General features: G+C 40.5%; 3 protein-coding genes across 8 annotated transcripts in view; 1 reads left to right on the top strand and 2 right to left on the bottom strand.

The window, feature by feature from the left end:
- The window catches only part of SUV39H2 (suppressor of variegation 3-9 homolog 2), a 22,074-nt gene extending 8,220 nt beyond the window's left edge, over positions 1-13,854 (bottom strand). The window contains exons 1-2 of one of the 2 annotated variants that reach the window (XM_018057138.1): positions 13,689-13,854; positions 10,863-11,008 (exon numbers count right to left, since the gene is read on the bottom strand). In XM_018057138.1, coding sequence (XP_017912627.1) covers positions 10,863-11,008; positions 13,689-13,719 — 177 coding nt within the window. In that variant the 5' untranslated portion in view covers positions 13,720-13,854. The remainder of the gene's footprint in view (positions 1-10,862; positions 11,009-13,688) is intronic. The other variant, XM_018057139.1, reaches the window with a different exon arrangement.
- On the bottom strand, positions 23,697-49,726 carry HSPA14 (heat shock protein family A (Hsp70) member 14). 5 transcript variants are annotated; one of them, XM_013968498.2, is made up of 16 exons: positions 48,263-48,280; positions 48,108-48,190; positions 45,314-46,038; positions 44,333-44,831; positions 39,640-39,688; positions 39,406-39,511; positions 38,389-38,479; positions 37,325-37,429; positions 36,111-36,272; positions 34,365-34,520; positions 32,464-32,566; positions 27,386-27,598; positions 26,811-26,984; positions 26,210-26,311; positions 24,761-24,831; positions 23,697-23,901 (listed from the first exon to the last, which is right to left on the bottom strand). In XM_013968498.2, the coding sequence occupies exons 3-16, from the start codon at positions 45,870-45,872 to the stop codon at positions 23,823-23,825; spliced, it is 2,469 nt and encodes an 822-aa protein (XP_013823952.1). In that variant the 5' UTR covers positions 45,873-46,038; positions 48,108-48,190; positions 48,263-48,280; the 3' UTR covers positions 23,697-23,822. The 5 variants fall into 5 exon arrangements, with proteins under 5 accessions (XP_013823952.1, XP_013823956.1, XP_013823951.1 ...); XM_013968502.2 differs by lacking the exons at positions 44,333-44,831; positions 45,314-46,038 and adding an exon at positions 49,444-49,637 and having other exon boundaries at positions 48,263-48,343; XM_013968497.2 differs by lacking the exon at positions 48,263-48,280 and having other exon boundaries at positions 45,314-46,113.
- Positions 49,896-69,186, top strand: CDNF (cerebral dopamine neurotrophic factor). Its single transcript, XM_018057133.1, has 4 exons — positions 49,896-50,080; positions 62,190-62,317; positions 63,403-63,544; positions 68,576-69,186. The coding sequence occupies exons 1-4, from the start codon at positions 49,966-49,968 to the stop codon at positions 68,752-68,754; spliced, it is 564 nt and encodes a 187-aa protein (XP_017912622.1). The 5' UTR covers positions 49,896-49,965; the 3' UTR covers positions 68,755-69,186.

The raw sequence follows: 71,939 nt of genomic DNA, 5'->3' as shown, positions 1-71,939 counted from the left end.
TGGTTTGGCATTGTGTAACATTACCTATTCCCCTTAATTATAAACAAAAGTTACATTTTTCTGATTCCAAAATAAAACAGTGCAACCCTGGTCCTCTTTTTTTTTCCTGCTACAATTTTTCCTACCGTAGCCCTGAGTTATACACCAGAAGTTGCCAGCAAACAATGAAACACTAAAAACACTAAGCCACTGAAGTCAGCTTTCAAAATAATATATTGTTCAATGATGAGTCATTTGCATTTTTAGTGATTATTTTGTATGTTAATTACATTGTACCTACTTAACTTATGGATGGTAAAGGTGCTTCTAAAGTATGAGTGCAATGTAAATATTAGTAACATTTTATTTCTACTTTGTAGATTTCTTCCATTTTATAAGAATGAAAATTTTACTTTATATATATATGCCTCATTTTACTTTTTATATAAAAAATTTCCCTTTTTAAAAAATAAGATAATTTTATACAGAAATCAGTTTGACTTAAATGCAATGACTTCAATACCCTAAACTCTCAAATAAAAGTCAAAACTTTCTTAAGTCTCACAGGATGTCAATATCTTATTCAGACACGCAGTCAACTCTTGATTACCTATAAAAATGGAGTGGAGTCATAAGAATGATCCATTAATCACTCCTGTATAATCTGGAATGCATCATATGAAATTTTTTCTTCAGGACATTTTCCCCCACTATGTTTGGCTTAGGTTAAATTCATTCAAATATTTTAGTGTCTATAATGAGCATATGGAAGTTCAGTCACTAGGGGGCGAGATGAGATGTAAGATAATATTAGCCTTTAAGTGTAAAATCTCACTGGGAAAGGAAGGCAGTAGTATGTAAAATAAAGAGCAATGCAAGGTGGTACAACTTTAAAGGCCAAAAAAAGGAAGACAATAAATACCACTAAAACATAAGGAAATCAATATAGGTCAATGAGAAAAAGGCACAGAGGAAGCAGAACAAACTACGCTGTGAAAGACTGATAGCGTTTGTTGCGGAGGGCACAGGGCAGGCAGGATGAGAAACACAAGCGAAGCTTGGAGCTAAGATGTGCATGAAGTATCCAGAAAACAGTGAAGAAACAGATTTAGCTAGCTTTGAGGTTGAGAACACTGAAGCAAGAGATTAAACTGCAACAGCAAGAGAAGAGCAAATTTGGGACAGCCTTGAACACCTGACTGCGGCATCTGAGCTTTGTTGTAGGCCAATGGTTTTAACAACTCTTAGAAACCATGGTGTTTCTGTAGGAAGTGTCATTCAAAATACATACATTTAGTTTTATCTTGTCTATTAAAACATTTTACCAATCTTCCAACTGCCAAGCCAACTCAGTCCTCATCTCGCCATTCCTTAGGCTCTGGTATCATAGTTCTCTCTCCATTTTTGTTCCTTCTCGGCCTTCTTTGCTGAGATCTCTGCTCATCACTTAAAACAATGTAGTCACTCAGGATTCTGTCCTTGGTCCCTTTTCACACTAAACAAGTGTTTGTCTCTTTTGAGAATCTCCAGAGAGCTACAGACTTTCCCCTATCAAAAGTTACATGTATGATACAATGGGTAATTTCAGGATATTTGGATTCTAGTCTAAGAATTCTTCCTCTAAACGTTCTCTCTGCACAACCTCATTACTCCAATGGTCTTAACTGTACGCTGACACTCCCAGAATTTTAGCGGCAACCCCACGTAGTCAGTGACCTACTGGATGTCCAGTAGGTTCTTAATCTGCCCACAGGGAACTCACCACTGTTCCTAAGCAGTTTTCCTCTGTATTCTCATCAAAGCAGCCTTACCCCCATCTGCCTGGTCACACAAGCCGCAAATCAGGAGGTCAGTCCCCCATCAGCGAACTTCCTTCGATCCTTTCATCCTTCTCTATTAACATAATGCTATTTACTTCAAGCCTTCAGTCTTGCCCAGATTATGGCACTCATCTCCTACTGGTTTCCCTGCCTCCGGACTAACAACAATCCATCTATCCTTCTCTACTAAAGTGTAGATTTTTAATAAAAACAAAAAGCACCCCCCCAGCACAGTACCAGTCATTCTGTTATTTTCTTGCTTAAAAATTTTAATGGTTCCCCCACTGCCTAAAGAATTAACTCCAACTTCCAATTATAACAAAGATTATTCTTGATTGGGTCTCTGACTCAGTGTTCCAATATGGCCCCATTCACACACCACCCTCCAGCCACACTGAACTGCTGTCTTCCTACCTTTATGTTGCTCTGCTCACACAGTTATTTCTAGTTAGAATGTCTGCTTCCATTTGTCTACTGAACACCTATTTTAGTCTCATCTTTTCTGTAGAAAAACACCCATTTTAAAAACTCAGCTCAAATGTCATCTCTCCTGTGGAGTCTTCCTTGCCACTCTTGACAGAGGAGGACTGATTATTGCCAACTTGTGTTCCCATTTCTAATAGAAACTATTGGGTTAGCCAAAAAGTTCATTTGGGTTTTCTGTATGATCTGATGGAAGAACCCAAACAAATATTTTGGCCAACTCATTTGCAGGAGGGAAGCAATCTTATTCCTGGTAGCCCTAGCACCAAGCACAATTCCTCACTATATCCTAGGCACTTACTAAACGTTTCTGAATGTGTAACAAAAAATGTGACTACTAATATGTACGCAATATTAAAAAATCACAATAGTAACCATATGAATCCTTAAAAGAAATACAAGCTGTTCAACTTAACCTGAAGATAACAATTCATGGGTTTTTTTAAAATATCTGTTAGTATGTGTTACCTCTTGCCTGTAGCCACTAAAGAGGTAGCAAGCACAAACTCTTTAAAATGCATGTATGTGGGAGCACAAAAAAGAAAAACAATTAAAATCTACCTCTCATTAGCTAATTTTCCCCTGCAAGTTTTGAGATCATAATATTCCATATTAATGGTAGAAGAGCATGAATCTGAATATGAAAATCACACTGTTACGTGGGAACACAGTTTGAGAATTATTCTGGTCAATGGAAAGTCACTGGATTTTCACATCACTGATTGAGAGAGTGTACGTATTGTGAGGATTGGGTTAGAGGCCCAAAACTGACACAAATGAACAACATGACCCTGGAAAACTCATGGAGCTCTGTTTTCCTGACCTCTAAAATTTAGGTTTTAGTCTAATGATTTCTATTATTCCATTTCTTAACAAACCACCCTAACTGCAGCTGTCTTTAAGGAATATGACTATGGTGAAATGTGGATATTTTGTTAATATGTGTCATTCGGTCTAGTGCTAGTCCTAGAGACAGAGAATGACCTGGAAACTTTAAGAAGTCAAACCTTTAGGTAATATTTATTTAATATTTGATTCCCAAGGACTTCTTCAGTGATGAGCTGAGTTTGTCAGTAAAGAGCACTCACAGTTTTGTCACAAACTTTTCTGCATGAAGGGGCAACAATGCCAAACATGTAGCATTAAGGAAAAAAAATCACACAGCACCGAGACTCCAATTCACATCCTTTGAATTCCACTGGACCCCAACAGGAGCCCATCATGGTAACCATCCCGTTGTTCCCCCAGTTGGTATTCCTTCCCCATCCTGAGTTGGCTATTCCAGACCTTCTCCATTTTCTTCCAGGTCCCTATCCTCCACCTCCCCTATTATTTTTGGGAGGTTATTATTTCTCTACACAAGCCCTGACTTTTGACTTTCCATCCTTCCATGGACGTGGAACTAGAGATGAAGGGGACCGTGGATACAGCAGGAGAGATGCCCTTCCTCCACCAATTCCCTCCCTCTCCTGTCTCTTCAGTTTCTTGCTCTCTCCTGATTTTCACTAGCATCTGACTCTCCCTTAATTTTTTAAAAGCAAAATTAAACTAAACCTCCTTTGAGATATAAATGCTTGAATAAAGAAGGGATCTCTAAAAGATATGATAAATTACTAAAAGTTTAGAGATCAGAGACTAAGGTCACGGGGTGGAAGATTTTTTTTTTTTTTTTTAGTATAAAATGCTTTATAACATTCAATTTTAAAAATCACATTATCTAGTCAGATATTTTTTAAAATTAAATTAGCAACACTCTTAGACCCTACACATCCCTTCTTGAAAGCAAGAGTTCTTGAAGAGTTGCCCACGCTACTTGACTTTACTTTCTCACTTCCAACTTACTCTTTAATTCATTCTATTTTGGCTTCTTCTATCCAAGCCACAGAACTGCTCTAAGGGCATTAGTGACCTGTCCCCTCCTCAGTCCAGAGGGGAGCGCTCCACTTCTGCTTTGACCCCGCTCGTCATGACTCTGTCTTACTGACGAGAACCGCTCCTCGGGCTTCCATGGTTTACTCTTCTGATTCTCCTACCTTTCTTGCCAGTTTGTGTCTGTCCTTGGACAGCTCTTCCCTGTGAGCACCCCTTCCTGCTCCTTGATCTTGGCTCGTCTCCCCTTTTTTTGTGTGGATTACTGCAGTGGCCTCTTATCGTTCCAACCCACTCATGGTGCAAGAGGCCCCTTCCTGACCCCTCTCCCCCATGTCACTCCCCTGATCAGAACTTGAAAGTCAAGAGCTCCTCTCTCTGCCTACCAGAAGTGGCACTTTCTGGGCCCCGCTCCATCCTTCCAGCCTCATTCCAATCCTTCTGGCTTATTATGTTCCATCCATACTTCGAAGTCTTTGCAGAAGTCAGGCTCTCTTCCGACTCAGGACCTTTCCCCATTATCTCTACACCCTTTAGTACTAAGTCTGAAATCAGTTCCTCATGGACAACTGCCTCTCTCTCCGGGATGAGCTACAGCCTTCTGTTACACTAGCCTCATCTCAACTATTATTAAATTCTTGGTACAGTGATAGTTAAGGTTTTTCTACACTCACCAAAAGGCAAATTCCATGACAGCAGGGACCATACTTCTGAGTCATTCACCGCTGAGATCGCTAGTGCCCAGGGTGTGACATGATAGGCGGTAGAAGACTGGAGAAATATCTGTGGGTTAATGAAGGGGTAAGTGTACCCAGTCCCGGCGCTTCAGTCCCCATTCTTCCACCAATCACTTCAAGGGCAATGTCACCAGTCAGTTCTCACTCTTGATTTAAAGCCACATTTCCAACCACCTGTCTTCCTCAAGTTGGCTCAGAGGGTCAAGAGTCTGCCTGCAATGTGGGATACCTGGGTTCGATCCCTGGGTTGGGAAGATCCCCTGGAGAAGGAAGTGGCAACCCACTCCAGTACTCTTGCCTGGAAAATCCTGTGGTCGGAGGAGCCTAGTAGGCTACAGTCCATGGGGTTGCAGAGTTGGACACGACTGAGCGACTTCACTTCACTTCACTTCCAACCACCTACTGGTTCAGCTCACTTTTAAATGTTCTCAACCTTCTTCTCCAACCTCAATCTGGCCCCCTATCCTACTCCTCCTTATATTAAGCCTCACCTTCCTGTCTGGGTCTTGGTGAATAGGACTACCACCAACACCACTGCAAGCTTTCCAGTGCTGGATCCCCAACCAACTCCCTGACTGCTAAACTACAGACTGAAATTTTACATCCTTGATAATTAAGCAAATCATCTACTTCTTTTCATCTTGACTGTCACTACTTTAGTTCAGACACAATCACTTCTCGCCTACATTACAACAGCCTTTCAGAACATGTAGGCTGTACATGCGTCATTTCCCTTCCTGCTAATCCGCTCTCTCCCTCACTGAGAAGAGAAAACCCTCGGGATATAGTGTCACACTTTGTAGAACCAGATGATGCTCTCTGCAGTAGGACGGCTGGAGTTCCTTCACTTGTCTCTCACCATCTCCAAATCCCAGATCCTTCCCCTCCATTCTCTGTGCTAAAGCCTTAAGGTGAGACTCCATTCGTCTTATGAGGTCCCAGCTGGATGTTATCTTTTCCAGGAAGCCTTCTCAGAGTCAGCCTAGGCCTTCCTCCCATCAATCATGTCAGATGTCTGTCCTAGCGCTTACTAGTCAATACCGCATTGGATGGTTTACTTATCAATCTTGTTCACTGGTCTGTGAGCTCCTTAAGGTTAGGGACCATTTCTCATTAATCTTTATGTTCCCGTTGCCTAATGTAGCACTTGAAACAAAGAAGAATCTCAAATGTTTACTGAGACTACAGAAAGATGAATCAGCAGACATCAGTCAGTAAATTGGTGCTGTCATTTAAGCATGATGCTATGACGACCTGGTCCAACGGTCATTGTGAGGACTGGAGAAACCACTGACATAAAAAACCAATTCATCAACCATGAACTAAATACCCACTGTACACTTCAGTTTATAGTAAGACATAGTCTTGGCCCTCAAATGGTGGATAGTTAAGCAGGGAAGGTATCAAACAAAGCCACAAAATGTGACAAGTTTTAGAATAATGACAAGAACAGTGCTTATCCTGAATATAAGGAAAGTAATTTTGCTGAGGTGAGCAAGGAAAGAGCCTCTGTGGTTGGTGTAACCTTTCAGCTGAACTTTGCAGGCATGCAGGATTTTGCAAAGGAGAGAAAAAAAACAATGTTTCAGAGAGAGAAATGGATGAGAAAAGTCAAAAGGCACGAAGGTGCATGATGTGTTCAGGAATTAGAATATAAGCTCTGTCTGTTGTTAAGCTAAATTCTCAATGCTCAGAAGAGTGCTCAGCTCATACTACACATTCAGTAAGCCTTAGCCACATGGAAGAACTTTCTAGCATATCAGTGTGGTTGGGAAGTAGGATATGTTATAGGAGATGAAGCTGGGAAGGGGTTTTGAGGCCCAATGATAGAGAGCATCAGTCCAAAGGGACTCAGTTTAGATTGGCAGACACCAGGGAGCCACTGAAAGGGCTAAAGGAAGGTCCTAGTGCAATCAGAGCTGTGTTTCAGGAACTGTAATGACTCTGAAGAAGATGGTGCTGAGACAATCTCTTTTATGAGCTAAATGGAGGGGAATATGTAAGAAAAGGACAGGGTCATAAGATCTCTCACCTGCCCTGACTGTAAGACAGAGAGAGACAGAAACGGTAGACATACACTGAAGTAATACTGGCTTACAGATTCAATAATCTGTGTTAAGACAGGAGAAGAAGTGAGGGATATAAGTGGGTTGTCGAGGACATACGTGCGGGAAGCGTGCTTATTCCAAAGTAAGAAACCAAAAGTAGAAGGTTGAAGGACAGCAAAAGTTACCCAAACTGAACTGTAAGACTAAGAATTCTGAATAAGAAAAAAGATTGGCAGCTCCTTCAATGTAAGCAGATTCCTTGGTAATTAACTCTCTATTAAAGTGGAACCGGAATTAACAGCAAAAGACAGAGGCATATGGTCTCTAAGAGGTAAGACCATATAATGAGATGACCTGTTAGATTTAGAGGGTAGGGAGGAAAGAAGACTTTATAAGGATAGGTCACTGTGAAGATTATAATTTGATGAAGCTAGATAGGGGACACTCAATCAGGATGCAGGTTTGATGGGGAAAATGGGTACAGTTTTTAGTATGTTCAATGTGGTTACCTACAGGGTGCCCAGTTTGAAATGAAGCTCAGAAAGAAAACAATGCCTCACAGAGATCTGAGGGTCACTAGCCAAATCAACGGAGAAAGCAATGGCACCCCACTCCAGTACTCTTGCCTGGAGAATCCCATAGACGGAGGAGTCTGGTGGGCTGCAGTCCATGGGGTTGCACAGTCGGACACAACTGAAGCAACTTAGCAGCAGCAGCAGCCAAATCAATGCAAGTAGAGACCACGGAGAAGAGGCCATCCACAGAGCAGCTTCCAGGTGAGAAGAGGGCCGAGAGCGCCTTGGCGAGCACGTATCGACATTTCAGAGGAAGGACAGGCAAGAGACAGCACAGGCGCTTCAGAAAGAGCATTAAGAGAAACCGGTGGTGGAAAGAGTGGAGACTGAGGTGAGAAACAACGACAGCACATGCTGCTACCACATGACCACCACGGGCCAGTCTGCTAACAGAAACCCCTGAGGTGGTACTGTCCACTCATCTCAGGGAAGAAACTGAAGGAAAGAGAACCAGGTAATGTATTGAAGGTCTTGCAACTAGTACACGGTAGAGCCAGAATCTGAACCCAGGCAGTCTCTCCAGGACAAAAGGTTCAAGGAAGAAAGAGTAGCCAACAGGGTAGGATGTTGCAGAGAAGGAGAATAGATCTGAGGTCCTCAAATGTGGCAATTCAGGAAGTCACTTATAGGAGCATAAATCAAAACGGAGTGGGTTAAAAAGTAAGACGGGGAACTACAAGCAAGCTACAGCACAGACTTTTCTGCAATCTGTGTATCTGATAAGGGACTATCTAGAATACACAAAGAACTAGTACAACTCAGTAAGAAAAAGACAACCCAATTTAAAAAAATAGGTAGGGACTTCCCTGGTGGTACGGAGGTTAAGAATCAGCCTGCCAATGGAGGGAACACAGATTCCATCCCTGGTCCGAGAAGACCCTACATGCACGGGGCAACTAAACCCATGCACCGTTAACCCTGAACCTGTGCCCTAGAGCCCGGCTCCGCAACAAGAGAAGCCACCACAGTGAGAAGCCTGCGCGCTACAACTAGAGAAAGCCTGCACAGCAATGAAGACTCAGTGCAGCCAAAAATAAATAATAAATTTTTAAAAACTTTGAAAAATAGGTAAAGGATCTGCATAGATAGTTCTCTAAAGAAGATATACAAATGGCTATAAGCACTGGAGAAGATGTTCAGCATCATTAGCCATCAGGGAAATGCAAATCAAAAGAACGAGATGTTCCACACCCACTAGGACAGCTATAATCAAAAAGTCAGATAACAGTATTGGTGAAGATGCGGAGAAATCAAAACCTTCATACACTGGTGGTGGGAATGTAAAATGGTGACGTCACTTTGGAAAATAGTTTGGCAGTTCTTCAGATGGTTAAACCACAGAGGTACCATGACCCAACAGCTCATCTCCTTGGTATATATCCAAGAGAAATGAAAACATGTCCATACCAAGACTTGCATGTGAATGTTCATAACATTATCTATAACAGCCCCCAGACAGAAACAACCCAAATGTCCATCAAGTAATGAACAGATGAATCAAATGTGCTATGTCCATATGATGATATATTTGGCAATAAAAAAGGTACTGATATATGCTACAGTATGAATGAACCTTGAAAATATTATGCTAAGTGCAAGAAGCCAATCATAAAGGACCACATACATACTATATGATTCCATGTAGATGAAATGTCCAAATAGGGACATCTATTGAGACAGAAAGTAGATTAGTGGTTGCTGAAGATTAACGGGAAAAAGATCTGGAGAGGTTTGGGGGGTGATGGCTAAGCAGTATGGGGTTTCTTTTTAGGTTAATGAAAATGTGCAACCACTGCTACAACCAATTTTAGAATAATTCTGTGAGTGTGCAAAAAGCTTTGAATTGTACAGCTTCAATTGGTGAATTGTAGGGCATGTGAATCATGTGTCAATAAAGCTGTATTTAAAAGTTGATGGGAAATGAGGAAGAAGGAAAAGATAGGAAATGCTTGAGTGGGGATGCAAGATCAAAGAAAGATTAGGGAAAATCTGATTTATCAATTAAGATAAACCAGTGGAAAAATAGCACTTGATTAAAAAAAGATTAAGCAAAGTTCTAAAGGGGATGGGCAGGGGAAAAAAAAGAAAAATAGGTGCAACCTCTGAATAAAGATACAGATAACTGGTGTGAAGTAAGTTGAGAGTTCATACTTGAAGAATCCGAAGAGGTAGAAGTCTGCAGCTGAGTATGAGAGGGTGAGGGACAGAGTAAGAAGTCCAGAAAAGTTATAATTGGGAAAACTGGTGACAAGAATGGAAGAAGCAAGCAAAAGATAAAAAGCCTGTCCTGTGGAACTGAGCAGTGTGAGAACAGAAATAATATGTAATGGAGCCAAGAAGTGTGATTCTATGACCCCTGCAGCTATACTAGCCAGGCAAGAGTTTATAAACTGAAACGGCAGATGACCGGGCTCTTTGGGGGTTGAAGACTGCAACCTAGAGTACAGAGAGTGCTGACAGTGTAGGTAAAATTTTGTTGCTGTTTAGTTGCTAGGCAGGTAAATGTTTCATCACAACATTCCACTGAGTGAGGAAGCCAGTGAGACCAAAAGAAGATGGACGTTTCAAAGAATCTGATTTAATGGCAGAATCCATGTGGAAGATGAAAGAGAAGGAAAACAAGGAAAACAGGATTTCTGATTGATTCATCCAGAAGAACTGACAGATGAACAACCAGAGTTCTTACAGAATAGGTAGGCAATGGAGACATGAATTACTCAAAAGCATCTGGTCAAGTTTAGATTGTAAGAGCTTCTTGAAGAACAACCCTGCCATTTTCAAGAGAAACAGAAATACAGGGAGGCCCAGGGAAGTTAAATGACTTTTCTGGAGTCACAAGGTACTAGACAAAGGCTAGAATTGACTGAACTCCAGGCTGTTCTACTGCACAACAAAACCTCATTGCTATCTGGAGTTTGACAGGACGGCAGGAAATACAAATGGTGATGCTTCTTGAGATTTGGTAACATTAAAATTGGCTTGAATTTCTAGGTTCATCTCAGGTGACTGATAGTGGGGAAATATGATTCAGGAACAAAACGAATGACAGGAGAAGCCAATCTGAGCTAAAACATTTGCTCTGGTAATCCACATGGAGATAATCAAGAGTTGGATGTAGAATGACATAAGCACCTTGAAATATTTGAATGTAAGAACATTTTATGCTTCAAAATCCTTTCAATGTTAGTTGGCAAAACAGATGACAGGACATATAAATTTATCATGGCTAAGAATTGTAACCATTAAGAAGAGCTTTGCTTACTGTTAAGGTTATTTTTATGTTACAGAAATATGAAATACTAAAGGGAGGTCTGATTAGGTCTTTTTTAAGGGTCTAGATATTTGCCTTACCTTTACTACCTTGTAGTCACACAAGTATTCCACCTCATAATTGTTTAGATTCCTTTTGGTGATTCCAATCGATTTACATGTGAGCTTTTCTTTTCTACATAATTCCTGAAGAGTATCAAGTGAAACTAGGCAAGGCACACACCAAGCTACAATAAGAAAATAGAATTCTTTACTAATGAAATAGCTACTCAATTAAAATAAAATAAAACAGAAAATCTTGACTTCTATATCCCCACCCTTCAACTGGCAATTTTATAAGACTAAAAATTCAAGATACCATTTACATGTCTAAGAAAATTTAACCACTGAAGAACTATTTTGGTAAATATTTCTTCCTGGATTTTCTCATGCGTCTCTGCCCTACTATATCAGTTTCCACTAGGCCACCTGAACAAAATGTTTCATGTCTATAAGCTTTCATAAGATTACACATAGATAGGCTGAGATAGTATTTTTAACTTTTTCATTGTATTCTATATAGAATTGCTGTTTTAGTCAAATGTAGACATCAAGCACAAAATTATTAAAGATACATCTTAAATATATTTAAAAATAATCGTACATTGTTAAAAAGTAATTTTCCCTTTCTTTTTGTCCAGCAATAAGAACTGTAATCTAATTCTATAGTTATATACTGGTGACATCATATGATCCACTTTTCCTATTTGGGAAGGTTGTATGAAATTTTAACTTCAATTCTGCCCATGCAGCAATGTAGTTTAGCAAGGTAAATTAACCCAAGAGCTACAATAAAATAATGAAGAGTATACTGAGTTTTGTAATACTCACTTCCTGTATTGTTTTCAAAGCCAAGGATGACAATACAGAGTATTCAATTTACACCAAGCCTGAAGAAAATTAGATACACTCATCATCAACCTTCTAGAAGCCAGTAACAGTGCTGTGGAAGAGTCTACCCTCAAATTCCTGTTAAGAGTATGCCACCACACTGCATTAAAAATAGGTTAACACAGGGTGGTGACCCAGCAGCTAAGACTCCAAGCTCCCAATACAGGGGCTCAGATTCAATCCTGGTCAGGGAACTAGATCCCATATGCAGCATCTAAGATAAAAGATACGGTGTACCTCCAACTAAGACCTGGCACAGCCAAATTAAGTAAATATTTTTTTAAAATAGGTTAACACAAACTGACATTTAGAAACATAGAATAAACTTGGCTTTCCGGCTAGTGCCACCAGAAGCACCCCGGAGAGGATCAAGGGTCCTCTGTTCCAGGCCCCGCGAGGCCCCCTAGCTACATGACTTTAGGGAGGTTTCCATCTTTCTGGGTTTTAGCTTCACTGAAAAAAATGTGAGGGCTGGAGTAAACTGGGAGTAAACCAAACAAAACCCGTCAGTAAACGCACGCGTTACTTGGCAGCTCTCCAAGGTAGTTGTGATAACCTTTTGGGTTTGGAGGTAATTTTCCAGAAAGAGAGAAGAGGCTGTTCCTAGTATACCCGTTCCTCGCCCTCCCAAACTCACCCAGGGGTCTCATGGTCAGAAAACCTGAAATATGATTTCCAGCCGCTCCACCCCCCAAAAAAGAACTCAGTTCTAGATCAAGAAAGTGAAATGTATTTTCCCCTAAAAACTTTGAGGGGTGTTTTGGGGGTAGAGGAGTAGTGGAAATACAAACGACCTCTTATATCCATCCCTTCCATTTAAAAAGCCTCAGGATGTTTTGTGTAGAGTTAACCTCGTTATGCTCATCACCTGGACTTTCTACCGAAGGTGTATCTGTCTGCTGTTCCTACTAATTTCACTTAGTGCAAGTAACGTAAGAATTCAAGACGCAACCCTCCACGGAAATGCTAGTTTTGAGTAAAACTTGGAACACACGACACCGCAACCCCCCTGGTAACCAATCTGACTATCTCTAATAAAGTAGAAAGAGAATTCATTGGTAAAGAATAAACATTTCATGACCACAACAAAAACTTGACACTAGTTCACACTAACCCCTAGCGGAGGAAAAGTTGGGCGATAATGAGTCCATAATCCATGCGGAGAGGCGCAGTGCTGGAAAACACCTTTCCGTTTCAGAAGACATTGAAAGTTCCAGTCTTGGAGCGCGCGCACAAACACACGTTCAGCACCGAATTCTTTGGCGACCACAGAAACAGCACGCAAGTTCCCTCCCGGCGGGGATGACGATTCCCGTGAGCCAGGGGCTAACGCCTCCAGTACCCACTTAGTGGGACTTCCTCCAAAGGCGAACCGGTCCTCCCCGTGCGTCCGAATCGGGGTACATCCTCACTCATCTATTTTCTTAGCCTTCACACCTCTCTTAGCCCCGACCTCTCTCTGCTCCTCCGACACTGAGGTCACACCCACACCACCGGGATCCTCCCGCTCCCAGTTCCAAAGCTAGCCCGACTGCAAACGTCCCGCTCAAACCATCACAAAGGAGTCGCGCCCCCCTCGTGTCCACGGACCTCGAGGCGCGCAAGGATCCGCCGTAGCCACCCGGGTGCCCCCAAACAGCGGTCGGGAGGGGTGGGGTTTCTGGGCCGGCCGGCGGCGGGGGCTGGGCCGCCGGGTACGTGGGACGGCAGCGGAGGGCGCGGGCCGAGCCTCGCAAGGGCCGGGCGCGGGAAGCGACTGCGGGCAGCGGGCGGGCCGAGCCGCGAGGAGGGTCAGGGGCCGGGGGCAGGGAGGAGCCCGCGGCGCGCGTCTGGGGGCCGCAGTGTCAGTCGCGCGGAAGGCGATGTCTCGCCGCGTCGCTCTGCGGTCGGACCGCGCGTTCCGGCCCGGCTTCCCGGGCTTCGGGAGTTTGCCCGGCGGACAGGGGACAGTGCGGGGCGCCGCTCTCCAGCCCTCACCTCCTGGCGCCTCGGCCCCGGCCGCCGCCATCTTGAGGAGCTTTCATTCAAACTGGCGCGGTCTGACGGGATAGCTCCGCTGGCCCAACGCCCCGCCTCCGCACAGCCCGCGCGGAACGCGGGAGCCCGGGCGGGGGCCTAGAACCCGCGAGGCGTCCTGACGTCAGCGGCGGCCGTCCCAGCCGCGGCGGCGGATGCGCCTGCGCCTGCGCCCCAAGTCTTTCGCGGGGACCGCGCGGACGGGGGCGGGGCAAGCGGTCGGAATCTGGGAGCGCTCGCTTAGGTGAGCGGCCACCAGCACTGGCTTGGCTGGCTGAGCGCTTAGTTCAGGGAACGGGCATCAGTCAGGCTTTCCTACAGTAATTATGTCTTCTGCCTGGGTGCTGGGTGTGCAGTGTGCAGAATTCCAAGCGCAGTGTACATTCCCACCCCCCCCCTCCGTCATAATTGTTCCTCAGCCACCTGAGCCCGACAAACCCTTGTTTCCTTCTAGACTCTGCCTCTAGATCACACGTTCCCAAAATTGGCTGTACATTGGGACCCCTTGGAGGTTTTGTTTTTGTTTCACTCTCGGAGATTCAATAGGAATGGGGTGTAACGGAAACGTTGGAATTTTTAAAGCTCCCCAGGTGATTCTCAGTGTGCAATTTGAAACCACTGGTCTAGATCAGTGCTTCTCACACCTGACAGGGAATAGGAGTCATCTGGACATCTTGTTAACATGCAGATTGGAATGGGGGTGGGGGTGCGGCGAGCTGGGCTGAGATCTGGAGTTCTGTGTTTCTGACTAGCTCCCGGACTACGCCCCGCGCCTGGGGGTGGAGCCGCATCCTTGTAGCCAGGCTGCAGGGCGCCCAGGTCCTCATACCTGGACCACACAGGTCTCCACTCCCACCCCGTCCCCATCCATCCATCACACCGCATCCATGGTGACTGTTCTAAACGATCTGAAGCAGAAATCTTCCAAGAGTAAATCGCAGAAGTTCGGTAGAAAGCCGTTTGACGTCTACCAAGGATTTTTAAAAGAAATTTATGTAAAATACAAAAAGATTTTAAAGCATCCTATGTAAGTTTGCGATGTTGGGAATAAACACAGAACATTAAAGGAATTAATTTGATTACATTATGAAATACTGTCAAGCCATTAAAGACGTTTATGAAGCCTTTGGTGTCATGGAGAAGTGTTTAACAAAACTTCTTAAAACATAAAACAACCAAAAGCTGTAAAATATATTTTCAACTGTATTAGGAAATGTATAGGAAGATAGATATAAAGTCTCAGGGAAGTGGTTTCCTTTTTGACTTCTTGTTTTTACGAATTTTCTATAATGAGCATCTTGTAATGGTTTAGTCGCTAAGTTGTGTCCAGCTCTTGTGACCCCATGGACTCTAGCCAGCCAGGCTCCTTTGTCCATAGGATTTCCCAGGCAAAAATACTGGAGTGGCTTGCTATTTACTTCTCCAGGGGATATTCCCAACCCAGGAATTGAACCGGGGTCTCCTGCATTGCAGGTGGACTCTGCAGGCAGACTCCTCCTGCATTGAAGGTGTATACTTGACTGAGCTACAAGGTTATGAGCATCTTATTACCTTGATAATAAGGAATAGAAGGTCCTATCCAACCCTGCTACATGGAGGGCCCTTTGTGATATGGTGGTTCCGGCCCACTTCTCAAGCCTCACTGCTCATTTCCTTCTGTTCTAATTGTAACTTCCTCGAATATTCAATCTCCTGCTCCTTGTCTGCAGGATTTCTGTCAAATCTGTTCCCTCTGCCTAGAAAATGCCAACTCTCCCCCTGCCTATGCTAGGATGATTCCTACAGACCTTTTAAGACCTGGATAGCACCTCACCTACTTCCAAGGGTTACCCCCCTGGGCACCCCCCCTCCCCACCCCCCATACTCTCTGCTTCTATGTTTTCAGATTACCCTCACTCAATAGCATCCAGCCTCACTCAACTGCCCTCTACTTCCCTCTTGGTTTTCCCCCACCTCACTGGCCACTCTTTAACTCCTATGTTGGCTCCCTTTCCTCTATCCAACCTAAATGCTGGGGTTCAAGATTTGGCCTTGGGGCATTTCTCTTATGCTCTTTTCCTAAGTGACTGCCTCAATTCCTATGGATTTAAATATCTTTTCCAGTTAAGATTCCCAACTTTCTGTCTCTAGTCCTGACCTCTATTCTCAATTCCAGACTTGAATATCCGCAGTGCCTAGCTGACATATCCACTTAGGTGTTTAAACCAACATATCAGATTGTATATATCCCCTTATTCGCCTGGAGTATGTTCCAAAACTCCCAGTGGATGCCTGAGACCACAGATAGTACTGAACCCTATAAATACTATGGTTTCCCCTAAACATACCTCTATGATGAAGGTTTAATTTACAAATTAGGCACAGCACCATCACTTCATGGCAAATAGATTGAGAAGCAGTGGAAGCAGTGTCAGACTTTATTTTGGGGGGCTCCAAAATCACTGCAAATGGTGATTGCAGCCATGAAATTAAAAGACGCTCACTCCTTGGAGGAAAAGTTATGACCAACCTAGACAGCATATTCAAAAGCAGAGACATTACTTTGCCAACAAAGGTCTGTCCAGTCAAAGCTATGGTTTTTCCAGTAGTCATGTATGGATGTGAGAGCTGGACTATAAAGAAAGCTGAGCGCCAAAGAATTGATGCTTTTGAACTGTGGTGTTGGAGAAGACTCTTGAGAGTCCCTTGGACTGCAAGGAGATCCAACCAGTCTATCCTAAATAAAATCAGTCCTGAATATTCATTGGAAGGACTAATTTTGAAGCTGAAACTCCAATACTTTGTCCCCCTGATGCGAAGAACTGACTCATTTGAAAAGACCTTTATGCTGGGACAGATTTAAGGCAGGAGAAGGGGACAGCAGAGGATGAGATGGTTGGATGGCATCACCTACTCAATGGACATAAGTTTGAGTTAACTCTGGGAGTTGGTGATGGACAGGGAGGCCTGGCATGCTGCAATCCATGGGGTCGCAAAGAGTCAGATGCAACTGAGTGACTGAACTGAACTGAAGGGATTAACAAAAATAATAATGGTTGGACAGTTATATAGTAATGAAAGTTATGTGACTGTGGTCTCTTTCAAAATACCGTGTAGAAATTGGATCTTTTCCATCTTAATGAAGCACTTCTTACTTGCTGTGGTGGTAACTTTTTCAGTTTGAGGTGTCACAGCAAAACTTGCACGGATTTTTCCTTCTTCACAATTTTATAGAACATTCGTTTTTACCGAAGATCATGGGAATCTCAGCAGATGACTTTTCCCCTTTCCTTACTAAGTCAAGAACTTTCACTCTTTCACTTAAATGAAGTACTTTATGTCTTATCTTTGGCATATCTGAATTGCCACATCACTCCTTGTGTGCTGTGGGGTCATTATTAAGGCTGTTGTTGCCGTTCAGTCACTAAGTCATGTCTGACTGTTTGTGACCCCATGAACCATAGCACACCAGGCTTCCCTGTCCTTCACCATCTCCCTGAGTTTGCTCAAACTCATGTCCATTGAGTCAGTGATGCCATTCAACCATCTCATCCGCTGTCACCACCTTCTCCTCTTACCCTCAGTCTTTCCCAGAATCAGGGTCTTTTCCAATGAATTGGCTCTTACCATTAGGTGGCCCAAGTATTTGAGCTTCAGCTTTACCATCAGTCTTTCCAATGAACATTCAGGGTTCATTTCCTTTAGGATTGACCAGTTTGATCTCTTTGCTGTCCAAGAGACTCTTAAAGAGTCTTCTCCAACACCACAGTTTGAAAGCATCAATTCTTTGGTGCTCAGCCTTCTTTATGGCCCAACTCTCACATCTGTACATGAATACTGGAAAAACCATAGCTTTGACTATATGGACCTTTGTCAGCAAAGTAATATCTCTGCTTTTTAATATGCTGTCTAGATTTGTCATAGTTTTTCTTCCAAGGAGCAAGTGTCTTTTATTTTGGTGGCTGCAGTCACCATCTGCAGTGATTTTTGGAGCCCCAGAAAATAAAATGTCACGGTTTCCACTTTTTCCTATTTGTCGTGAAGTGACAGAACTAGATACCATGATCTTCATTTTTTGAATGCTGAGTTTTAAAGCCAATTTTTACACTCTCCTCTTTCACCTTCATCAAGAGGTTCTTTAGTTCCTCTTCACTTTCTGCCATTAAAGTGGTATTATCTGCATATCTGTGGTTGTTGGTATTTCTCCTGACAATCTTGATTCTAGCTTGTGCTTCGTCCAGCCTGGCGTTTTGCATGATGTACTCCGCATATAAGTTAAATAAGCAGGGTGATAATATACAGCCTTTCCCAATTTTGAACCAGTCCCTTGTTCTATGTTGGGTTCTGTTACTTCTTGTCCTGCATAAAAGTTTCTCAGGAGGCAGGTAAGGTGGTCTGATATTCCCATCTCTTTAACAGTTTTCCAGTTTGTTGTGATCCTGGACAGTCAAAGGCTTTCGCATAGCTGGGTCACAGAAGCAGCAAGGGAATTAAAAAAAAAAAAATCTCCTTTTGCTTCATTGGCTACGCGAAAGCCTTTGACTGTGTGGATCACAAGATAAGGGTGACCTGAACACAAGCACTGTGACACCACGACAGTCAATCTGATGACTACTACTAAGTGACTGAGGGGCGAGATAGATACAATTGACAAGGATGAGTCAAGTCCCAGGGCAGCCAAGATGCCACCACACTATGCTGAACAGTGTGCAATTTAAAGCCTATTGCTTATTTCTGGGATTTTCCATTTATGGAATTCAGTGTAGGTGACTGAAACTTTGGAAGGTGAAAGCTTGTGTAAGAGAAGACTGACTGTACTCAGAAAAGTACCCTTGATTTTTGCCTCCCAGCCTGGTCTTCTCCACTGCAGCCCCATGAACTGTCTCATCTCCATATGCTGGACCACCTGCTCAGGTATTTAAGAAGAAATTCCAGCATCATCTTGATTCACCCTATCCTTATTCTCCAAATTAACTCCATCCGCAAGTCATGTTAGTTATAGGTCTAAAATACACCTTGCTTCTGCCTCTCCTCTCCATCACTGTTGCTATTAGTCCAGGCCATCATTTCACAACCAGAGTCTTGCAAAAAGCCTACCTGATGTCACTCTACTATTGCTCCCCTCCAGTCCATCTTCCATACAGCTGAAAATGTGGACTCAAACCTAAGTGGAACGTGGCCTCCTTCTGCTTTAAACATCTCCCAATGTGCCTGGAATACAATCCCAACCTTCTAATAGTGCACACATCTTAGTGGGACTGGAAACCTCTCTTTTGAATCTTTGTGTCTCTCTCTTTCTGCTCACTATTCTTTAGGACTTGTTTTACTCATTCAGAAACCTGTCATTATGGAACTACATTGGTGGTCCAGTGGTTAGGACTCTATGCTTCCAATGTAAGGGGAACAGGTTTGATTCCCGGTCAGGGAACTAAGAGGGTTTTCCAGGTGGCTCAGTGGTAAAGAATCTGCTTGCCAAGCAGGAGACGTGGGTTCCATCACTGGACCACAAAGATCCCCTGGAGAAAGAAATGGCAATCCACTCCAGTACTCTTGCCTGGGAAATCCCATGAACAGAGCAGGCTGGTGTGCTACAGGCCATGGGGTTTATAGACAGTCAGGTAAGACTTAGCAACTAAATAACAACAGGGAACTGAGATCCCACATGCTGTGTGGTGCCGCCAAAAAAAAAAACACCCGTCAATGTGTATATCCTACCTGGCAGGTTCTATATGAGGTGCTGGGAATGTAACAATGGATAAGAAAGAGAAAGACCCTGTCCTCCTTGTGGGAGGAGCAGATAATAAACAAGGAAATAATGTAAGGTAGCCCCAATTACTTCCTAGTGCAGAGGACATGGTCCTCCCACTCTACACATTGCTGGGTCTCAGCTTAAATGTCACTTCTTCAGAGACCTCTCCTGGTGACCCTGTCTAAAATAGATTCTCTCCCCCTTGCACTCTTTAGTGTACTTACCAAACTGTTATCTTGTCTGTTTTGGGGGTCTTGATCAGTCTCAGCAGCAATTTAGAGAATGTACTGGACTCTTTCATAAATCGTTTCTTTTGTTCCTTTAGTCTTGCTGCTGCTGCTGCTAAGTCGCTTCAGTCGTGTCTGACTGTGTGTGACCCCATAGACGGCAGCCCACCAGGCTCCCCCATCCCTGGGATTCTCCAGGCAAGAACATTGGAGTGGGTTGCCATTTCCTTCTCCAATGCATGAAAGTGAAAAGTGAAAGTGAAGTCGCTCAGTCATGTCTGAGTCTTAGCGACCCCATGGACCGCAGCCCACCAGGCTCCTCCGTCCATGGGAGTTTCCAGGCAAGAGTACTGGAGTGGGGTGCCATTGCCTTCTCTTTAGTCTTGGATCCCATTAATTCCAGGGGACAGATTAGGCCTTTTGTCTTCAACACACATTACTGTGTCTACTGTCTAGAGCAGCAATTCTCAAAGTAAAGTAAAAGGACCTCAAGATCCTTCCAGGGGGTCATAATTTCAAACTACTTCATGATAATACCAAGATGTTATCTGCCTTCTTCACTTTCCTCTGATGAGTATACGACGAAGTTTTCCAGAGGTTACACAACTTGGACCCTGGAACAGACTGAATGAAGGAACAGATAATAAAATAGAGCTATCTTTTTCAGCCAGAAATTAAAAAGATTTCAAAAAATAAAACAATACCACTCTTGCCACTAAATTTGTTATTTTCAAAAATGTTACTTGTGCTAATGTTAACTTAATTTACAAATGAATGATTATTTTAAAAATATCTTGGCTTTAATTTCTATATAGTAAATAACACTGTGGAGGAAGTTTGTGTGGCTCAGTGTTAAAGAATTTGCCTGCTAATGCAATCCCTGAGTCGGGAAGATCTCCTAGAGAAGGAAATTGCAACCTGTATTCTTGCCAGGATAATCCCATGGACAAAGGAGTCTGATGGGTTACAGTCCAGGGGATCGCAAAGAGTCAGACATGACTTAGCGACTGGACAATAACAACAAATAACTAGATATATGTATAACAAGTACAAACAAAAGTTCCTTAGGTTTTCAATAATTTCAAAGAGTATAAAGCAATCATGAGACTAAACAGTTTGAGATGTTGGTAAATCCTGGCCGTAGATGAAGAGGGAAATAAAGTCACTAAACTTAGTGACTAAACAACAAACATACACCAGTGTCCTCAAGAAAAATAAATACAGAATTATGCCTCCACCTCCCAATTTTTCTTTATAAAAACCACAGAAAACATACTTTTGAAATCCATGAAATGTCTCCTTTTCCATTTACATAAATTTTCTTTGAGACTTATAGAATAGTAGCAGAATGGACATCAGAAAATGTGAATTTAAATGAAAAAAAATGCATATAATGTGCTTAGCATAGTAGGCAATCAAGAAAAATTAAGTATACCAAAAAAGCACTTGAATATTAGTTCAAAACCCATTTATTTGCTCTGAGACCTTTGGAAATTATTTAACTTCTCTGAATCTACTTCCACATCTAGAACACAAAAATAATATATGCCATATTACTCTCTATATATTGCAGAGTACTCACACGGTGAGATCACAATTCAAAAAGGAAATAATGAATTAAAGCAAATAAAGAGCAATATTATTATAAATGTTACATGATCACTGTTATTTTAGAAATTCTGGCATTTCCCTCTAGTTCTGTGCTCTGAGACTGTTTTCTCAATTTTTAAAAACTGATGAAATAGTTTGTGACCGCCTAAGACCTTCACAGTATTATATATACTGTGAAGAAATACACAATAGTATATATACTGTGAGTGTATTATTAGGTATCATACTGTATACAGGCATTTCTTTTTGTATTTGGCACTGTCCTTTAGACAATGTAAATGTCAGTAGGCAAAATTATAATTTGACATAATCTTCTGCTGATAAAAGTACTCAAGTGTTTTAACATATATGAGACACTGCAAAAATGGTTGGTAAGTGAATGAAAAGATTATCAAGATGTTCACCAAAAATAGCTTAACATTTGTTACTCAAGGTGCTAGAATAGAGGATGTTTTATGTTTGCTTCTTTAATTTTAATTTATAATGAGTATGTGTCATTTTATAATCAGAAAAATGTTAAAGGTATTTTCACCTTGAAAAAGTAAAAGAAAAAAAAAACCAAAAAACTATGAAGTTTGATTGGCAAATCTTCCAGTTGTGCATGTAAGAAAATTTGGGAGTACAGCAGACTCTTGAGAACATAGTTCAGGGGTTATTCTGGGGGTTGGGATACAATGGTGTCTTAGACTAAGAGTCTCTTGCCCTCACAATGCTTAATAATCCAGTGGGGAAAACAGTCAAATAAGTGAAGTGTTACCTGGATATGGAAGGAAAGAAAACTCTTGGATAAATGCTTATGATATTTTACTCTGTAAATTTCACTAATCTATTTCAGGGGTTGACAAACATTTTCTGTAAAGGGCTAGATAGTAAATATTTAAAGCTTTGTGGGTCATACAGTCCCTGCTATAACTACTCAACGCTCCCATTATAGTGAGAAACGGCCGCAGACAACATGTACACGACTGAGTGGGGCTATATTCTAATAAAACTGTTATCGACAAAAACAGGTGTAGGGTAGGACAGACTCATTGCCAATAGTTTGCCAACCCCTGGTCTAAACAGCTAATTATAGCTACAAAATAAAATCCTACAGCACTTTTCCAAAGCATAACTGAAAGCAGATGTAGCAGTTCAACTAGTTTAGCTGGTATTTTCCTAAATTCTAGAAACACTTAATAGCTTATATATAATCATTTCATTTCAAAATCTTTTAAAAAGTTTTATTTATTTATTTATGGCTGCACTGAGTCCTCGCTGTTGCTCATGGACTCTAGACTGTGGGCTCACTAGTTGTGATGTATGGGATTAGTTGCTCTGTGGCATGTGGGATCTTCCCAGACCAAGGGTAGAACCCGTGTCCCCTGCATTGACAGGAGGATTCTTAATCCCTGGAAGATCAGGGAAGTCCTTATTTCAAAGTTTTTAAAACTGGGGACAAGATAATAAAAGATAACTAAGTACTTAGCCTTTAATCAAAGGACAGACCTTTGAGGCTGCCTCTTTGTGGACTTATTAGACTCATATCTGAATCTTCCTTGGTGCTTCTGTCTATAATTTGATGCAGAATAATAGATTTAAGTTTAGTTTCTCCATTTAAGAAATAGAAGATTACTGTCATCTGTCTCCATAAAAATCAATGGTAATAATAAATCACATTTCAAAGTCTTGAACAGGTGAAAAAACAGCAGAGTTTTAAAATTTTACTGGGTGAAGATATTTCCCCTTCTCAAGTCCACTGGGAACAAAGGAAAGAAACGAGTGGAAAATTCTCCCTTGGTAATGAATCTAGAGTCTGATGCACATGGCTCACCTTCAAGCTCTCTCTTCAACACAGGCAGATTAGTTGTCTTGTTTTACTAAGAGAAAAAGCTTCTTCCTTAGTATCCGCCTAAGTATTCTCAATGCACTAGTCAGCATTTTCTGGTGAACAGAAAGTGGCTAGGCTTTTCTTCAAAATAAAAAAAAAAACTTTCAACTTCAAATGAAAACATGCTTGTCAGAGGGAAAAAAACCAACCTTAAGATAATTATGCAAGTGCACCCCATGTATCTCCCTCCACTGTTAAGAGTCTGGCGTTCAGTTGTCCATTCTTCTCTCTACATGTGTCACATGTGGATTTATAAACAATTGTGTGTTTTTTTAAGCAAAAATGGTATCTTACTTTGCACATGGCTCTATGGTTTCTTTAACATCAAAGACTTTTAAACTGTTCTTAGCTGATTAATAAGAATTTCTTAAAATTAGAAATTATAAAGACAAAAAACATTTTAAACTGCAACATTAAATTTCTGGTAAAGTTTCCTTCAAGTCACTTGATTTTATTCTAAGTAGGTTCATGATAGAGAAAGTTCCTTGTATTTCCCACTAATAATGGAAATCTTAAGTGGAAAACAACAAAAATAAGTTTGCAACAATAACCAATATACTATAGTTTAATAGAAACATAGATCATACAGGTAATTTGAAAAGTATTTTAATATAAACATTACATTTTAGATTTAAAAAATTCATGGTTCCTCTAAAATACTAAGATGCCACCTCTATAGTAATTGCCTCACATTTTCCAGTTTCTTGATCTGTGCACGTCACGTGTAAAGATCCATCCCTATGCAAACAAAAAATAGTAACACTTCATAAGCTCAATTTATAAAAGCAGAAAGTTCGTAAGAAACTACTTGAGGACACTGACTAAATAAGAGATCATTTTACCTTTTGAAAGAAGAGTATTAAGAAATAAATAACTGAAACACAACTTCAAGCCTTACATTTAGAATCATATGCCATACTTGGGTAGTTGTTCTTTAAAAATCTCCTTCTGTGTCACTATGATGAAGGTTGTATTCCTTGAGAACTCATGATGATAAAGACCTTGAGTTAAAAACTTTATGCAAGTTCAAGATACAACGAGTTGTTTTCAGTCCCGGGCCATGATAGATCTACCCTAATGAATTCTACATTCTGGCTAAATATGATTTATGGAATAAACTAACCTTAATATTGATTTGGAAATGATTTACTTGTAAGACACAGTATTATGGATGGACTACTGTTAAAGAAATGATAACAGCTGAATTTAATTTGTAGTATATGTCCTATAGATTTCCTGTTGAAATACTGAAATAAACTTACCCGTTCATAGGACAAAAATCAATTACGTAAACCTTAGGAAATCATACTTAAAGTCGATAAATATTATGTCTCAAACTTGCATGGACCAATTTTTTAGGTTGACTACACCCATAATAATAAAAGAAGTCACAAAAAATTCAGAATGATAATGACTTGAGATATACTTTTCTTGGTAAATACAGTTAATTTTACAGGGAAAATCTAAGTTACTGATAAGATCTTTATAAGCTTTTAATAAATGATTTTCTCAAGAGTTACAACAGATGAATCAATTGAAAAAAAGGCAGAATCTCAAAGCCAATTTTCTTAACATCAGAAGTACATTAATTTTTTACCTTTTCATAGTAAGAACAGCTAATATATCACGTAGTCCATTTTCTTTTTTATCTAAATCTTGAAGCACTACCTGTTTAGGCAAAAATAATACAAAGATGATTCAGTATTTTGACATTAATAAATTGATGCATCGATTATTCCAATGGACTAAATCTTATTCATTAATGAAAAAACCTTTTAAAACAGGGCTATTTTCAGTTCTTTTACCATTTATCATAATTCAGAGCATAGAATTAAGCTCTCTTAACTGACACATCTCCTCTAAAAGGAGGGCATGGAAGATAACTAATATTATTTGTCCCTCCTAAATGTCATGTCCTAGATTAAAATGATACTGTTTGTCTCAGAAAATAAAGACTGTTTTTCTTTTTGGTGATTACACTATTACAGTAATGCGTACATTACATTTTGGCAAGCCTTTTATATATACTTTAAAAAATTCAAATATTTTAAATGCACTTGAAAAAACCATTTAAAAGAAATACATGTCAAATTCTTTTGTACTACTACTACTATTTTGTACTACTACTACTACTATGATTACATTTGTAAGTAAGAATTATTAATGGATTTACTATAAAATTACTTGGTTTCCTAAAGAAAGGCATACCAACAGAATAAGTTTGAAAGTGACTTTTCAGATTTTGCCAACATGAAATTTTACGACCTTAGGTAAACACCAAGTTTACTCATTTGTAAACTGAGGTAGTTAGAAGAGATGGAATCTGTAGAAGATTCTCTTCCAAATTCAGTATTATGTGACTAGTTTTTTCCTTTCCAGCATCTGGTAGCTGCAGAGTCTCCAAGTAGTGTGTCCGGAGAAAATGTGAGAAATGCACTGATTTAAGAGATGAATACTAGACTTCCATCTGAGTTTAGAGCCTGGCGCACAGCAAAGTACTTTTACAGTGATACACTGCAGAAGCATATGGAGGAGCTTTGAAGCCTTTACTAGCTTGAAGGAGCCCAGGCAAGAATACTGGAGTAGGTTGCCATTTCCTACTCCAGGGGATCTTCCCAACCCAGGTGTCTTGTGTCTCTGGCACTGGCAGGCAGATTCTTTACCACTGTGCCACTTGGGGAGTCCATTATTTCTTGGGCATATTTCTAAGCAAATTACATGGCTCCATATGATACATTTTAAAGGTTGTAGAGGACCATATCATATGATCTAAGCATGTGGTATTTGAAAAAGCAAACTTATCCTATGTCAGAGGCAGCATGGTGCAATGGCAAGAGCGTGGGCTCAGGAGTAAAACCAACCTGAGGATAAATCTCAGCTCAGTCAAGCACAAGGTATTTACTATCATGAGCCTGTTTCTTAATCACCTATAAAATGCACACAACAATGTCTATCTCATAGCACTTGGGACTATGTTTGTAAATTGCCTGGTAGAGCACACTTGGCATTTAGCAAACAAATAAATGTCATTTCCCCTGCCACTGACCTGATTGTCAAGGAGGGTAGAGAGCACAAAGAGAAGCAGTAGAAACACAACTGTACTTCGTTTTCGTTTTCCTCTTTCAAATTGAAATAGCTTGTTTCTTCTCTTTCCAAAATGAATAAGTACAATTAATCCATTCATAACAATGTGTTAATCCCAGTGAAGAAACATTCATGTCTCATTCCCTGTTCTAGTCCCAAAGCCTGTAAAGGTGAACCCACTGGGGTTGGCTGGGGGAGGAGAGGAAAGCTCATTCCAGAAGTAACTGTCTGAGGGATCCTAAGAATTTCTAAACAAGGCAAAGAGGGGAATAAATGACTGGTTGAAAAACAGATTGTATTTTTGGGGGGTCTAAAGAAAGAACAAAGCACACATGATGGAATCCCACAAGAAGGAAATAAAAAATGAAAATTTTTTGTACAGATTACCTGTTCAAATTAGCATATAATCATTTCAGCCTGTCTAAATAAGTTTTGTTTTAAAAAAAAAGTGTTAAATGTCCTATATGCACAGTTTATGAATTAATGTTAAACAGAGCCTAAACCAGAAGGAAAAGCTAAACGGTTTCATGTGATTAATTCATAGTATAATCTGATATATTCACCTGTGCAAACTTGTTTTCTACTTTTGCAGAGTTTTTCCCCTCAGACTCATAGAGTTCAAGACACACTGAGGATATACTTCCAGGAGCCTGTAATGTGTGTTGTCTTCGAGCTGGCAAAGGAGTCCCTGATGGAAACAGTACTTTGAAGCTGTTGGCTCCTGATTCATCAACTCCCTAATAAGCAGGAAAATAATATGCACATCCTTTGAAGTCATTGCAATGAGAAAAAATCACTCCTATTAGAAATGACGATATGGTCCTTGTTGATAATCTCAACACTATAAAGCAGCAAAGAGAAAAAAATGGAACCGATCCTTAATCCCAACCCACTTTAAAAATAAATTGAAACATACACTTCTCAACCTGTATTAGAAGCTTATGATTAAAACGATAATTAAGAAATTAACAGGTTAATATCAACTGAAAGAATATCAGAAACTCATTACAAGTAAAATTATAAACCTAAATTTAAAATTTTTACCAGTACGAGGTTTTATTTTAAAAACCATATGTATGTAAACCTGTGGCAATAACTTTATACTATGTATGGAAAAGTAAAGATAAGCTAAACATACCTTAACTAAAATATCCTTGGCTGAACACTCTATCTCAAGAGCATCTTCCACGGAAAGGCTTTCTTTCCCAATAAGGATTCCTGCTTCTATAGCCGCACCAATAGGGATGACCTCATCAGGAGGAATGGAATTGAGAAGCTCAACAGCTGGGAAAAGGTCTCTAATCATCTGCTGTAGCCTTGGGATTCGAGAAGACCCTCCACAAAGGACAACCTAGAAAATAAAAACAATTTTCAGTTTTTTACTTTTAGAACAATAATTGTTTCTCAAAATTAGATGTAACAGGCCATCTTCATCACATGGTAAAATATAAGAAGCCCTATTTTAGCATATTATTTTAAACTTACCATATAAAATATACACATATAAACATGCATTTAGTACACTGTTAATATTTAACATATTTTTTACTTATAATGACAAAGTTTAAAATGACGAAAGAGTAAAGAAAGAGCCCTGGTTATGGAGGCCGAGTATCTGAGTTCCAGTCCTGGCTCTATCACTTACATGCCAGCATTACTTGAGGGAAAGTCCTTACCCTCTCTGGAAACCTTTTATTGGGTTGGCCACAACGTTCATTCGGGTTTTTCCATAACAGCTTATGAAAAGGAACTTTTTGGCCGACCCTACAGTTTCCTCATCTGTAAATGGAGAGCCAATTTCCTGATTTTGCCAGGATTAAATGTTTCAGTGAATATTGCCAGGATTAAATGTTTCAGTGAATATAAAGCCCATCATTTTCTCCCTCTAGCCCTGTAAGAGGATTATACATCCCCACCCACAGCCACTGCCCAGACACTGCAACCTCTCATTTTATTTCTCTGCTCCATACTCAGAACTGGCCATGGGTCTAGCTTTGGCCAGGTGAATGTGAATATACTGGAGTACAACATATCTAAGCAGAAGTTTTAAAAGCCCTGCATGTTCTGCCATCTCCTTTCCTCTTTCCCTTCCTCCACGAGAGCTGCTCCTTTAGCCTGGGTTGTGGAATGAGAAGCACACAGAAAAATGCCAAAGCAGTTGACACACGGCCACCTTCAGCTGCTCATGTGGAACACAAGCAAGAAAAAACTGTTCACTACAGAAAACCAGTGAGACTTGGGGGTTGTTCATTACTGTCATAAGGTCAACAAACTACAGAGACAAGACTATATTTTTATATTCTCAAAAGCTTGTATTTCAGAAGTGTCTAGCAGGAAGCTGCTGCATAGCACAGGGAGCTCAGCTCAGTGCTCAGTCACGTCCTAAAGGGGTGGGGAGGCGATAAACGTATACATACAGCTAATCCACTTTACTGTACAGCAGAACTAACACAACTTTGTAAAGCAATTATACACCAAAAAAAAAAAAAATCCTTAATTCTAAGAATCTACTTGATCTTTAGTCAAGCAATTGAGGATTGTACCATTTGTGATATCTAATGTCAGGGTTGTACGACCAGTTAATGAAGGAAGAGAACTCACATGAACTGATCATCTATGGTACATCACACCCTGTGCCATACATGGTTTTCATTTAATCTTCACAACAACCCTATAAAATAAGTTATAATACTTAACTGAAAGTTAAATATTATCACCCTCCTAGTAAGAAGAGACAAGACAGTAAGGCTCAGGAAATTAAGTGATTGGTCTATTCTGGAACTATTAGCACTGTGAGCTTTCCAGTTCAGCTGGATCTGTCTCGAAACTCACTCCCTTCCCACCACTGCCTTGTACCATATATACCATGCGCTTTCATCTTTATAAGCCACACTTCTACTCACGTACCACAATGCATAGCATATGTATGCCAAAAAAAAAAAAAAACAAACCCAACTGAACTAAAACCTCTACAGACAAAAGAATGCAACTTTCATGTTACAACATACACAAAAATAGTGAAAATAAAAAACTTTCAAACTACAGCAAATTAAAAGACAACAGTAATAAATATTTGTCAAACACTTGAACAAAGATGGAATTGGTAAATTCAGAAGCAGGTGAATTGAGAGTAACAGAACAACAGATTTAAATAGATCAAGAAATGAAACCTCAGTGTGTCAAACACCCATCCTCCCTAATAGAACCAAAATTCAATAGTAAACTGCATGCTTCAAAAGAAGGTTGCAGTAAATAGCAGTTAATTTTCTGATTATACAGAGCATTTATACAAATAAATTTTAAAAATCCATAAGATTTGACTAAACAAAGAATATGAAATATTTACACATAAGGAAATACAAAATTAAACATTTACTAACATTGATAATTCCAATCCCAAAGAAAGGCAATGCAAAAGAATGCTCAAACTACCGCACAATTGCACTCATCTCACATGCTAGTAAAGTAATGCTCAAAATTCTCCAAGCCAGGCTTCAGCAATACATGAAGTGTGAACTTCCTGACGTTCAAGCTGGTTTTAGAAAAGGCAGAGGAACCAGAGATCAAATGGCCAACATCCGCTGGATCACGGAAAAAGCAAGAGAGTTCCAGAAAAACATCTAGTTCTGCTTTATTGACTATGTCAAAGCCTTTGACTGTGTGGATCACAATAAACTGTGAAAAATTCTGAAAGAAATGGGAATACCAGACCTCCTGACCTGCCTCTTGAGAAATCTGCATGCAGGTCAGGAAGCAACAGTTAGAACTGGACATGGAACAACAGAGTGGTTCCAAATTGGAAAAGGAGTACGTCAAGGCTGTATATTGTCACCCTGCTTATTTAACTTATATGCAGAGTACATCATGAGAAACGCTGGACTGGAAGAAACACAAGCAGGAATAAAGATTGCCGGGAGAAATATCAATAACCTCAGATATGCAGATGACACCACCCTTATGGCAGAAAGTGAAGAGGAACTAAAAAGCCTCTTGATGAAAGTGAAAGAAGAGAGTGAAAAAGTTGGCTTAAAGCTCAACATTCAGAAAACGAAGATCATGGCATCTGGTCCCATCACTTCATGGGAAATAGATGGGGAAACAGTGTCAGACTATTTTTTGGGGCTCCGAAATCACTGCAGATGGTGACTGCAGCCATGAAATTAAAAGAGACTTACTCCTTGGAAGAAAAGTTATGACCAACCTAGATAGCATATTCAAAAGCAGAGACATTACTTTGCCGACTAAGGTCTGTCTAGTCAAGGCTATGGTTTTTCCTGTGGTCATGTATGGATGTGAGAGTTGGACTGTGAAGAAGGCTGAGCACTGAAGAATTGATGCTTTTGAACTGTGGTGTTGGAGAAGACTCTTGAGAGTCCCTTGGACTGCAAGGAGATCCAACCAGTCCATTCTGAAGGAGATCAGCCCTGGGATTTCTTCTGGGATTTCTTTGGAAGGAATGATGCTAAAGCTGAAACTCCAGTACTTTGGCCACTTCATGCGAAGAGTTGACTCATTGGAAAAGACTCTGATGCTGGGAGGGATTGGGGGCAGGAGGAGAAGGGGACGACAGAGGATGAGATGGCTGGATGGCATCACTGACTCGATGGACATGAGTCTGGGTGAGCTCTAGGAGTTGGTGATGGACAGGGAGGCCTGGCGTGCTGAGATTCATGGGGTTGCAAAGAGTCGGACATGACTGAGCAACTGAACTGAACTGAACATTGATAACACGTTTTCAAAGAATCCTATAATAGTCGATAAAATACAGAATAAAAACCTCTCTCTTCAACTACTTAATGGAAAATTTATCTTTAAATGATAAAACTCAGTGTCAGCAATGTTATACTAAAATGTCTGTTCTCATACACTGCTGATGAAAGTATGAGTTAATTCAGCTCTTTTGAAAAGTAACTGAAGGTAAAAATAGGCTTCTGCTATTTATATTCTTTGACTCAATATTTTTATTATAGAAACCTATCCCAAAGAATAATCTTAAATATAGGAAGAGATGGGCATCACTTTTCTGGCGAGGGGAAGACCTGATCTAGGAGTTCAAAAGAACAATGAAATAACCTATGGTGCTCTTCCTTTTCTAGGATATTAACAGCCTATTTAAAATTATTTCTTAAATTTTTATTTACTTATTTAGGCTGTGCTGCGTCTTTGCTGCTGCATGCACTTTCCTCTAGTTGCGGACAGCGGGGCTACTCTCTTGTTGTGGAGCACAGGCTCCAGGGTGCACTGGCTACACAGCTGTGATTCCAGGGCTCTAGAGCACAGGCTCAGTAGTTGTGGTGCACGGGTGTACTTGCTCAGTGGCAGATGGGATCTTCCAACCCAAGGATTGAACCCGTCTCCTGATTTGGCAGGCATATTCTTTACCACTGAGCCACTGAGGAAGGCCAAGAGTCTATTTAAAATTGTGTTGATGAAGACTATATAGTAATATGGACAAAGAAATTGGTTATAATATTGTATAAGGAACATAAAATTCAAAATTGTGCAACAAATTTGACAAGTTTATTATAAAGTAAGACACTGGTCCTATTTTCTGAGTTTTCTTATATGAAGATTCCTTTATCAACAACAATGAAAAAATCTATATATATTGTAAAATAGTAGAAATAATCTTGGGAAAAAAACTACAAACCAGCTGGAATATTTCTGAAAGTCTCTAAATCTTTTCTTATGCAAGCAAATATGCAATATTTCTCAGCAAATAGAGAGGAGTCTGTTCTACTGGTTAAAAGCAGAATTGGGAACCACACTGAGTTAAATCCTGGTTCTACCACTAGCCACATGGTAACCATGAAGCTACTTATACCTCTGTACCTCTGCGCCTCCAATTATAAAATGGAGGTAAATAATATCACCTACTTCATAGAGGTTACTAGTTAAGATACAGCAAGTTAATTCATGTAAAACACTCAGAAACAGTGCCTGACACCTAAGAAACACTCTAATATTTGTCGGTTTTTGCTTATATACAAAAAATACACTGAAAAGGAATTTTAATCTTTTTTGCTAATAAACACACAGAACTGTGAGTTCATTAGAGCCATTAATCAAAATTTTATCAATTTCCTTATTTCCTAATGTAAGGTAAGAAAATATTTACATGTATAAAAATACTCTTTCAATAACAAGGGGCCATTTCTTAAATTTCCAGTCAAAAACTATTCCTACCATAAATAAAAAAAATACAAAAGTTATTACCTTGTTGATATCATCTGCTGTAAATCCACTTTGTTCTAAGACTTCTCTGATTGCTTCTATACATTTATTAAAAAGTGGAGAACACAGAAGTTCAAATCTTGCTCTATAAAAACATAAACACAGAGGAGACAGCAGAAATAAGTTAAGCAAGACATCTTTTTCTTGTAAAGAGTAATGTCAAAACCTACTGTGATAGTTCTCTTAAGGGTAGGTTTATGATCAGAACAGGATATTAAAACACTCAGCAGAGCAATATCATGGGAGGAAAAAGTCTAGGTTATTCATCTACAAATGTATATAATATTAAATTCACATAGAAAAATTATACCCATAGCCTGCCTATTGTAAGCTGTCAAGAAACCTAAAAATAAATTCTCAGTGTATGGGATTTCTACCAATAAATCTATTTTTATGTTTTAAAGTTTTAAAAAACTGTTTCTCACTACTTTTCTTTATGGTCTGAGCCTCTGCTGCATTTAAGTTTGGTTATTTTGCACCCCCTGAGAAGTCTGAATGCTAGCAAATAAAATGACAAATTCTATTTCCTTCTTAATAACTGATATGAATAAGCAAACATTTACTGAGTACTTGGACAAACGTAGTACTAAGTTAAATATTCTGGAAACAGAAAAAATATAAAGACTCTCTTGCCCACAAGAGATTAAAATTCAATGGAACAACTTTCTTTTAGGTTGTAGCTTGAAATCTCTTAAAATATCTAGAGAACTTTCTGGAGCCACTGGCCACTTGAGACTACTGAGCACTTAACTCCAGCTAATGCTACTGAGGAACTGAATTTTTAATGTTATTTACCTATTTAATTATAAAAATTGTAAATAGCTACTGGTGGCAGTGCTGACCTGAAATCGAGAAAAACCCAGGGAGAAAGAGGGAGCAAGCTACAAGGGCCAGACAAAGAGATAAATTTAACCAAACAGAGTGAGTAGAAAGCCTAAAAATAATGTAATACTGTATTCTGGATATTCACTATGCTTCTAAGTCACCTGTTAGCTTGTTGGGAGGTTTAAATAGTGCTAACTCATGGTAGCTATTAGTATGGTGAGTAATACACAACACACAATGAGAGTACAGTGGCCTCCCCTACCCATTCCTGGGTGGACGTGCCATCATTTGTAACCAATGTTTTGGATTATGGAAAAGATATGAGCATTAAAAATAATTTTATGCACATTAAACCTGTGTTTACTAAATGTCACAAAAGCTACTAAAATTTAAAATGTTGCCAATGGATGACAAAGCAAATAAAACCAAGACAGAGATCAATCCTCAGAGTAAGGTGATAGGTAATTAGCACGAACTCGGGAGTCAAACTAGCTGGGTTTCCATCCCAGGTCTGTCACTTACTAGCTGGATAACCTTGGGCAAGAAATGAAACCTCCTGTGTAAAGTAAGGAAAACAACAGCACTTACCTCATTAGGTTGTTATGAGAATTTGCGAGTTAATACATAAGAAAGAACTTAGAATACAGCCTGCCACACAGGCGTAACAATGCAATAGTAAACAACCACTGATGCACGTGGAAGCCCCACAAAGAACTAGGGACTATACAAGCGGGACTGCTAGTCCAGAAAGGAAACTTACAAATCTCAAACTTTCAAGTCTCCCCTCATCATTCTTTCAAAGGCCTGGGATGCTCCTGTCACACACTGCTCCTGGTAGGTTTAACATAACAGGGCAGTCATCACTGACATGATTGCTTTGGGAACAGTCATTTAGTCTGACAAGAGCTGAAAACCCTGGAAGTAGAGACAGAAAAGCTCTCCTTTTATAGTGGGCTAAAAACCTCAAGTGAGAAAATGAAAAATCTGAAGTGAGAAAATTACACCTAAATGTGAATACATTTGGAACTTTTTGAATTTTTTTCGAAATGCAGTTTTACCTGGACACGTTGCAGTCAAAATCCTGACCTTCATACAATGAGTCAAGGAAGCAATTGGCGCTTCCCAAGGTTGACAAAGAATGTTTTGCAGTGTCAGCACCGTTCATTAGCTTCATCATGGCGCGGGCATTTCCTCTCACATCATGTCTGAAGGACCTAAACAAGAAATACAGTCTTTGAAGTTTAAAAATTACTAGGTCATTTAGAATTTATTGTAACTAAAATCTGGATAATCCCCATTAGGATAATTGCAAGCTCATGAATCAGGGACTTCCCTGGCGTCCAGTGGTTAAGACTCTGTGCTTCCACTGCAGGGGGTGCAGGTTCCATCCCTGGTTGGGAAGATCCTGGATGCTATGCCATATGGCCAGTAAAAAAATAAATAAATAAGCTCAAGAATCAATATTAATACCAGATTTTATTTTTTCAGAATATATAAGGAAAGAGAATTTGAAGAGGGGTCTCAGGAAAAATGAATAACCAATATCCTTAAGACTCTGAATTGCTGGATTGTTTAACCACAGTTATGGACTGCTTTGAAGAAGTACAGGAACCATCATCTTTTTGCAGATGAGACAAAAGGACGTTGAAGGAGATTCATGCAACTGGGTCAAGTCTCATACTTCACCCTTTACAACCGTAGCATGATTCTTGTTGAATGGCATAGAATTATCTGTCCAGCATTAAAAAAAAAAACCAAAAACTAAAAGTGCTTCTTCAAAGAAATTTGAAACATATAAAATATGTAAAATTACAGTTCTTCTACCTCCAGGGTGAGTTAACTATTAAAACTGCTCACTATGTGGTGACTGATGGCTCTGCTTTTAAACATGTTTAAAACCCATAATAAAATTAACAGTGCCCTTCCTTGAGTGGGAGGGACTTCCCTTGACGTTGAGCTGGTAAAGAGTCTGCCTGCAATGCAGGAGACCTGGGTTCAATCCCTGGGTTGGGAAGATCCCCTGGAGAAGTGAAAGGCTACCCACTCCAATATTCAGGCCTGGAGAATTCCATGGACTGTATAATCCATGGGGTCGCAAAGACTCAAACATGACTGAATGACTTTTACTTTCTTTCACTTTCCTTGAGTTGGAACACCTTTATAACAAAAAGCAGCATAGGTCTTTACCGAACAAATGAGAAATTACCACTTTTTCAGGACTTTTTTTTAACCCAATGTAGTCAAACTGATGAAAACACTACTTTTTAGAGCAGTGATATCCCAAATATAACCTTTATATAGTTGACTCATGATGTGTCAAACAGGATTAGAATTTTAAATGGAATAATTGCATCCAGCAACAAAACTAAAATATTCCTTGTGGTAATAGATACCCCATAAGACTGGTCCACTGAAATCTAACTACAACGTAATCTTTTACACCTGTAAAAACTGTTCAGAAGGTAGTGAAGCCTTACTGCCTTTACCCTCCTTCACCCAAACATAAAAGCAACCACTGACAAATTAGGAAGTTGAACTTGAGATCCAAGTTCATGCAGTTCAGTGTCTGGTGGTCCCTTACACTGAGTGGAAACTCTAAGTATACTGCACTAGGCAGCTGGGTCTCTGCTTTCGCCTGTTTGCCAGGACAGGTTTTATAATTTCAGACATGAAAATATCCAGTTCCGTGGAAAAGCCATGCCCTCCTTTGAAAGGACAATTTCAAATAAATTGGGTAAAAAAAATTAAACCTGAAGCTAAATTTCAGGTTTATCATCAAACATATCAAGTCCATTAATACTTACCTCTGAAACTCAGAGGCTAGGTACTGTGCTAAGGTTTCTGTGAAGTGGGTACCTCCAATGTTATTATCAGTGTTTGTTGAAAGAACACGGTATATTCCACTGTTAACTTCCATGACACTGATAGATAAGGATGTTCCTCCAAGTTTGAACACCAAAATGTTGCTAAAAAAAAACCACGAGTAAGTTATGAGAGAATCATAGTATTGTAAAGCCAATTTTGATTTCTTAAACTAAGAAGTCATTTAGTTTAACCCCTGTAAATCACAAATGAGGAAACTGAAGCTCTTATGGGAAAAATTGAGTTGTCCATGGTTATTGCTTAGGAATGAATCGAGTCTAGAAACCAGATCTTCTGATTTTAAGTCAAAGCCCATTTTTATTTAATCCTGCTGGTAAAATTATATTCTTTCTCACTAACTGGAGTTCAAGACACTAACTTTTCACAAAGTAAATAAAAAAGAGATTTGCAATTAAAGTCAGTCTAAGAGCATTAAATATAGAAACTTTGTTAATACTCTTAGTTACTACTGCAATGCCCATGTTCTACAAAAGTTAAAACATATGCAAAACTAGGCATTAATTTCCTATGAATCAAAATCCAAAATTTCTGATATTCTGTATTTTAGATTACTTAAATTCCTAGTGATTTATATTAGTTTCTTTGTGAGATATGAACGAAAAGATACAATTAGGGAAAATTAACACATCTGAATTGACATCCCTAAAGTTGCATAATGTGTCAGATCTATTAGGACCAGTTTTACAATTAAATTAGGAGTACATTTTACTATTTCATTATCAAATGAAATCTTAAATTCCCATGCTGGCTTTTCTGTTATCTCCTGCCATGAAAGTCCTCACTTTTTCTAAGCATGTTTAATATTCGAATTGGTAGTAAACTTCACAGTGCCCTACAGCTTCAGCTGTAACTTGGCTGGCTTATAAACTGCAAATCTTCCTTCACTAAAGGGACAAAGTGTTAGATGATAAGAGAAGGGCAGAAGGGCGCAACCTTCCCTCCTGTTGTATCTGTTCTCTGCTTTCTAGGACATCTTTCTCATCTATTTGAAAAACTTTGGGTGAGAATTTTGATGTCTTTCCACCTATAAAAGCTTAGAATGACTGCATTATATAACAATCTCTATTCAAATAATTGCTATCATCTAAAATGTTTTCTGCACTGAAAAACTTAAAGCTGAAAATATGGTTTTTACCTTTTTCCAGTGGGGGAGTCTTGTCCAATTCCATAAGCCAAAAGAGCTGCAGATGGTTCATGGATTAACCGCAAAACATTAAACCCAGCAGCTCGGGCTGCTTCCCTGTGGACAATGTGCTTTTAATAAATTTGGTATCACATGTTCAAGTCTGCATTTTTAGAAATGCTCTGCTAAAGATTTTATGCAATAGCAAATAAGATTTCACAAGCAGAACATGAAGGGTAATGATCTTTTAGAAGCAAGATAACAAAACACAAGAAATAGACCTAAGTCTTGAAGTGTAGAGATCAATTTCTCTTTAAAATAATAATGTTCAGAGTCTATTTTCTTGACAAAGAAGATAACATGTGCCCATATTAAGGAAAAGAAAGCTCTCCAAATGCTTGAGCTTACAAATCTCAGAAAGAGACTAGGACATATTTTATACTTCATTTCAGAGTTAATACAATACATATTTATAATATAATACATTTCCAATTTCTTTACTTTAGGTTCACAGCTTTAACATTCCACAAGTACAAGTAAACAAAGCAATTCTGTGGCCCAGAAGCAACTCAGATGTTCAGCAAAGCCCTGCAGGGAACTCTATCCACAGAGCAAAAGACTGGGTGCTTGCCAATTACATTTGCATAACAACTTATGAAAACGAGATACAATTTTTTGTTTAGATGTTTATCTAGGTTAAAAAAAACACTCAAATATTTTCTAAAATTGCTTATTTTTATACAATTCCTACATAAGCCTTAATTACAATACACTAAGGCAAACTGATTCACAAATGTCAACTTAATCTGGTCATCAAATGTTTCCAATCAAAATAGCAAGGAAGATATTAATACATGCAGTTTCAGGTTCTTTTGACACTTCATAAAATATAGAAAATATTAATGATTATTACCATGCTTTTACCACAGGATTTACATATATAAATATATACATGATTTACAAACAACATTTTGTGTAAGTTATTTTCACATAGAATTTTACCTTTTACTATACAGCAATGTTGTGAAATTTATATTTCCTTTAAGTTAAGAGAAACTTCTTCATATTATACTTACCCAAGAGCACTTTTTTGCTTTTCTCCAAAATCAAATGGAACAGTAATGACTACATCATTGGCATCTGAGCCCAAGACAGAATGTGCCGTTTCTGTATATGAAAAAACAGTTTTTAAGTTCATGACACTTCATGTGGTAATCATGTCATGCCATGCATAGGTCAAATCATTACACCATACCCTAGTCACATAGTGCTGTACGTTAATTATAGCTCAATAAAACTAGAAGAAAAACATAAATTCTGACAGTACACAAAAACGTCAAGTGATACTGAGGTTTATTCATTTGTGCCAAAGATCTTTTTATTATAAAGATTTTCCCAATTTGTGAGGCTGTCCCACCCCACTGATCTCCTTCTCTTGTTCTCTTAAACTGTGCACTACTTTCTATGGTTTTGGTATAGTTTGTGGACATGTGACTAGGTACTTTCTAAAGCGTGTAGTTCTCAGGCTTCCAAATTTCAACCACCTCCCAAATGAGATGGGCTCCACTGAGAATGGGCTTCTGATGCACAAAGGTGCAAACTAACTACCATAAAAAGCTACCCTCCATCCCAATTACTTTCATCACAGATTCCAGAGCTGAAGTAAGCCTCATCAACAATCTACTCCAGAAGTCCTCAAGTTGTTGCACAGGAGGCTGCTCAGCTCCAAGCTTTTGCCTGAAGTGATAAAGCCAGACCTACCTAATCTGCTTAAACACTGCGGAGATTGTAGTATCTTGAGGGAGACATAATAATTCACTTTTCACCAGCTTACTGGCCACTTTGTCTTCAGAAGTTTTGAAAAATCTGATTTGGCCCCATCCATTTACATTTCTTCTGGGGAAACCACAGTCAAGGAAAAAAGTCATCTAATCAAGGCCACATGGCCAGTTAGGAGGCCAGTCAGGTCTAGCATAATTTAGGCCTTCTCACTGCACATCTGCTCAATCACCCTGCTTTGCTCCAGATCAAAAAACACCTCCAGCTTTTTTAAAAGGTCAACTTTTAAAAAGATCTTTTCCTTTGCTCAATACCTTTCATTTTACTAAATATCAGTCTGGCAACATCTTCTGGGCTGACAAATTTCTTTTCTTCTCCAGTATCTATTTCATATCGTAACTTCCCATTTTTTTCAATGACCTATGAAAGAAGTGTGTTAAAATAAGAAATGACTTTAACAAAATACAAAGTTTCAAATCAATATAACTGGGTCACGACCTTGGCAATTACTCTGTGTAACAGGGAAGTAATAATAGAAGCATACTCACTAAACATTTACTTTCCGTGATGTATTTCTGAGACTGAGGATCGTCAGAGCTGTCCATAGAGACAAATATAAATATTTATATCATCATCATTGATACATAAGTTTTAAAGATTATATTCTTCAAACCAAAAAATATAAAAATATAATTACAGTTAATTCCATGAAAGCGTCTTCACATTTGAAAGTAAATAACTTACTTGTTCTGATCTTACTATCAATAGATGTTATACATTTGAGAATATTTTCATAGTATCAATTACTTTAAGTCCTATAGTATCATATCTTTGATCATATCTCAGAGCCAAACCACTGAGATTAGAAAGGACAAAAGGAGGTAAAACCTCAAACCAGAATACCTAACACCATCTTTGTTGCTTGGTTTCTGAACATGAATCAATGTCTGAAACCTGAAAGCACTGAGCAAAAGTAAGAATATTATTATATGTAAAAGGACAGAGTACTATAAGTAGATAGATACTGTCCTATACAAAGTAGGTACTCAAGAAATGTGTATGGCAAGGAAAAAAACTAAGACAAAGGGTGTTATGTTGCTCAAAATGGTAATATGAATGCAGACTATAAAACGTTTCCACTGGATCTTCCCAGCACTTAAGCAGGGTTAGTTTGGCAGGCAGTATTCAGAAGAAACAGATTTATAGACAGTCAACAACTTACAAGCTGATAAGGGGAAGAGTCAGTACTTGATCCCAGGTCTTCTCTATCAGGCTAGGTAGACTGCCTTGCAGTGAAGACAGTGAACAACTAAGGGACTTTTGCCTTGAGCAGGGATAAAAGTCTGATTCATGGCTTAATTTCATCTAGAAATGAAGATAAGGTCAATCCTTCCACTTAACCCTTCTTGCAAGGGACTGCAGCTATTCTGTCCAGAGACCAGTCTTAAAACTGTTTAGTAGGAGGCGATGAAAATTAACAGTGGCTCTTCACTGAAGGGTTACCGAACATGAGGGCCCTAATCTGTGTAAACAAGGGGGAAATGAAAGGGGCTTAAAATGGGGTTAATTTGGCTTAGAACTTTGTTGGCAATACTTATAGATTCCTCCTATCACCTCCACTATCACAGGTAAGCAGTCTGTCTGACGTCACCTGGCTAATTAATAGCACAACTGGCTGGAATCCAGATCTTTCATATAAAGTTTACTATTCTCTCCACTAACTCCTCCCCTCTTGTCTAAACCCAGTATTTATACCGTATCCTAGACAAATATTTTAAGGATAAGAAAAAAAAGACTAAGTGTGCCTATGGTAACTTTTTTCCCCATCAATGCTGTAATGTTGGCCTGACACGTAGTGGTTCAGTTGCTTTTAGAACAGAAGTCAACCAGGATGATTTCTCTCAGTATGTTATCCATCACTCAGATAATTTGCCAGAAAAGGGTATTTTAATGGCTTTAAATGGAATTTAATGAACTCTTAGAAATGGCAGTTTTGGACCCGATAGGATTAATGGGATTTAAAGAACTTTTAGAAATGGAAAATTCTTTCTCAACTGAGGGTCTTGTTCATTTGAAGACAGAAAGCACATGTAGTTCTGAAGGTCTCAGAGAGGTAAGGTCCTGGAGGTTAGCCAGTGGATAAGCAGAAAGCAGAGGATGGAGATGATGGATAAATGTTCACAGCAGCGCCAGAAAGTAGTGGACTGACCCACATCTGTGTACAGATAGCAACTTTATTTGTCCACACCAGGATCAAGTCACTTCACAGAGAGACAGAGGATGGTGGAAGGCTGGTATACACAGCACCACGTACTTTGCAGGCTTCAGGAGGCAGAGCATCACTCCTACCAGGGTACCCTGGCCTTCTTCCTCCTCTTTCTTGAAGGGCCCCTTGTAATAGGCAGATCCTCGCCCCACACTAACATGCTACTGGGCTTGTTCCCCCCACCGTCCCAGCAAAGAGCCTGTTACAGCCATCTGTCCACTGGGTCCTCATGCAGCTCCTATGAGGTAGCTGGGATGGCCTCCCACTGCAGAGGGGAGGGGCCTGAGGTACAGAACGGTGAAGTGACCTGCTTGTGGACGGATGGGGAGTCCCGGCTGGGCCTAGAGTTCAGGCACAATATCTGGGCCTGTTTTCCTCCAGTCTCCCCTTATTACAACTTCCTCCTCTTAACAGGCTTTGGCCTGTTATTCTGTTGACTTCTTTAAGATCGTTCCCTTCAGTTTTATTCCCACCTTCAAGTTACTTCACCATCAGGTCTGCACACTGCTGCCTCTAAAGTTCAACTTGACCTTCATGCTTTAGCACTTCTCTTATCTCCAATAAATCCCTGCTGGAGTACTTTGCTACCATTAAGTGATTAACAGAGTATGGGCCTAACTCTTTCAAGTACTTCCTTAATTTTTCAGAAAATCTAACTATCTACAGTAGTGTTATCCAGTTGCAACTGAAATGGATCCCTCTATATAAGGGCCTAAAACAACACGGAAGAAAAAAAAAAATGATCTCCATTTCCAGGCCTTTTTAAAGCAAGGAATCTATGTCTGGGTGTGGAGTTAATAGAAGTCCACGAGAAGTCATAAAAATCAATACTGTAGAATCTTTCCTTAAAATACAACTGTTAGCAGTGTTTCAAACATACATTAATATGCTGCTGTGACTGGAAACATGACAATCAAAATTTCACTTTGTCTTCTGTTATGCTATTCATCTAATTTTCTGGAAGGTACAAGAAAAGCCATCTGGTACAAACTTCTCTTTAGAGATGAAGAAACTGAGGCACAAAAAATGACAAGTGATTTGCTCAATGTAACAAAGCGTGACAGCATCAGAACCAGGAGTTCTAACTCGATTCCAGTGTAGTCTACCTCACACCTCCTCCATAATCACTCGTTCACCAGAGCAAGCTTGCCTGCCTGCCATCTGTTCCTGGTTCCAGGGATGTTCCCACTGTAGTTTGGACCATTTCTCCACCTAACAGTATTTCCAGCATTTAGGTAAGCGACCGAGCTGCAAAATACAAAACAAAACCTCTCCCAACAGGCCTGTACTTTTTATTTCACTCTCTAGATTACAGGAGGGCTTCCATGGTTCCAGCGATAAAGAATCTGCCTGCAATGCAGGAGACACAGGTTTGATTCCTGGATCAGGAAGATCATTGGAGAAGGAATGGCAACCCACTCCAGTATTCTTGCCTGGATAATCCCATGGAAAGAGGACCCTGGCGGGCTACAGTCCCTGGGGTCACAAGAGTCAGACACGAGTCAAGAGACTAAACCACCACCACTAGATTATAGGAAAGCTTTTTAAATTCCAAGTATGCTTTTTATATTTCCTGAAATAACTCATGTCTCTTACGTCTCCTGCATCAGCAGGCAGGTCCTTTACTACTGAGCCACCTGGGAAGCCCAAATAACCACTAAGAGCTTTAAGTTAGGTTAATGATGGTCAGTTATGGCTTCCCTTCTAAAATAAGTTGGAAGCCTGGCTCAATACCATCTTATCTCCTCTAGGAAATGTGTGTGTTTCAGAGAGAAAAGGGGATGTACCTGTGAAGGGCTGGTGCTTTTAAAAAGAGCTATCTGTTGCAGGCTGTCCTTATTCCTACCACCCTCAATTGTTACCAAAGCTATTCTCTTCTAATATATGCCATTAACAAGGTGAACTTTTGTCTACACTTTGTGAGAAAAAGTGACTTTGCAGAGTTTCCTAGAAGAAACATTTTCTCAGTCTTGCCTTTTGCAACATTCTAGACAGAAAACAAAGACACAGAGAACAAAATTAGCTACAAGTATTTGGGAAGCTTATTATAATCCAAATTGTTTCCATGATGTCCAAATGACAAACCAAACCTAAATATATATAATTATGAATATAAGGAAACCTAAACATGGAATGCAAAGAATTTACTTATAGGGAGTATTTTATGATCGCCAATTTCTCATCAAGGATTATCAACATGAACCAAAACACACGATTGTGGCTTCCTACCAGTTCTGAATCATATCCATAGAGATAAGAGACTAAGGACAAGTAAAATGGAGGGAAAGATGGTTTGACTATTAAGTGCTTGCTAGTAGTTATGTCACAGACACAGCAAATATAAAAAGGGACCAATACATGTTGTGTCTACATTAGCCTAATGAACTACAGAGAGGTTTTAAGAAATGAAGATTGTAAACTCCAGGAAGAAGTCAAGTTAAACTAGTAGAGATTTAAGCAATGAGGTCATGGTGTACAACCCTAATTCTGTATCTTGTCAACTATTGTGCCTCACCCCAGCCTTCTCTCAGCCAAGGTCATATGCTTTAATAACTTACATGTGTATAGTGCTTTAAACCCTTTCACATCTATTTCAGCCATCTGATCCTCACAACAACCCTGTGAGGTAGGCAGGTTTAGCAGCTGAGGAAGCTGGTGTAGAGAGGTAAACTAAAGTGCCTCCCATCAGCGACGAAGTCAGGGCTAGCCAGCTCTGTGGACTTGGCTGCATCCTTTTTCTACTGGGCCACCCCTTGCATTTCTAAAGGGTCTTTCAACTAGCGGAGACACCTGGGAGCAGCCATGAGCACATATGTTCCTACCACTCCACATTAACTGTCCATCCACTCTTTTTTGTCTGAGGACATGGAAAAGGAGCCAGGGTATCAGGAGGCATCGGTTGGACCCAGGCTCTGCCAGTGTAGGAAATACACCCTTGCATGATCAGCTCCTAACTTTTGGTGTTTGAAATTAACCTCTGAAGCAACTTTTCAAGTCCTAGCTGGAAAGCCCCAGTTGCCTCTTCCACTGCCGTGGCCAAGCGTCTGACCGCGACCACCGCATCCCTGCGGAGCTCGTTGGCAGTGTCCTGCTGAGCGCTGGCCTCCTCGCCAATGGCAATCAGCCGATCCAGTTTTTCTTGCTCCCGCTTTGAAAGTTCTCGTGCCAACCTCCTGTTTTCTGCCAGCTCGGCTGCAATAGTCCTGGCCACTGACCGCCTTCTTCGCCGGGCCCACCTGGGAGGGGGCTCACTGGTCAAAGGTCTATCCCCACCAGAAACAAAAGGAGCCCTGGAGGAGGAGGCTGGAGGCCGCTGTGCGGAGGCCACCCCATGAGTGTTTCGGCTGGAGCTGGAGCAGGGGCTGGGCTCACCGGACACAGCCAGTCTGGTCATGGGGATGCTCTGACAGGGGGCAGCTGCACCTCTGAAAAGGTGATGGGAGCTGCTGTAGCTGGGGGTCCCTTGAGAGCACCCTGAAAAACAAAGCAACAATGTTGCAGAGAGGACATTCCTGCTATGGGAATGCTTGGAGCCAGCCGCAGAGTTGAGAGACAAGGACAAAACCAAGGCATCTCTCTGCAGGGGGTGGGGAAGAATTCATTTTCTCATGTGGATATTTTGGTCTGCTATAATAATATGTCCAAAACTTCCCCCTCTGCCTTCCATGGTGCTATCCAAGCCTTTCTACAGCCACAAGTTCCTAAGTCCCCATTATAAATAATGCCCAAACTAGTTTTGTTCTAAAGAGTACTTTGAGGTTTAAAAGAGTTCTAATATCATACGTACCTAGGGTTACAGCTTTTAAAAAATCTGGAGCCCTTTCTCTCACCATTAGGTTTAAACGAGAGGGCAGGGGCTGAAACAGCGACTATGCTGAAGAGGTCACCATTCAAACACACACTGATGAGAACCAAGTGACTCTGGGACCCCGACCCTTCACACGCTTGGGGGTTACCTGCACCCGAGGATTCATCCCAGGAGTCCTCGAGGTCACTGGTTTCTGGCATCTGGTCACTGACCCTCAGCTGACAATCATCTGATTCCTTCACTGTTTTCAAAATAGGCTGATGCTCTGCTGCCTGAGTCCTTTTTGCTCCCAGAATGTTGGTCCCCTCCTCCCCTGGCGTGTCAGGGGCCGCTAAATTCAGGTCACTGTGCTTGGCCCAAGCAGCGTCCTCCATTAAGTTGTCTGCATCAGTCACTATCTGATTTCGGAGAAGCTGATCCAAAGTATCATAAAAGGGACAGTGTGGTGGGTCGCCCATACTTGTGGCGTGGGCCACATAGGCCTTTAAATATAATGCCTTCAGGACTTTGAACTTGGAGCGGCACTGACGCTCGGTGCGGCGAAAGCCTTCCTGCTGCATCCGCTTGGACACGGCCTGATAGACATCTGCGTTGTGATGCACAGTCTGCAGGCGCTGAATGTATTCTGCCTCGCCTAGTATGGAGAGAAGCGTTCGTGTCTCTTGTCTGGACCACCGGATGCCCGCACTGCTATTGGAAGTGGCCATGGCGGACTGGGAAAAAAGGCTAGCTGGAGGAGGCTCCTGGGCAGGAGGGTGCCGACCTGAAGGTGTGAGGAGTTTCTGTGTGCTCCAGTCTATCTCCAGGAGCCGGCCGCTTCTTCCCTCTCTGGGCTAATTGCTGAGAAGCCAGGTCGGAGGACCGCATTTCTGGCTGGAAGGCCACAGGGGAATCAAAGTTACAGGAACGGTGTAAGGATAATTGTGGCAGTAAGTTAAGCGGTGCTACCTGTAAGTAGGTTGCAAAGAGAAAGGATGCCAGGGTTGAGAAAAGCCCAACTCTGGGAGTTCGCTCAGGATGCGGACCAAGGGCTACAAAGGGCCTTACTGGCTTGGCAACAAGGGGACTGGCTTCTCCACAAAAGGCAGGATGCTTCCAAGGCTGAGACCTGGAACCACCGTGTATCTGTAAAAATCACCATTGTCTTGTAAGTAGATAGACCAACAGGGGCGGGGATGCCTGGATCCTGAGGCACATCACTCTGGAGAAGGGATAGCAGGACAGCAGTGCAGTAATACGTGTCTGCTGCGGCTCACTCCTCACTAACCTCGGCCTGGGTGGTACGCTATGCTATCTATGTATTACCCATCTGACTGTCACCACTGCACGCCTTTGTTAAAAGGTAACTTCCAGGGCAAGAAAAGCAAGCTAAAGTTGTTCTCACTAATACAAAGCTTTTTGCATAATATGGCAGAAGACATCCACATCTTTATCTCCACCACCTGCCCCCAAATATCAAGAAAACCCAAAAAGGGCTCCCAAAGAGATGCACCTATAGAACTATTCTGAATTTTGACAGTGTCAATGCCAGTACCCTGGTTGTGATAGTGTAGTATAGTTTTTTCAAGATGTTTCCAGTTGGGAGAAAATGGTTAATCCAGAAATAGATTGGATCTCTCTGTATTATTTCTTGCAACAATGTAAATCTATCATTATCTCAAAATAAAAAAGTTTAATTATAAAAAACATTGTTGGCTGCTTACTTCCTGCCATTGTTTTTTCAGTTTACAATTTGAAAAATTTTGACAGCAACTCAGTTTATTTTCAATATGCTCAGTACTAAGTTTAGTCAACAGATAAATGGATATGGGAGTGTATGTATCTTCACAACAATTTGAATTCTCTCCAAAACACTACAGTTTTTGACTTAATCACAGATATTCTAAAGAAAAAAAATGAGCATCAAGTTCAACTTATCTAAATATAGGTAAAAGATAGTAAAAAAATAAAAAAATTTGTATGTATAAAATATATATATAAATTTAATCCATGACTTCCCAAACCTAAAAACAACACAAGGAAATTTCTACTTAAATTCTCACCTGAATAAGGTAGAAAGGAAAGAACCTGACGTTAAGAATTAGGCGTCCTGGACCACAGTCCTGTAGAGTTCACCCCACTAAACTAATTTAGGGACACTGTAACTTCTGCGTGCTTTGACTTTCTTATCCAGAAATGAGGAGGTATAAAATCTGCCGTACCAATCTTACAGGGATTTCTTTGGATTAAATAATAGATGTGAAAGCACTTTGAAAATTTAAAAACACTATATTACATATTAAAACTCCAATGAAAACAAAAACCCATAATTTATAAGTATAATTTGAGGTAATCTATAATTTGAGGAGACAGAAGTCTGGGGAAGCAGGCCTCTTTTATCTTTTAATTAAAGTTATAGCAGATGATTAACCTGATTCTTAAGACATTAATTAAGCTGTTTTCCCTAATGATTAAATGTGTAAGCCAACTGGAAAAGTTAGTTCCCAGAAAGTGTCACAAAGAGATCTGAAGAAGAAAATCAATAGCTTCTACATAAATATTCACCAATTACAATCGACTTCACAAAATTCAACTATAGTGCAAAGAAATCTTCAAATTCCCACTCAATCTCCCAGTTTAAAAAGAGTACTGTAAAAACGTGTTAAGTTCAAACTGCCACCTCTGAATGACACAAATTATCAAAACTAAATGCACACTAGCATCTACCAATACTAACAGACCTGTAAGTGAGAAGCAAATGTCTCCGTGAATTCCATCTTTCAGAAAATTCAGCACTAATATCAAAAGATAACAGCCTACTGGGGAATTCTGTGAAATGACTCAGTCACTAAACACAGCGAAAAACACACTGGTGTTTCTAGTTTCATTTCAAATTATGCTTACATTCAAATTATAAACATGTTTTTTGTTACCATAGGTCAAAGTATTATTTTACTCCATACCTTCTGCCAAGGATCTGCTTGACTTTCATTACTGTGTTTGAAATATTCCTTATTCTACTTTGTTTTGCTGCCAATCCAACAACCTGAAAAAGAGCAATCTATTAAATATGTCATTTTATACTTATTTCAAGGTACAAAAATGAGGAGAATGGTACCTCTTCATGTTTTGAGTAAGCAACAATGGCTGGAGTAACTCTGTCGCCTGCATCATTTGCAACCACATCAGCCCGGCCATCCTAGAGGTAAACACACAACTGTATTAGTTATTCTGAAATGAAATACATAGTCTCCTTAGATACATTCAGACATATGTGGAGCCCTGTGACTGACATATACATGGAAACAAAAACTGCTTTACTGTATTTCCTAGATCTTAAGAAGACCAGACTTCTACAACCAGCTGCCTCTTTTCAGTCTGTTCTGCATAGCTGATAACAGAAAAGACGTAATAATAACCTCTCCATATAAAATAACGTGTTAATACATTAACCTTTCTATCCCTTCTCCTTTTCCCTGTAAACGCTCATCCTTCTTCTCTCTTTTTACATATGATGAATTAGCAACAATCCTTCGGCCTTTCCTTACAAATCATTTGACGTTTAACCGTGAGACGAGTATCAGGGCTGTCCCTTATTATTGTTCCTTCCGCCTCCCCACAGACGAGAAGAAGCCCTAAACTCCTAGTCACACACTCATTTCCAGAAAGGACAAGTGAATAGAGCACACACCATCAACTAGCTTCCTACGCTTCTCGGGATTAACAGGTCCAGTTCCAGATCGCGGCCACCTTGCTCCTTCTTGGCAAACGTCCAGAAACCTCCGGGTACCAGACGCTCGGGTCTCCCATCCCGGCCTCCTGCGTCCATGAGGTCCCCAGGTCCGCCTTCCTCCTCTAGGCTTGCAGCGCCCAGGACGTGGCCGGGTCCGTCCCCACCCCCGGGGGGGACTCCAGCTCCCAGCGTGTCCCTGGGTCCTCCCCCCAAACCCCCGGGGCCTCAAGCGCCCAGGACGTTCCCGGGTCCGCCCCCGCCCCGGGGCCTCCGGCGCCCAGAAAGTCCCTGGGTCCGCCCCTGGGCTTGGAGGCCTTCGGAACACAGGATGTCGTCCGGTCCTCCTGCGCCCAGGATGTGCTGGGTCCGCAGCTGCCTTTCCTGAGGGCCGCGGGGGAAGAGGCCGAGTCCGCCCAGCCCTTAGCCCCAAGACTTCCTCGCAGAATCGCCTCTTCGTGCGACGTCCCTAGGCCGGCGACACGCCGTTCACAACCCCGCAGACCAAAGGACTTGGCCTCGTACCCAAAGGACGCTGCACCCGCAACCCAGCTCCCCGAGGCCCTCACCTTATAGACGGCCACACAAGCTGATGTGCAGCCCAGGTGAACCCCGATGGCCGCCATGAGGCGGCAGAGACGCCGACAACACTAACGGGTGGTTTCCCAGCAGCAACAGCGCCGGGCCGCAGCACAGCCCCATCAGGCACCGCGGAGACTTCACGTTCCCGTCCACCCACTGCGCCCCGGCCCTCGCCGAGGCCGCCCGCGTCGCCGCCAATCAGCGTGAAGGTCCCGCCTTTTCTGTCGCGCAGTCGGCGATTAGCTATTGTGAGTCTCTCCCCGCCGGAGCAGCACCGCTTGAGCGATATTGCGCACGCGCAGATCGGGGATGGGTAACGAAACGGCTCCTTCGTCCCACCCCTTTTTCCTGAGAGCCAATGGAAACTCACGGTTGAGTTGCGTCATTTGTCCTAGCAACTTCGGGTAGATTCATTGTATCCCAGGCTCCGCGCTGCTGCGTACTACGGGCGGTACCCGGGCGGCTGTTCTTTTCGTAGGTGGCGAGGAGTTTGAAACTGCTGGCTCAGCATGTGGTGCGGCGGCGCAGCCGCAATGGTGGCCTTTTGCGCCGGACTTTGGGTCTCTAACCCGGGGCGGGCGCAGGGCCAGGAGGCCGGGGGAATCCCGGGCGCCGACTGTGAAGGTGAGCGGTGTGAGACCTGCTTGCATGGCGATGTCACCAGGTCACAGCGCAGCTGTTGTTAGCTTTGGCGTCTCCCAGCCTTGGCTATTAATAACATTGCACTCAGGAATGCGGGCCCTGGCCCTGGTTTCTGATCGCCTTCGTCCAAGCCTAGGCAAAAGTTCGAGCTGGGCCCAGTGACACCTTCAGACTGCGTTCTTGGTCTTGCTCTATTAAACCGCCGCTGTCAAAGCTGGTGCGTTTAGATTTGGGCTCAATTTTGTGCACACACGTCTAGCTGCAGAGGCACGTGCTGTCCTAACCGGCAACACTTGTAGTGCACAGAAGTCTTTAAGTTCAAATTAGTTTGTAACTCCCAAAAAGACAAAACGTGACAAACTCTCTGTAACTGAGGTGAAATGGCTTAAATCAGAGGACAGAATTAACATTTGTTAGGACTTCAAAGGGAAAAGGTGCTTTACAAAGGAGTACTTTAACTGGTTAGAAAAAGGAATACAGAATGAGTCCTTTGCTGTTCACAGAATCTCCTCTGTGGACTTGCAGCTAGAATATATGGGTCTATGTCCCACTCAGCCTTCTGGCTCCAACTGGCACTGTAACTGGTTCTTGAAAAATCAACGTGATAATCCTATCTCAGAGGGCTGTTAACGAGATCAAAGAAGATAATCAGCTGTGCTAGCTCCTCCCTCTCTGGGTTTTCCTTGTGGCTCAGCTGGTAAAGAATCTGCCTGCAATCAGGGAGACCTGGGTTCGATCCCTGGATTGGGAAGATCCCCTGGAGAAGGGAAAGGCTACCCACTCCAGTATTCTCGCCAGGAGAATTCCATGGACTGTATAGTCTATGGGGTCGCAGAGTCGGACACGACTGAGCTACTTTGACTTTAAGCCCCTTCCTCCTGGGCTATTGGAGCACTTACCTCGTGTTTAATTCATTGAAATAATTACCTTAGATGTATATCCTTCACTTAGCCCTAAGCCTGAAAATCTATTCTCACATAACAGGAAATGATAACCTCACAATACATGTTGAATGAATGGGTAACTACAGACTGTACCATATAAGTGAATAAGTCTTCACTATTGGAGTCCAGTTTTCTGTGGGCCCTGCAATAATTAAGCTTTTCTCCAGAAATTTAAAATACCTACATGATGTTATTATCAAACTTTAGATACAGGCAGTTACTCAGCTAAATATCGTAATTTTGTTTAAAGGTCCTGTATAACTTAACTTGGTCCTACACATATAAAGCAGAACTTATAAGGCATAAACAATTGATTGGATTAATCATTAGCAGTTTAGTTTCCGGAGTTTCTACTTACAAACATTTCAGAAGAGCCAGAACATATGGATTAATTAAATCTGAAGCTTCTAACTTGAATTTATTACAGCATATTGTGATTATTAACCTGCATGTCTGACTAACCTGGGTGTGTGTTCCCCTTTGTTAACACTGTAGAATCATAGCGAAGGAAATGCTGGTTTTAGAACAAAACAAAAAAATCTAGATCTGGGTCTGTTTCTGCTTATGAGTCTTTATCATTAGCCAATTAACTTCCCATCGTAAGATTAAAATGCTATACTATACATAATGTAGAGCAAATTTCCATTCTTATCATGACTATTCTGTGGCATGGGACACCACTGATTTCTTTTATCAATAAAAAAACTGACAAAACATCAAAATTAATTGGCTGTATTTTGAAATTTGGAGATGTCATATTTAAAAATTCAGATTCTGACTTATCTTGAAAACCAGGTTACCAGTCAAGACTAGCCCATCTGTCTAATTCCATATAGTGGGAATTAGCTGTGGCTGCTCTTTTCAGAAAGGACAGCCCATTGGTGCTTGGATTGGTTTACCCATTCATTTTATCTGCCTGAGTCCTGAGAATATTTAAGTTTCTGATTGTTGTAGGTCATGTGAAGCTTATTGAAAAAAAAAAGTAAATATTTCTGAATCTCATTTAAAGGATAGTATTATGGGACTATTAAAATTCTTTTTTACTTTGATAATTATATATTCACTTATGGGACTAATTTTAATAAATCAAACCCTATAGCATAAGTAAAAGGAGTATGGTTATCTGGTTAAATACATGCCAGAATCCTTAAACTAATTTGTTAGTTGATTTATAGTGATATTACTCTCTTCATGTAAGCACAAGGAATCTTTTCCATTCTTACTGTGACTTCTCTTTGCCATGGGACACCCCTGACTTTCTCAGAAATTTTCTTCTCTCCCTTTTGGCCATGCCAGGTGGCATGTGGATGTTAGTTCCTCTACCAGGGATGGAACCTGCACCCCCTGCAGTGGAATGGTAGAGTCTTAACCACTGGATCACCAGGGAAGTCCTTAAAATTTCTTCTCTTCATGGCTATGATACTGCTTTACCCCTGCTTTTGCTTCCTGTCTCTGTGGTCATTTGTTTGACAGTATCTGTAAGTTTCTAATTCTCTAGCCATGGCTTCAGTATTAGAATTTTCCAGAATTTTGCCCTCTGCCCTCTTCTCTTCTCAGTCTACACACTCTTCTATGCAATTGGAATTGACCTACCCATAGTCTGATTAATCCCAGATGTTTATACCGACCCCATCTCCTTTCTGGAGTCCCAGATCTTGCATCCAATTGACAACTGAACACCTCTATTTAGATATCTTCTACTTCAAACTCAACAGAGTCACAAAGCAAAGTTACTTTCTCCTCTCCTTCTCAGTCCCCCAAGTCTGTTATGCTATGACACCAGTATATAACTATTCCGCTAGACTAGACTTCTCTCCCTGATCCCCTAAACCCATCAAACACTGGGGCTATTGACTCTACCTTCTGATTGACTCTGCTCCTTTCTTCTGCCCGGCTCCAATGCCTTGTTACCAACCTTCACCATTTTCAGCTGCCACAATTGCATCCTTCCCCTAGTGTGGTGATCATGTAATCCCCATACATAGTATCTTTTACTGATCTTCCAACTTCCTCCAGGGAGGTGCCTCCCTTTTGCATCTAGTACCTGTCTCATGGTGTTGAGAAATCATTTTGGCTTCCTCCATGTGTGCCTTCCTTGACAGTCAAGACCTTTTCTCTTCCCACATCATCTCCAGCAGCTACAATGGTGCATAGTTCAATTCTGTTGAACACGCATTATATAGTGCTTCAATAACAGGTTATATAGCTTTTAGTGAGTCAAAAGTGTATCATTCAAAGTGTAAGTTAGAATTCCCAACTTCCATCATCTAGGTAATACATTGACAGAGCAACAGTTGAAGTGTGGATATCATCTGAAGGTGTATTTGAGAATAGAGAAGGAGCTTTGAGGCATCAGAACACAGGGTTTCTTTTGCAGGAAGAGGGGAATCAGAGGTCACCAGGAAGCTTTAAAGATGGTTTCTGCATTGATCACTACAGCAGGTATCTCCTTTGCATACTTGGTCTATTTGCTAGTTAAACTTAGCAAAATGCATGTTTTCCACATTGTATCAGTAACATTCAACACAACTGATCAGTTAGTCCCTCCCTTTTAACACTTTCTTCACTGTCTCCTGGGACACACTCATTCTTTGTTCTCATCCTTTGGCTTCTTATTTCAGTCTCTTCTGGTTCTTTACATCTTTTCAACTCCTACACAATGGAGTTAACATCACACTGAGACCTGGGATCTCTCCCTATCCTGTGGTCTCATCCTTTAACACCATTTTGTTCAGTTCAGGCGCTCAGTCGTGTCCAACTCTTTGTGACCCCATGGACTGCAGCACTCCAGGCCTCCTTGTCCATCACCAACTCCTGAAGTTTACTCAAACTCACATCCATTGAGTCAGTGATGCCATCCAACCATCTCATCCTCTGTCGTCCCCTTCTGCTGCCTTCAATCTTTCCCAGCATCAGGGTCTTTCCAGTGACTCAGTTCTTTGCATCAGGTGGCCAAAGTATTGGAGTTTCAGTTTCAGCTTCAGCATCAGTCCTTCCAATGAATATTCAAGACTGATTTCCTTTAGGATTGACCAGTTGGATCTCCTTGCTATCCAAAGGACTCTCAAGAGTCTTCTCTAACACCACAGTTCAAAAGCATCAATTCTTTGGCGCTCAGCTTTCTTTATAGTTCAACTCTCACATCCATACATGCCTACTGAAAAAACCATAGCTTTGACTAGCCAGATCTTTGTTGGCAAAGTAATGTCTCTGCATTTTAATATGCTGTCAATGTTGGTCATAACTTTTCTTCCAAGGAGCATCTTTTAATTTCATGGCTGCAGTCACCATCTGCAGTGATTTTGGAGCCCCCCAAAATAAAGTCTGTCACTGTTTCCACTGTTTGCCCATCTATTTGCCATGAAGTAATGGGACCAGATGCCATGATCTTAGTTTTCTGAATGTTGAGTTTTAAGCCAACTTTTTCACTCTCCTCTTTCACTTCCATCAAGAGGCTCTTTAGTTCTTCGCTTTCTGCCATAAGGGTGGTGTCATCTGCATATCTGAGGTTATTGATATTTCTCCTGGCAATCTTCATTCCAGCTTGTGCTTCATCCAGTCAAGTGTTTCTCATGATGTACTCAGCTTATAAGTTAAATAAGCAGGGTGACAATATACAGCCTTGACGTACTCCTTTCCCAATTTGGAACCAGTCTGTTGTTCCATGTCCAGTTCTAACTGTTGCTTCTTGACATGCCTACAGATTTCTCAGGAGGCTGGTAAAGTGGTCTGGTATTCCCATCTCTTTAAGAATTGTCCAGAGTTTGTTGTGATCCACACAGTCAAAGGCTTTGGCATAGTCAATAAAGCTGAAATAGATGTTTTTCTGGAACTCTCTTGCTTTTTCGATGATCCTTTCTGTCCTTTATTGTGCCCATCTTTGCATGGAAGTTTCCCTTGGTATCTCTAATTTTCTTGAAGAGATATCTAGTCTTTCCTATTCTATTGTTTTCCTCTATTTCTTTGCACTGATCACTGAGGAAGGCTTTCTTATCTCTCCTTGCTCTTCTTTGGAACTCTGCATTCAAATGGGTATATCTTTCCTTTTCTCCTTTGCTTTTCACTTCTCTTCATAACTATTTGTAAGGGCTTTTTGCCTTTTCAGAAAACCATTTTGCCTTTTTGCATTTCTTTTTCTTTGGAATGGTCTTGCATCACTGCCTCCTGTACAGTGTCACGAACCTCCATCCATAGTTCTTCAGGCAGTCTATCAGATCTAATCCCTTGAATCTATTTGTCACTTCCACTGTACAGTCGTAAGGGATTTGATTTAGGTCATACCTGAATGGTCTAGTACTTCTCCCTACTTTCTTCAATTTAAGTCTGAATTTGGCAATAAGGAGTTCATGATCTGAGCCACAGTCAGCTCCCAATCTTGTTTTTGCTGACTGTATGGAACTTCTCCATCTTTGGCTGCCAAGAATATAATCATATAACTCCAGATGTACATACCTAGCTGCTCCTTACTGTTTGCGGTGTCAAATAGTGTATTAGCGTTCTTTAGAGAAACAGACCAAGAAGATAGATAGATACATACATACAGATAGATTTATTATAAGGAATGGCTCTCCTGATTATGGAGACTGAGATATCTAAAGTATGTATTATGGGCCAACAGGCTGGGGGCCCAGGAGAGTTGATAGTGCATAAGGCAGTCTACTGGAGAAATCCCTCATGTTTGGGAAGGGCAATCAATTTTGTTCTATTTAGGCCTTCAGCTGATTGGAAGAGGCTTATCCACATCATGGAGGGCAATCCGTTTACCTAGAGTTCATGGATCTAAATGTTAATCTCATTCAAAAACACTCTCCAAGTGGATGCATGTAACATTAATGTCACAGTTGTCTAGAAGTATCTCAAACTTCACTGAAGTATGTCTAGACTTAATTCCTGGGACTTCCCTGGTGGGTCCAGTGGCTAAGACTCTGCGTTCCCCATGCAGGAGGCCTAGGTTTGATCCCTGGTCGGGGAACTAGATCCCACATGCTGCAACTAAGCCCCAGTGCAGTCAAATAAATAAAAATACATTTAAAAAAAAGACTGAATTCCTGCTGAGCTTCCCAGTTTAGCAAATGGTAAACTCCACTCTTACAGTATCTCAAGCCAAAATCCTTGAAGTCATTCTTGACTTCTGTCTCTGCCCACACCTCTGTGACTCTCTCATGCCACATCTAATCCATTAGTAAATTCTTTTGGCTTTGCCTTCAAAATATATCCAGCATCTCATCACCTCTAAGGCTCCCACCCTGGTCCAAGATAGGCAGCTATTCTAAGAACCTCCAAACTGTTCTGCCTCCTTTCCTTCTTGGCCCCCTGCAGAGTATTCTCTGAAGAACCTCCAGAGGCATAATTTAAAAGTCATGTCAGACCACTACACTCCTCTCAACACCTATAATGGCATCCCTTGTCAAAGCAGGATCCAGAGTCCCTACCATGGCCCCAAGGCCCTAGGTGACCTGACATGCTGCTGTTTATTTGACCTCATTTTCTACTACCCTCCCTCTTCATCACTCTACTTCCCCAGTATTGGCTCCCTGACTGTTCCTGGTGCTGCCAAGCACACGCCTGCCCTATTCTTCCCTCTGCCTGGAGAGTTTCTCCCCAGCAGTCCACTTAATCTGTTTTCCCATTTCCTTAGGTTTTCTGCTCAAACACAACTCTATCTGAGAGACCTTCCCTGACCGCCCCATTTAGAATAATACTATTACCCTGTCACCCTCTATCCTCCGTACCAAGTTGATGTTCTTTCATAGCCACAGAGATTTTTATTTATTCACTAGAATGTAATCCTTGAGAGTAGGAACTTTGTTTTTCCAACAGCCTGTAGAATACTGTCAGGCACTTACTAATTGCTCAATAAATGTTTGTTAAAACCACAACATGGCTATTATATTTAGTGTTCTGTTTTTATTAAATAGCATAAAAATCATGTTCTAAAAATGGACATTTCCAGTCCTTCAGCTGAAAACAACTAAAAACACTGGATAAAATGAAAAATATGAAGTGTAAGTTAGGAAGGCCTTGTTGTTTGTGGTTTAGTTGCTAAGTCGTGTCTGACTGTTTTGCAACCCCATGGACTGTAGCCTGGTAGGCTCCTCTGACCATGGTATTTCCCAGGCGAGAATACTGGAATGGATTGCCCTGTCCTTCTCCAGAAGATCTTCCCGACCTGGGGATGGAACCTATGTCTCCTGCATTGACAGGTGAGCTCTTTACCACTAAGCCACCAGGGAAGCCCAGGAAGGCATACTCAGAGGCTGAAAACAATGTGAAAATGGGGACCAAAGTCCCTGAGGCTGGGACTTTTCTTGAGAGTATTTGCCACCCAGGTGATTGGAAGTTAGATTTTTCATGGCTATAAAATAAAAAGAATGAATACAATAAAAAAGAAGGATAAAGATATAGTCCAGAACCTTCTCAAGTAAGGCACATAATAACTGGATCCCCTCCAATTAGTTTGAAACCCTAGAGAGCTAGACCTTCATTATAAAAGGTGACCTGGAAATAACCACAACTCTACCACCATCTCTAGAGACTAAAGGGAATTGTAATACTTGAAGTTTTTTACTGAATAAAAGGGAAAACAAAAAATACCTCCTAATCATTCATAGTCACAAGCTACCACACATATGCATTGAAGTCCAAATATGTACAGCCAACCTGGGTGATCCAAAACATCTCAAACTGAGAATTTAGTTTAAAGGGGTTTCAAGAAGGTATGAGCAAATATTAATCTCACTGATAGGAATCTACCTTCAACCCAGTCCCACAAAATTCTAATAATTCCAACAAAGTTCTCAGAAAGAAAGCTCATGATTGGATAAGTCACAAACACATGGGAAGAAGAGCATCCTAAGTGGCAGCCAGTTGAGACAAGAGACAGAGGCAGCATACCTGGAAAGGCTTCAGGGATTAGAATCATCAGGCACAGAATATAAAATATGTTTATTATATGTAAAGAAATGAAGGGATTGAAACTATGAATAAACGGCAGGAGACTATTAAAAATATTTCCAACATATGTGGCAAAGAGCCAAACAAGCATGCACAAACAGAAATTAGTAGGATTAGGACTTCCCTGGTGGTTCAGTACTGGAGAGTCCGCTTGCCAAAGCAGGGGACATGGGTTTGATCCCCTGGTTTGGAAAGATTCCACATGCCTCAGAGCAACTGAGCCCGTGTGCCACAACTACTAAGCCCATGAGTGCGACTACTGAGGCCTGGGTACCTAGAGCCCATGCTCTGCAATAAGAGAAACCACTGCAATGAGAAGCCTGTGCACTGAAACTAGAGAACACCCACTCGCAGTAGCAAAGACCCGGCACAGCCAGACAAATAAAAATAAATTAAGAAATAAGCGGGATTAATAGTGGGTTAGACAGAGCTGAGAAAAAGACTTAGAGAGTTGAAGACTGAAGAAACTGTCAAGAAGGAATCACTGAGTGATTCCAAGAATAAAAATACAAAACAGAGATAAAGGTACAATGTGGATCAAGAGAAAAATTCCCACGTATGTTAACTGGACTTCCAGAAGGAGAAGAGAGAGGTATGGATGGAGCAAAAGAGATGGTAACTCTTTTTTCCAAACTGATGAAAATCACCCATCCACAGATTTTGAAGTCCAGCATATTCCAAACAGTATAAATAAAAATAACTCCACATCTAACCACATAAGAAGGAAACCGAAAAACACAAAAGGAAATCTTAAGCACAGAAAAAGAAGACTGATAAAACTTCAAAGGAATGGCAATTAGACTGTCAGATGATTCAATGTTGAAAGGCCTGAGGTCACAGCCAATAAATATTAAATAGTAAAGCCAGGATTTGGACCCAGAAAGTTTGGCTTCAGAGCCCAAGCACTGAGTCACTTCTAAATTGCCTCTGAGTATGGAGTTGGGAACTAATTTATTTAAGGCAACAGTAAAAATAAAATTGGAATGACGAAGTTTAGCCTACATTTATTCAAGAACTTCTGGTTATTCTTTTTTTTTTTTTTTTTGGTTATTCTTAAAGTCTCAACGCATTATAACATGTATCTTATTCCTAGGTAGCAATTCCCCCTGGTCCTGACACCAGCAAGACTAATATGGTGTCTTTTTTACCATCCAAAATCAAGTGGAGCAGATAATGTGGGACCAACTTCAGTTCTAGAAGGTGTGGATGGAACTGCTGGAAACAATGTTTCTAGTTTATGGGTAGTTTAATAATTTCACTAACCTGATTTTAAACTTTATCATTATCTTAAAAAAAGTTGTAGCTCTTTTCCTGCAGGTGGCATTATTATATTTTTTAAGTACTAAGTTGTAAATACTCAAGTTAGGAGACAAATACTGTTGCTGTTGTTCAATTGCTAAGTGGTGTCTGACTTTTTTCAAACCCATGAACTGCAGCATGCAGGCTTCCCTGTCCTTACAAAGATTTTAAGGCTACATAAAAATATCCAACCAAACGCTTTTTACAGGAGATGGGTTTAGGCAAAAGAACTAAATCTTTCTTTTCTACAGAAAAACCTATAATAAATATTTAAAACTAAAAATAGGAGAGACTTGGAAACAAGTATAAAATTTATTTTAGAGTGATTTTCTTAAAGAGGAGTGGAGAAATGGGATGGTGTTTGTTGTTGGGGAGGGGTATTGAGGGAGATTTTGTTGCTTTTAAGATGTGAGAATTAACAGCATGTTCATGGGAACAATACAGGAGAGAGGGCAGAGGTGCAGGAGCAGGGAGCTGATAGGATCTACTTAGCAGGTGGAAGAGTTGTCACACTTCATTCATAGAATTAAAGTAGACTCTGTTGTGTAGTAGAGGCGGTGACAGAGGCAAATGAGAGTTCTCTTTTGTTGCTCTTTTTTTGCCCCTCGAAGAAATGGGAAGCAGGATCAACCATGATGGTGGGGTGGAGGTGTTAGGCAAGGCTTGCTAGAGAGCTGCTGTGTAGTCATCCTTTTGGGAGTGGGATAGAGTGTGGGTGAGGTCCAAGTAGTGGGATTGTTGGAAGCACTGGGGGCTCATTGAAATCAGCAGTCATGAATTAACAGCGAGACCAGTGAGCCTGGTGGTGCAGTTTCCTCCTGCCATGTTAAGTGAGTGTAGGTGTCAAGTGGGTGGAAAGAGGTTTCAACCAGCGTTAAGATTTTGCTGGGTGAGTCCAACAAAGGAGAGCGATACAAGGGAGTTGAATTTGCGTGAAAAGGAGTGATTATAATGTTGAACAACAGAATGTAAGCTGGGTGAGGAAGCATGGTAGAGAGGTAGCAGAATCAATGTGACCTGGCGGGGTCAGAGAATCATTAGTGCTGGGATGTTAGAGGATGTGAGCTGGGAAGATGGGAGGTGAAGATTGGACAACGAAATATTTCCACTGAGAATACAGAGAAGTTACAGTCACTGGTAATGACTGGACCTAAGGGTATGACCACAGCAAAAATGTGTTTGGAATATTAATCCTTTGTCAGTTATATAAGTTGTAAATACCTTCCTCCAGTTTGTGGCTTGTCTTATCATTTGCTTATGATTTATTTTGCATTTACAAAAGTGGTTAATTTTGATGTAATTAAATGTACAGTCTCTGGTTTGGTATCTTCTTTAAGAAATTCTTCCTTATCCTGAAAAAGATGCTTTCCTCTAAAACTTGTTTAGTGGCTTTTCTCTTATGTCTTTATTCTCCTGGGATTCACATTTGTGTAGTTTCCGATAAGGATCTAAGTTGAACTTTTCCCAAGGTATATGGTCCGAGTATCATTTATTGACTTGTGCATTTTTTCCCCCACTGATTTTTAACATTGCTTCCATCCTATACCAAGCTCCTCTAGATTTCTGAATTTGTTTCTAGTCTCACTTTTGTTCCAGCAGCTTTTTTTTTCTGCGCCAGTCCCACCATGTTTTAAATGATATAGCTTTAGAATGTCTTGATATCAGTAAGATCTGCTCCCCAAGTTCCTTCTTCAGAAATTTCTTGGCTTTCATTTGCTCTTGTTTTTTTTCATATGTATTTTTGGATCAGTTCATCAAATCTGATTTGACAAAAACTTTTGGAATTTTTAATGAGCCCTGATGGCTCAACAATAAAGCATCTGCCTGCAATGCAAGAGACGCAGGAGACACGGGTTTGATCGCTGGGTTGGGAAGATCCCTTAGAGAAGGTAATGGCAACCGACTCCAGTATTCTTGCCTGGGAAATCCCATGGAAAGAGGAGCCTGGTGGGCTACAGCTCATAGGGTTGCAAAGAGTTGGACACGACTGAGTGACTAAATAACAACCGTAGAATTTGCTGCTCTTCCTTATGATATTCCCCTAGAATTCTCTTTCTAATATTAGGGCTGCTTTGTTCCATCATAAGCTCTGGTCTCCATCTCCCTCTCAGCTTGCTTGGACCACACACCTGCCCCTTTGAGCCAGCCACATGGGAAAGCAGCTCCTCCTGTTGCAAAGTAACCTAGTGGATGAGGCTGTGGACCAGAGTGAGACCTCCTGGGATCAAATTGCCTCCACCATTTACTGGGCAAGTTCACTGGCCTCTCTCTGACTCAGCCTCTTCATCTGCAAAATAGGGATAGAAATGTATCTACATCAGAGCTCTGTTCTGAGACTGGAATGAGTTCATCCACACAAAGTACTCAGAATGGTGCCAACAGCCAGTAACTAGGGTTGTTCTTATTGCCTGTGCCTCTTCTGATCATCATCTCTTCATTGACTTTGGACCCTGGGACTGAATATGATTGTTTAAATAGGGTTTCAAACTGGAACAAAGACACAGATGCCGACTACCAAGGATCTTCATTCAAGACGCATACTCTGGTTCTTCTCTGTGCTTTACCAAAGCTGTCCCTAGCATCATGTCCCAGAGGAGGCTGGCTATATGTTCCTATAGGGTTAGTGACATTCTCATATTAGGTGGGAAATTCTCATATTTGAGAGTGGAACTTGGTTTCACAGACTGGATTGATTCAATAAGCTTATGTTATTCAAGGCCCAATACTAAGCGAATAGGTACAGACCCCAAACCATTCTTACTTATAATATGAATTTGTTGTCACGATGCGTTGAATCATACTTTTTTATTTGGTGGGAGGGACATGTACATAGGTGTGGTAGTGGTGACATTGTACGTAAATACACAAATACATAAATTCTTTGTTCCTTATAGTATGTCAAGAATTCTTGAGTCGATTCTACAACTCCTTGATAGCCAGAGGAGTCAACTTTTCCCTGGACACCATAGAAAAGGAATTAATCAACTTTTGCTTGGATGTCAAAGGAAAAGAAAACCGCCTGGTATGGTAAATTTTCACCTTTTATTTCCCTCCTGTTCTGGGAGAAAACTGCTGTTTCATTTCTTATCTTGAGTTTAATGTTCTCCTGTTTGGATGCTTGCCCCAAGCATGTTCCCTGTAGAAGGCCAGCAAAAATTGATCTTTCAGGAAAATGGAGTCAATGTATTTTCACCTACAATATGTCTGGTTTCATCTGACTTTTTGGAAAAAACATAGGCAACCAATTCCATGATTTCTTAAATGAAATTATTTACTATACAGTTGAATTCCTAATGAGAACTTATTTACTGTCCTGAGTTAAGTATGGGTAGATTTTACATTTCTAATCAAGACAATTAGTGAAACCTATCAAAATATTTTTACATCATTATTTATGCATAATTAATGAAGTATTTTTGTTATCTTGAAATGGTGTTTCCTGGGTAAACACAAATGACTTGTTCCAATATACTGTCTTTATAGCACTACAGACAATCTTGGGCCAATTTGCTTTGCCTAAAATTGTTGTATTGTATTTGTCAGTTAAATTTGCTTTGTTAACTGCTCACCACTGACACACTATAAAAATCTCAGCATTGTCTGCACCATTAAGGTTTATATTTTTAAATGTCAAATGCTTTTCAGGTAGCTTGAAAGGCAGTACAACAGGATGGAACAGGGCATGGACCCCAGAGCCAGAAGGCTAGATTTTTGAATTGATTCAGTCTCTTCTACTTGCCGGTTGGGTGACCTCCAGTTGGCTTGGGTGTGAAATAGGGAAAGTTCTAGTACTAATGTCACAGCCTTGTTATGAGAAATAAATACATCAATACCTTTAAAGCCCTGAGACCAGCATCTGATACAGACAAAACATTTAGCAACTGTTATCTCTCATCATTGGTCTTTAAGTTTAATGTGAATTTCAGGGCTCTTCAAATTAGGCTGATCATGGGAATGGAGTCATTGTTTTCTCATGTCTTAGTGAGTAGGGGTTAAATTTAAGGCCTGGCCCATGAAAACTGGGTTAACCTCTTTCTCAGTTCTGGAAATTATACTGCTTGCTTTTTCCAGTGTCTGGGACCCTGAATTCTCTTTGTTCCCCTTCAGTGCTACTATCTAGGAGCAACAAAAGATGCCGCTACTAAGATCCTAAGTGAGGTCACTCGCCCGATGAGTGTGCACATGCCTGCAGCGAAGATTTGTGAGAAGCTGAAGAAGATGGACAGTCAGATCTGTGAGCTGAAATATGGTATAATGGAGTTTAATGTTTTTCCCCCAAATGTCCAGTGTATTGCCAGTTCCCTAAGCATGGGGCCAGGTTTCTAAACAGTGTTAGAAGGAAAGGAATTCTACACTTGCTAATAGGATGCTGGGCTACTGGATGGTGTCCTGTGTTGTCTGAGCTTCTTTCAGGAAAGAAAAATGAATTCTGGCACAATCAGCATTAGGTGAAACTGCCCACCCAAATGGCAAAATTTAAACTCTTAAATTACCAAGACATTTTCAACTACATATGTCCAGGAAAAGTTCAAAATATCAAGAGAGGGGCTTCCCTGGTGGTCCAATGGTTAAAACTCTGCCCTTTCAATGCAGGGGGCATGGGTTGAATCCCTGATCAGGAAACTAAGATCCCACATGCCATGTGGTATGGCCAATTAAAAAAAAAAATTCAAGGGAGCAGCTATTCATGGTGAATTAGCTCTTGGTAACCTATTAAGCCCTGGAGAAGGAAATGGCAACCCACTCCAGTACTCTTGCCCAGAAAATTCCATGGATGGAGGAACCTGGTGGGCTACAGTCCATGGGGTCACAAAGAGCCTGAGCGAATTTACGAACCTATCAAGACCAAAGGTGCATCTACTCAAAGGTAACGTAAGGACCCTGAACTTTTAAATGGGGCTCTAACATTCTTCCTAAGTCTATCACTCTGCCAGGTTTAACTTTTAGGAAATAGGTTAATCACATTAAATCAGATTTTGGCTGATGAAATAGACTTATCAAGAGTGCCGAAAATAAACAGCCAGAAAAGGAAGGTGTCCTATTTAAAACGTTATCCTTGGCCTTATAAATTTTACATACATATATCTATTCTCATACAGATAATTTGTATCTGGGCCAGCCTTTGGGGTAGATGGATAGGACTTATAGAAGGCTGGGGAATTCCGCCTTTAGCCCATCCTTTAACCCCTCCAGTTCCACCAGGAGAAGTCCATTTCTTTTGTTTATGTCATTGTTTTCGCATTGCATACGTGGCGTAGTATTTTAAACTACCTAAGTAATTAGCACCCAACTCTGAATCATTAATACTTTAGTCTTATTTTCCAACATAGCTGTGTAATATGCCTGTGCACCATAGCTACACATCTGGCTTTAAAAAGGTTTAATGTCTGGAAGATATCAAAGACAACCTGTTTCTCAGCTGGGCAAGGGCAAGCCCTAACTTCCAGGGTGGTGGTGATGGACTAGCATCTTTTTCTTAGCTTCCAAGTAATGAAGTAGAAGGAGGAATCACTGAGTCCGTAGAAAAAACAGTCCCCAAAGGGACAAAACTGTACTGATTCTTTTGTTTAGCATATTTCTTTGGAATAATTTCTACTATGAGCAAGGTATCTTACTGGGCTCCTTGAATAATAGAAAAATTCATCAGATAGTATTGAGAAGGAATGAATACTTAACTAATGTTTCAGCGATGCTGGCCACTAGAGGCCCCTGGGGAGCCATGGACTGGATTTACTTTTGGTATCAACCTTTCCCCTGTAGCTTTAGGGTGCCATAGAGAATTTTCTTTTTAAATTGATATCAAATGATAAGCTCTCCAGAATAACCTGAAGAAACTACCAGCACCTAAAAGAAAGTAATTTTCTCCTTCCACTATTTATCTTGAATAGACCACTAGCTCTAAATTTTTCCCAGCTTCCTTTTGGTGAAAAATTTGATATTGAACAAGGGCCTTTGAGCTGTGGAATACTAAAATCTGGGCTATAAAAGGTTCTACTCTTAAAAGGTATTATTCTGTCATATCAACCATGAAATTAAAAAACAAGGTAAGTGTAGATTTGGAATATGTTTTCAATCAGGAAGGTGTTATTTGGTTTTGAACCTGAGAGGATGCTTTCTCTGTTTTTTAAAAGAATAGGAATCATTATTAAAAATTGTAAAGATTCTTGAATTTATGGTTACCAGAGGAGGAAGGGTGGTGGAAAAAGATAGTTAGGGAGGTTGTTATTGAGATTTACACACTGCTATATTTAAAATGGATAACCAACAGGGACCCACTGTATAGCACAGGGAACTCTGCTCAACGTCATGTGGCAGCCTGGATGGGAGGGGAATTTGGGGAAGAATGAATACATGTATATGTATGGCAGAGTCCCTCTCCTATGCACCTGACACTATCACAATATTGTTAATGGGCTACACACCAATTAAAATAAGAAGTTTAAATTCAAAATACATACACACACACGAATGGAAGAATTTTATGCAGCACAGAGTGTAATGAGCCTCCAAATAAAAAAGGCTCTATATACAACTTTGATTTATTTCCAGCTTTACTGAGATATAATTAACATATAAAAGTGTGTAAGTTTAAGGTATAAAATATGTTGATTTGATAAACTTATATAGTATAATATGATTACCATGTTAGCTAATATCTCCATCATTATCATGTAATTACCAATTGTGATGGTTAGAAAACAGCTCCATTATATCATCTAATTACCCTTCCTTTTTGTGATGAGACTATTTAAGCTCTACTCTCTTAGCAACTTTCAAATATACAATACAGCATTATTAACTGTCTTCACCATTTTGTTCTTTCTCAGGACTGCTTTGACTGTTCGGGGTCCTTTGTGATTCCATACAAATTTTAGGACTTTTTTTTTTCCTATGTCTGCAAAAGTGCCACTGGCATTTTAGTAGGGATTACATTGGTTTTATAGATAGCTTTGGATAGTATAGACATTTAGTTAAAAAAAAAAACTTCATGTTATTGATTTTGGGCTGTGCTGTGGGTCTTGCTGCTTTATTCGGACTTTTCTCTAGTTGTAGTGTGCAGGCTTCCCATCGCGGTGGCTTTTCTTGTTGCAGAGGGCTTCCCAGGTGGCGCAGTGGTAAAGAATCCAACTGCCAATGAAGGAGACGCAGGAAACCTGGTTCAGTCCCTGGGTGGGGAAGATCTCCTGGAGTAAGAAATGGCAACCCACTCCAGTATTCTTGCCTGGCAAATCCCATGGACAGAGGAGCCTGGTGGGCTAGCCTATGGGGTCACAAAGAGTCAGACATGATTAAGCATGCCATACTCAAATGCTGAGCTCCTCCTGTCGCAGAACACAGGCTCCAGGCATGTGGACTTCAGTAATCGCAGTGCACAGGCTTGGTAGTTGCACTTGTGCTCTGGAGCAGAGGCTGAATAGTTGTGGCCCACGGACTCAGCTGTTCTGTGGCCTGTTGAATCTTCCTGGATTGAAACTGTGTCCCCTGCATTGGCAGGTGGATTCTTATCCATTGTACCACCAGGGAAGTCCAGTATGGACATTCTGAAATCTTCCAAACCATAAATATGGGATCTCTTTCCATTTGTTTGTGTCTTCTTCAATTTCTATCATCCAAGTCTTGTCATTTTCTGTGTACAGATTTTTGACCGCCTTGATTAAGTTTTTTCCTAAGTCTAAAATTCAACTTTTAAATTAGGATACACTTATTGGAAAATTTTGATAAGTCACCTGACAGCTATGTTAGGTTATTAAAAGGCTTTTAAATGCCATGTTCTTTCATGTAGGTGTCAAAAAGAAGTGCTTCAGAAGATGTCAAACCAAAAAAGTCCTAGGATGCCACTAATTTTTAAAAAAATATTTTAGCTACACCATGCAGCATGTGGGATCTTAGTTCCCTGACCCAGGATCAAATCTACGCCTCTTGCAGTGATTAAGATTTCACTTTCCAATGCAGAGGGTACAAGTTCAATCCTTGGTTGGGGAGCTAAGTGTGTAGTCTCAACCACTGGGCAGCCGGAGAAGTCCCAGAACTAATAGTTGAATAAGTCAACCGAAATGCTGCAGCTATGAGCAAGCATCCACCTAGTGGCTGGGCAGGTGGGGAGGACACTTTGCTTTGAAAGAGAAAAACTGCCCCTTTCTGATACAGAAATCATAGTCATGAGTATATTATAGATGAGCTTAATTTTTTTTTCTATTTTTGGGCTTGGCAATAGAGCAGTAGCTGAGTTCTTGACATCCTCTGAAGATAATCTGTAAATAGGGAAACAGTAGTCTTGCTAGAGGAGTTAGATGCTGGTGACAGATACTATTGGCAAGAATGTTAGGAACCAGATTGGCTGGTACAGAAGCACCAGCATTAGAGAAGTTGGTATACCCCAAAGGACTGTAAATCAACTCTGTGTGGCTTGGTGATCTCAGTAGGGGAGCGGAAATCAGGTGAGTTTAAGCTGAGATCCAGAATAGCTAAGGATTGGTGAGAATGCTCCTAATTTCATTCATGTGTTTGTGTTTCTTTAAATTTGTATTTTAAAACTAGCTTAAATTCTTTATATTGTATTTATATTCTTTAAATTTGTATTTTAAAATTGTATTTAAATTCTTTAAATTTGTATTAAAAACTAATTTGTATTAGTGCTTTGTGATATATATGCTCACCCGTTTTACCTCAGACATATCTTTCTATAAAAACTGAACCATGGGATTTCCCTGGCAGCCTAGTGATTAAGATTTCGCTTTCCAATGCAGAGGGTACAAGTTCAGTCCTTGGTTGGGGAGCTAAGATACCACATGCCTCATAGCCAAAAAAAAACCATGAAACAAGCAATATTTTAACAAATTCAATAATGACTTTAAAAATGGTCCACATTAAGAAAAAAAAAAACTAAAAGAGAAAGTGAACCATACTTTCTAGTAAATTACAATCCATGCTTTCAGTTGGCCACACACAAGGCCATCCCAAGGCACTAGCCTCTTGATTCCCTTCTTTTTGCCTTAAAAGTAGCAATTAGGATGTGGTGCTATTTGTTTTAGGAACACTGCATAGGTCCCCGTTTTGCAACAAGTATGGTTCCATGGAGAGGAAATCTGATAGATCATGAGTTATCCTAAAATAGCTTTATATATGATACATTTTTCTTAGGTATGTCTTGGTTTCCATAGACCTTGGAATTCTTCCCCACTTTGGATCACAGGGTAGACAATACCAAGGTAAGTAACACCATTTGCTTTTCTTAGTTTTTTTTTTTTTTTAATGTATCCCTTTCCTTTTTGTCATGAAGAAAAGAAACTGGACTTGGCATCAGTGGACCTGTCCAAGTTGAGAGTAGCAGAGCTGAAGCAGATACTGCATGGCTGGGGAGAAGAGTGCCGGGCCTGTGCAGAAAAAACCGACTACGTGAATCTCATCAAAGAACTGGCACCCAAGTATGCAGCGACGCACCCCCAAACAGAGCTCTGACTCCTGGAAGCCAGCGCACCATTGGCTGTAATTAGAGACAAAATGCCTCTCTAGGATATGGATGCATTGGTTGAGAGGAACGAGGAATTTCAATATATGTGGTCTCAGACTTTTTGTTTGGATATGACACTTCAGAATTGGTTACCTGAGTTTATAAGTGGAACTGTTAGTATTAGTTGTTTCTTAAATCTGCAGTGTACCAAAACCTACAAGTGCCTTTCTCATAATTATAAGAAAATTTTCTTATATGTCAATTACCATTGCCTATCTCCTTAAACTGGGAAAAGGGAACCACTGAAAAATCAGTGGAGTAAATTGATTCTAAGTAGGAAGAGAGTACTCAGAAGCTTTCTGTATGCTGCTGCTGCTGCTGCTAAGTCGCTTCAGTCGTGTCCAACTCTGTGCGAACCTATAGATGGCAGTCGACTAGGCCTCTCTGTCCCTGGGATTCTCCAGGCAAGAACACTGGAGTGGGTTGCCATTTCCTTCTCCAGTGTACAAAAGTGAAAGGTGAAAGTGAAGTCCCTCAGTCGTGTCTGACTCTTGGCGACCCCATGGACTATACAGTCCTGAAATTTTCCAGGTCCCCCCCCTTTTTTTTTAGTATTACACATATAAGCAATATTATATGACATTTATATATTGCTTATATGTGGATTATAAAAAAAGGGGCACAAATGAACTTATCTACAAAACAGAGTCACAGATGTAGAAAACAGTCTTATGGTTAGTTACTAAGGGTGGGGGGATGAAGAAAGGATAAACTGGGAGATTAGAATTGAAACACACTCCTATATATAAAATAGGTAACTAAGAAGAACATGCTGTGTAGCACAGGGAACTCTACTCAATTGCTCTATAATGGGCTATATGAGAAAAGAATTTTTTAAAAAGTGGATGTATGTATGTGTATAACTAATTGACTTTGCTGTAATACCTGAAACTAACACAACATTGCAAAGCAACCATACTCCAATTAAAAAAAAATGTTGGATTAGGACAAAAGAAAAGATGTTTAGCTTACCTAATTCCCAACTTCAACTCAAATGATGACCTGGTGAAATCAGAAGTTTTTTAAAAAGTAAACTTTGTATTTAGCTGTAAATTACTTTACCATCTGGGGCTTCCCAGGTGACTCAGTGATAAAGAATCCACCTGCCAATACAGGAGACACAGAAGACACAGGTTTGATCCTCGGGTTGGGAAGATCCCCTGAAGTAGGAGATGGCAAACCACTCTAGTAGTCTTGCCTGGAGAATCCCATGGACAGTATTCTTGCTTGGAGAACCCCATGGACAGAGGAGCCTGGAGGGCTATAGTCCATGGGGTCACAAAGAGTTGAACATGACACACACACACACATACATCTACACTCACACTGTTAATTGAGCTAAGCTCAAGGTCATTTGCCTTTCTTCCTATCACATATTAGAAAAACTTATTTATTTTGGCTGTGCTGGGTCTTCATTGAGGTGTGCAAGCTCTCTAGTTGTAGCATGCAGGCTTAGTTGCCCAGAGTCATGTGGGATCTTAGTTCCCTGACCAGGGATCAATCCCTTATCCCCTGCATTCGAACATGGATTCTTAACTACTGGACCACCCGGAAAGTCTCTAGACAAGCTTTTGATAGAGGATAGAAGCTTATTAAGACCAGCTGCAGGCAACAGGGAGCTTTATGGGTCTTAGTGCTATTTTTTTAGATTTAAATTGTAAAATCATCTTTGGTTCCATTTTCTGGTCACATAAGAATATAGTACCCATTGTAGATGCAGCTGGCTCTGTGTGGCAGGTGGAAGAGGGAAACGACTGCAGGGCAGTTAAATGGAATGTTCTGGGGTATGGAAATGTCCTATATCTTGATCAGGGTGATGGTTACATGGGTGAAGATGACTGTCCAGTTCATCCAGCAGTATAATTAAGATGTGGGCATTTTATTGTATGTAGATTACGCCTAAAAATACTGCTATAGAAAAATTATTTGAAAATTAATTAAAGTCAATTGATTCAAAACATCTTATTTGTTTAGGAATTGCATTTGCTTAAAGTTGCCAAATGATCCAGCAATCCCTCTCCTGGGCATATATCCAGACAAAACTATAATTTGAAAAGATACATGTACTCGTGTGTTCATAGTAGCACCACTTGCAAAAGCCAAGACGTGGAGACAACCCAAATGTCAACTGACAGATGACTGAATAAAGAAGTCTGGTATGTATATACAATGGGCTGAATAGCATTCAGCCCTAAAAAAGAATGACATTTTTTGCCATTAGTAACCACATGGGTATTATGCTCAGTGAAAATGTCAGAGAAAGACAAATACTGTATGCTGTCACTTGTATGTGTAATCTAAGAAATTAAAAAAACAACTAGTGAATATAACAAAAAAGAAGCAGACTCACAGATACAAAGAACTAGTAGTTATCATTATTAGCCATAAAAAAGAAAGAAGTAATACCAGGTAAAGCAACATGGATGGACCTAGAGATTATGATACTCAGTAATGTAAGTCAGAAAGAGAAAGAATAGGTATCATATGATATTGCTTATACGTTGACTCTAAAATATGACACAAATGAACTTATCCAAAAAACAGAAATAGACTCACAGACATAGTAGGCAGACTTGTGGTTGCCAAGGGGGAAGGAGGTTGGTGAAGGAAGGAATGGGAGTTTGGGATTAGCAGATGCAAAGTATTATATATAGAATGGATAAATAAGGTCCTACTGTATAGCACAAGAAACTATATTCAATATCTTGTGACAAACAGTAATGGAAAATAATATGGAAAAGAATATATATATATATTTATGTACAACTGAGTCACAATAGAATGGGAAACACTAGAGATTTCTTCAAGAAAATTAGACATACCAAGGGAACATTTCATGCAAAGATGGGCTCGATAAGGGACAGAAATGGTAGGGACCTAACAGAAGCAGAAGATATTAAGAAGAGGTGGCAAGAATACACAGAAGAACTGTACAAAAAAGATCTTCATGACCCAGATAATCCCGATGGTGTGATCACTCACCTAGAGCCAGACATCCTGGAATATGAAGTCAAGTGGGTCTTAGGAAGCATCACTACAAACAAAGCTAGTGGAGGTGATGGAATTCCAGTTGAGCTGTTTCGAATCCTGAAAGATGATGCTGTGAAAGTGCTGCACTCAATATGCCAGCAAA

The sequence above is a fragment of the Capra hircus genome, chromosome 13, assembly GCF_001704415.2.
Source record: "Capra hircus breed San Clemente chromosome 13, ASM170441v1, whole genome shotgun sequence".
Lineage (NCBI taxonomy): Eukaryota > Metazoa > Chordata > Mammalia > Artiodactyla > Bovidae > Capra > Capra hircus.
Note: the sequence above shows the minus strand (reverse complement) of the source record. Positions and strands in the feature narration are given on the sequence as shown.

Coding starts and splice junctions, on each gene's coding strand:
- HSPA14 (XM_013968498.2), bottom strand. CDS start 45,872: ATGGCCACTTCCAATAGCAGTGCGGGCATCCGGTGGTCCAGACAAGAG. Junction 44,832..45,313: donor GGATGAATCCTCGGGTGCAG/GTAACCCCCAAG, acceptor TTTGTTTTTCAG/GGTGCTCTCAAGGGACCCCC. Junction 32,567..34,364: donor TTTGACTGCAACGTGTCCAG/GTAAAACTGCAT, acceptor ATGTTTTTATAG/AGCAAGATTTGAACTTCTGT.
- CDNF (XM_018057133.1), top strand. CDS start 49,966: ATGTGGTGCGGCGGCGCAGCCGCAATGGTGGCCTTTTGCGCCGGACTT. Junction 62,318..63,402: donor AAGGAAAAGAAAACCGCCTG/GTATGGTAAATT, acceptor GTTCCCCTTCAG/TGCTACTATCTAGGAGCAAC. Junction 63,545..68,575: donor GATCTGTGAGCTGAAATATG/GTATAATGGAGT, acceptor TTTGTCATGAAG/AAAAGAAACTGGACTTGGCA.